Source organism: Coptis chinensis, chromosome 2, assembly GCF_015680905.1.
Source record: "Coptis chinensis isolate HL-2020 chromosome 2, ASM1568090v1, whole genome shotgun sequence".
Taxonomy (NCBI): Eukaryota; Viridiplantae; Streptophyta; class Magnoliopsida; order Ranunculales; family Ranunculaceae; genus Coptis; species Coptis chinensis.
Genome location: NC_141457.1, coordinates 27,730,241 through 27,802,329, shown reverse-complemented (window position 1 = coordinate 27,802,329; position 72,089 = coordinate 27,730,241). Strand labels below are relative to the sequence as shown.

General features: G+C 37.3%; 4 protein-coding genes, 2 long non-coding RNA genes and 1 pseudogene across 8 annotated transcripts; 1 reads left to right on the top strand and 6 right to left on the bottom strand.

Moving 5' to 3' along the window:
- Window positions 1-12,919: 12,919 nt before the first annotated feature.
- On the bottom strand, window positions 12,920-13,291 carry LOC147515615 (uncharacterized). The gene has a single exon (XM_086592978.1). It carries the CDS (start codon window positions 13,289-13,291, stop codon window positions 12,920-12,922), a length of 372 nt encoding a protein of 123 aa, XP_086449104.1.
- A 4,593-nt stretch (window positions 13,292-17,884) lies between these two features.
- LOC147515614 (uncharacterized) lies at window positions 17,885-19,191 on the bottom strand. Its single transcript, XR_015213474.1, has 2 exons — window positions 18,826-19,191; window positions 17,885-18,201 (listed from the first exon to the last, which is right to left on the bottom strand). It is a non-coding gene; the product is annotated as an uncharacterized LOC147515614 (long non-coding RNA).
- Window positions 19,192-20,166: 975 nt separating this feature from the next.
- Window positions 20,167-21,147, bottom strand: LOC147515613 (uncharacterized). Its single transcript, XR_015213473.1, has 3 exons — window positions 20,798-21,147; window positions 20,434-20,718; window positions 20,167-20,273 (listed from the first exon to the last, which is right to left on the bottom strand). It is a non-coding gene; the product is annotated as an uncharacterized LOC147515613 (long non-coding RNA).
- A 15,023-nt stretch (window positions 21,148-36,170) lies between these two features.
- LOC147515612 (uncharacterized) lies at window positions 36,171-37,175 on the bottom strand. The gene has a single exon (XM_086592977.1). The coding sequence runs from the start codon at window positions 37,173-37,175 to the stop codon at window positions 36,171-36,173; it is 1,005 nt and encodes a 334-aa protein (XP_086449103.1).
- A 12,493-nt stretch (window positions 37,176-49,668) lies between these two features.
- On the bottom strand, window positions 49,669-51,764 carry LOC147515611 (pyruvate kinase, cytosolic isozyme-like; annotated as a pseudogene).
- A 1,736-nt stretch (window positions 51,765-53,500) lies between these two features.
- LOC147515610 (integral membrane family protein) lies at window positions 53,501-59,044 on the top strand. 2 transcript variants are annotated; one of them, XR_015210770.1, is made up of 6 exons: window positions 53,501-53,812; window positions 55,976-56,339; window positions 56,517-56,587; window positions 57,152-57,250; window positions 57,350-57,533; window positions 58,690-59,044. XR_015210770.1 is itself a non-coding variant. In XM_086588510.1 (5 exons), exons 1-5 carry the CDS (start codon window positions 53,561-53,563, stop codon window positions 57,455-57,457), a joined length of 894 nt encoding a protein of 297 aa, XP_086444636.1. In that variant the 5' UTR covers window positions 53,501-53,560; the 3' UTR covers window positions 57,458-57,723. The 2 variants fall into 2 exon arrangements, 1 of the variants encoding a protein (XP_086444636.1); XM_086588510.1 differs by lacking the exon at window positions 58,690-59,044 and having other exon boundaries at window positions 57,350-57,723.
- A 1,399-nt stretch (window positions 59,045-60,443) lies between these two features.
- LOC147515609 (E3 ubiquitin-protein ligase ORTHRUS 2-like) lies at window positions 60,444-67,457 on the bottom strand. 2 transcript variants are annotated; one of them, XM_086588508.1, is made up of 9 exons: window positions 66,877-67,457; window positions 65,593-66,125; window positions 64,900-65,025; window positions 63,107-63,206; window positions 62,954-63,015; window positions 62,686-62,788; window positions 62,451-62,595; window positions 61,335-61,552; window positions 60,444-61,121 (listed from the first exon to the last, which is right to left on the bottom strand). In XM_086588508.1, exons 1-9 carry the CDS (start codon window positions 67,357-67,359, stop codon window positions 60,690-60,692), a joined length of 2,202 nt encoding a protein of 733 aa, XP_086444634.1. In that variant the 5' UTR covers window positions 67,360-67,457; the 3' UTR covers window positions 60,444-60,689. The 2 variants fall into 2 exon arrangements, with proteins under 2 accessions (XP_086444634.1, XP_086444635.1); XM_086588509.1 differs by lacking the exon at window positions 66,877-67,457 and adding an exon at window positions 66,511-66,695.
- Between the last annotated feature and the right edge of the window lie 4,632 nt (window positions 67,458-72,089).

The following is a 72,089-nucleotide window of genomic DNA, read 5'->3' as shown; positions in this document are numbered from 1 at the left end:
CTATTCCACGATCGTGACTATATAACCCAAGAACTTCCCGAAGATACCCGAATGTGCATTTCTCCGGGTTCTTCACGGACTATGCTTCCGCGGTATGTGAAAGGTTTCACGGAAACCCTTCAAATGTTCCTCTTCGACATGCTTTTCTCCACCATATCATCAATATATATTTCCATGCCCTTTCTAATCTTGTCCTCGAACATTTTTTCCCCCAACCGCTGAAATGTAGCCCCCGCATTCTTCAAACCAAAAGGCATTCTTGTATAACAATAAGTACCTCCTTCCACCACGAATGTAGTCTTTTTCTTGATCTGGGCCAAACATCGCGACCTGGTTATATCCCATGGAAGCATCCATGAAAGAGAATACCTTGAAACCAGCTGTTCTATCTACTAACTCATCCACCCGCGGCATAGGATAACAGTCTTTAGGACACTCTTTATTTACGTCTGTAAAGTCCACACACATTCGAACCTTGCCGTTCTTTTTTGGAACCGCGACCACGTTGGGACAGCCACTCCGTACATCCTACGTCCCTGATTATACCCGCATCCCTAAGCCGTATAACTTCTTCGCGAATCCCCTTCCGGCGTATTTGGGTCTTACGCTTCTCATCTTCGTCTTATAGGCTTCGCACCCTCCTTCATGTGTAAGTGATGGGTTTTAACTCGGATCTATTCTGTGATATCTTCAATCGCCCAAGCAAATATGTCAGCATTCTCTACTAATAATTGTGTCAGTTTGAATTTCCACTCTTTTGGCAAGTCCGACCCAACTGAAGTAAATTTTTCTTCCTCTCCCTTTGGTGTTCACGATCTCAATATCATCGAGTTTTGGCCTCGATGAGACTCGCATCGCCGGTGAGTTCCGCTTCTGTAATTGCTACGCTTCTCCCTTATCATTCGTCGGCTTTTCACCCCCTATTCCACGGACCATACTTTTTACCGTCACTTGGTGTATATTCTGAGCCGCGACCTGATCCCCCTTTATTTCGTACACCCCCCCGGGGAAGCGGATCACCTGATAATAGGTCGACGGAATAGCCTTCATTTCATGAATCCATCTTCTCCCTAGAATGGCATTATACTGGGACCCCGTATCTACCACCATAAATCTGGTGAATACCGTCGTCGGACCTGCTGTTACTGGCAACATTATTTCCCCCATAGGCTTTGTCATGCTTCCATTGAAGCCATACAAATTAGTCTGAGAAACCCTCAATTGATCCCTATCTATATTCATCTCTTCCATGGCCCCTATAATAAACAACATGTCTTGAACTTCCGGTCTATCATTTTCGCTTCACTAGATAATTACCCATTGCTATGGTAATCACCAACGCATCTTCATGCGGCGAAATCACTGATTCCAAGTCTTTCGGAGTGAAAGTTATGTTCCCTTCGGCAATCGCGGTTCCTAAAACTAACCGCGTCGTGCTTGTCACCTCATTAACCTGTTGTAAGCTCGCTGTCCTTCTCATCTTGTCACGGTGGGCATTCCTCCCGAGTGTCTCCCCACTGTAAATGACATTTATTGTTCCCAAGATCCTAGCGGGAGCCTGTCCTCTCTCCGCATGACGAACCTCCGCGACATACTCTCTAAGCATCCCCTTCTCAATCATTCTTTCCACCAGCCACTTCAAAGCATAACATTCGTTAGTGGCGTGGTTTCTAATCTGATGATAGGCACAGAAAGGTTTCCCCTCAATCTCTCCAGGTGTATTCCGCGGTCCTTCATAATGCTGCAACCCCTTGATAAGTGGCAAGATTTCCTCTAATGGCCTATTAAGAGGTGTTTGTTCTATCTCACGGTACGGCTTTCTTTCACGAATATCTCTCCTGTTCCGATCTCCCGATCTGTCGGGTCCACGTCTTTCCCCTCTGTTGGATCCCCCTTCTCTCTCTTCTCTCTTACCCCTATCCCTTCGCGTCTTTATCCCGCACCTTTTGCCTTCCCGATCTCTTTTGTTCCCTCGCATTTCTTTGCATTATATCTTCGCATGCGAATATACTTTTCTACCTTTGGGTACGAGGCGTCAGAGTGGTGGTGATTTCAATTTTGGACACCGATTCGTGCACCCTAGTCCCCCCGCTTCAAGCCGTCTTTGAAATGCAATGACCGCGGTATGCTCCTCCAGATTCTCCACCCTCAGGGTCTCTTCTTTGAATCTGCACAGAAACTCCCTTAACGACTCCGCTGACCTCTGTTTGATGTTAAACAATGCCGCGATATCCACTACCCTCCATTTCTGGTGGATGAAATGGTCCACGAAGGCTCGCTCTAGTTCTTCAAACCTACTGATGCTCCGCGAAGATAGGTGGTAATACCAATCCGAGGCGCCCCCCTTAAGGCTTGCAGGGAACATCATGCAGCGCAGTCCGTCATACTTATTTTCCTGCCACAATGGCATCTGTTGTCTAAAATGATGCAAATGATCAGTTGGGTCGCCTTTCCCATCATACCTTTCGAATCTTGGTTGACTGAATCTCTTAGGTACCTCTGAATTCCAGATCGAATCCGCCAGTGGATTCTTGTTGAGGTTAGCAACCTCCTTTTGAGCGGCACTTTGGTTCATTTTTTCTACCGCACGGTTAGCTTCTCTATCTTTCTCGATCATGGCCTGTACCACTTCCAGCGTGATGCCCTCTACCGTATCTACTCCCCTAGACTGGTATACCTCATTCTCCCCTTCCATCTCACTGCCCCGGCGATCCCCATGTTCCATGTCATCTTGTGCGGTGTCTCTTTCCTTTCTCAACTCATCATTCTCGTTTCTCAATCTGACTATTTCTTCTTGCATAAGTCTGGTGGCGTCTGCCGCCACATCAGATATGTCTTCCTCTCTACCCACCTCTCTTTCTTCACTCACTTCTTCCTCTACTACCTCTCGAACAACTTCTTTTCTAGGTCTTCCTACTCCCTTTTTTGTTATGGTGGCCATTTTATCTCGCTATTTCCCCACAGACGGCGCCAAAATGTATAAACTGTGATTACAACTTATAATCTTACTCGTCTCTCTCTCTTTTTTCTCCCTTTTTCTCCTTCTCTCTCCCTCTCTTATATATCTCTCTCTCCTTCCACGTACCGCAGTGGTTATCTTGCGGTTCTGGTTTCGCTCTCCCACTCTCCACGTTTTGCAGCAGTTCCAGAGCGGTTGGGATACCGCGGATCTGATCCTGTGCAACCTGTTTTCCCACGCTATACCGCATCCGGTCCCTTTGTCACCACTAACCTCCTAGGTCATGTGTACGTCCTATACACTAAGCATGTTTATATAGTAGTCAGATTACTAATCTATGTTCCGCACCACCCTCAAACCGATAATCAAAGTGCTATGGTGAAAACGCTTAGCACGCTCAAGACGATGGACCATGCGGTCAGGGAGATCGAAAAGTGTTATGGTGAAAACGTTGCAAGCCTCACTATCTGCAGAAGTGAAGTGCCACTCCCCAAGCACATTCAACATTAAGAAGAGCATGGCAGTACCTGTGTTGAGGTCGGACCATACTACAAAGTGGCAAGTTTTGCCTTCCTTGTTCCTCAATCCTATAGAGACTGGCTCCATAGGAGTCATGGAAGTCCTCCCATTGGTAGAAATCCAACAAGTTATCAATAATGTACTCCCACATATTAGCAGCTAACAAATCCTTCGACATATCATATGGTCGTCCAATGATTTTATTCTGAAAAGCAAGCTAATTTTCTACGCTAGGATAGAAACGTGTGCCTTCATAAAAGTAAGAAACAAGATCTAGGGAATAAGTTTGGTCAGGTCTTACCATAAGAGATCCACATCCATTATGTATGATATGATTCCTAAAGTAGAAACCATAAGTGTCGGTATTGAACAAACCTTCAAAGGGCTGCTCAGGCCTGATGTGTGGGGCTTCCATAACATACGAGTAGAGAAACAAACTACTGGAGATGTGCCAAATAAAATTGTAGAAGAAAAATAAAAAAAATCTTAAACTCTCTAGGCGAGCGATAGGCTAATTAAACTGTAATAGATCGGCGTGAAAAGTTTTGCTGCGAGCAAACCTTATTATGACCTAAGTATGGTTATATAGAGCCAATAGAGTTCGGGTTACTAACTATGTTCCCACCGCTTCCCAATTGGAAAAGGAAATTCAAATCCAAAATAGAAAATTAATTCCAACACTGGACGGTCGAAATATACCACCCCAAACAGTATTGAAGGGTGGGATGCATGAAAAATAAGAGCAAAAGAAAAACAATGAAACAAATACACTAATTAATAATAAAATTATTTCTCATAAGATAGCAAGCATTGTACGTACGAAAATTGAGAAATCAAACATACAAACATATTAAACCGAATACGAACTACTTAACACTTCTATATCTTAATATTAAAGCTCCCACAAGGGTATTTTTCGAGCTCTATTAAAATTCCACGTCATCTCCTATTAAAACATAAATTTCTCTCCTATTTGAAAAGCGAAAATCATTTTTTACAATCGGAATTCCTTTCCTATTATAACGGGAATTATTCTCCTATTAAAACAAATTTTAGCACTTCTAATTAAAGCGGGAATCGTTCTCCTATTAAAACATAATCTCTCTCTTAATTAAAAATAATTTGTTTTAAAATTAAAATGAGTTAGCGACTAAAACAATGGTCCCATTTTTCTAAAAAAAATCTAAATGTTTTCAAAAGTGTCGGTGCGTATGCACGGGCCTACAAGCTAGTCTTAATATTAAAGCTCCCACAAAGGGTATTTTTCGAGCTATATTAAAATTCCACGTCATCTCCTATTAAAACCGGAATTTCTCTCCTATTTGAAAATCGGGAATCCTTTTTTTACAACAGAAATTGTTCTCCTATTAAAACAAATTCTAACACTTCTAATTAAAGCAGGAATCATTATCCTATTAAAATGGGAATTCCTCCCCTATTGAAAAGGGAAAATCTAGCATATCTAATTAAAACGGGAATTATTCTTCTATTAAAACATGATCTCTCTCTCAATTGAAAAAAATGGGTTTTTAAAACTTAATTAAAACAATTTGTTAGAAAATTAAAACGGGTTAGCAACTAAAACAGTAGTCCCAATATTCTAAAAAAATCTAAATATTTTCAAAAGAGTTGGTGCGTATGCATGCAGCCTACAAGCTAGTAACTAATAAACCTAATAAGAACATTCCACAACAAATTAAAACAAAAATCTTAATCATGAGAAGAGGGTGGGCCAGGACCACAGCAGCGACTACTAGCACGCTAAGAAGACTCAGGAGGAGACTCACTACGCTCTTGGAGACTACGCAACACTTGTTATTGAAACTAGGCCTGGGCAGTCCAATGATGTGCTTGCTGCTGCCAATGTTGTTGCTGTTGGGCCCAAGATAATGTTGTTTTTAGTCCTAAGAATACTGAGGATTTGTTACTTTCCCTATTTCATTCTATATTCATAAAATCGACTTTTTTAGTGTTTAATAGATTAGTTGAATTTATTCATTAATATAATTTAGTTTAGTTATAAAAAAAATCAACAAATCCTTTTTGAAGTGATCAAGTTCTTCTACTAAGATTAGTATTGGATTGAAATGGTTTGGATATAATTGAGAATCAAAAAGAAGTAACACTTAAGCTTTTGTATTCATCAGTAATCGAGGTTACAAAGTCGCTCAAGCTCTCTCTCTATTGCTCTGGTTTTACAAGTTTTTATGGAATGAATCGAATCCATCTTTCTTTCTCTTTTCAATCTTTATATAGTATTCCAGTTGTAGTCTTGCCCAATCACTTCCTAATGCGTGTCCATTCTCTTCTTCCTCCTCTTTTTCCCGCTTGAACCTGCAACATACGAACACTAACTACAGACATTTCAAGTTAGTTCTAATATTGCGGGCTGAAATATCGGCCTGACGATATTTGCCCACGACATCGCCCCCTCTCGAAATTTTCAAGTTTCAACCCTCAAAAATTTGAATGTTTCGATAATCGACCGCGAAAAAAAAATCAAATTTTCAAAATTGAAATTCAAAAACTCAAAACGGTTACTGCTTGGAAAAAAGGTCGGGCCCATATCGCAAGTATAAAAAACTCACTATCCCTTTCTCTCTCTGAAATTATTTGCAAAACTTAAACATCCAAACCCCACTGCCATTAACCAAATCTTCTAAAAGCTTTGGTTAGTTCTTATTTGCTGACAGATTCTTAAAGTACCTGAAAGTTCCTGCAAATTGAACAGGTTAGTCATGCAAAGTTATTAAACTACTTTTATTTCTATTTTTTCATACCCAACTTTGTGTTTGTTCCTCTTCTCAAATTAAAAGGTCTAGGGTTAGGGTTATGGTTTGAACTTGAACGTTTTATCTGTACAACCACTATACTAACTAGATTTCTGAACTATATATTTTGATCTGTTTCAGTATGGCTAGGAGAAAAACTTGTGTTAATTTTAGGTGAACCATCTCGAAACAATCCTGGCTTCGACATCAAGAACGTATGCTTTTGAGACAAGCACCATCACCTCAAACCCCGTCACTGTCACCACGAAATCTCGATACGCGTATAATAAATAATATATTATACAATTGTACTGAGTATAGCGATAGTAATATCGATGAAGAATATAATTCTAATAAAAAATTTATTGTTTCTAGTGATACCAACATGTCGAATGAAGGTATTGAGTCTGAAGATAGAACCAGTTCTTCTTCCTCAGCCTCGACATCACAATGGACTGAAACTGATGAACTAGCATGGCGCCCAACGTATCTTGTTGATGGCCTAACATGCCATCCTTTTGAGACTATGACCTCGAAATTAGAGCATGAAATTATGGAGGATAACAGCATATGGAGTGGTGGTTTGAACCCTCACTTCCCAAAAAGACCCAACTTAGCAGTAATTAGAGCTGCATATCAGATACCTGATACTGTCACTCTTCAACACTACACTGAATGTAGGAAAGGTACCAAATGCCAAAGTGGTGATGCCCAGTCAATCATCATCATTGTTGGGCAACTAGCTACTGACTCCCTTTGATTGACCTCGATCAAGAGGTACTGAACTATTTGACCATCTCTCCTGGCCAGAGCATGGGCAATTTTTGGAGATTTATGTACATTTGTAACTACTATAATGCACATCTTGCACCTGATATGCGGAGATCCCAAAAAATCCGGCTTATCGATATTCATACCACTATACCTTTATCAAACGTACTGAAGAAAAAAACAAAAATGGTTCAATTGAGCCTAGTGGTTATTTTTATCCTAAGAAACGAAGTAACCGATAGGGTATCATAAGAGTGAATCGAGATAGTGACTTTGGATGGCCACTATATCCTCTTATCATATCTAGTCAATGGGAGTCATCCGCTTCTGTCGTTGTTCCTTCCTTGGTACACCGTGTTTTTAATCTTAAAGGTACGTTAACTATGACCCCATCTCTAAAACAAAATTTCGACACTCCATCTCGGACCTTTTATCTGATTGGCCTACCATTGTGCCCTTATTTCAGTACTAAGACCTGCCACTTCGAAAGGTCATGAAAAGTCTACTAGAGTAATGGAGCTTCTGAAAGGCACTGATGAATAAATAACTGCTAGAACTGGTGCTGATCAATATGGAAATCTAGCCTCGAATGTCGACTTACAAGATGTCGACAATTATGTTGATCCTTTATATACCTTAAAGAGTAATGTGCTTAGAGGTCAAGATCCTTCACCTCCCCAAACTATTGTACCTTCCCCAGCTGCTCCATGTTCATTATGGCCTTGTTCTTATGAAAAAGGATTTAGAAAAACTTTTGATTCTTCTGAATTGCCTGATAATACTCCTCGATGTTATTTTAATTATATACTTAATGGTTTTATTATGACTGAAGATCTTTTTCCCAAAATCAAACAAGAAGTTCCAGACTTCTATAATTATCCACTTTTGCAAGATGTGTTTGATCAACACTGCTTATTGTACACAGATATGGCATCTCGCATCACTCGTGGCCAAGATAAATCCACCAACAAGTTTCTAAACTCGAAAAAATCAACAGGAGGTAGTTCCTCCCAGGCTCCAGCTCCTTCTAAAGAAAAATATGTCGATACTGGCCTTCATCAAAAGAAAAGAAAATAACCTTGTACCACTGAAGTGTTACCAACTACGAAGGTATCTAAGACTGCCAAAAAACTACCACCTATACTGCACCCGCCTCTGTGCCACTGAAATCTTCAGTTGTTCCAGCCACTATTCATACCACTGCTCCATCAACTGTCCATGCTCCTTCTTCTTCATCTGAAATTTTTGTGGCCGATTTTATCCTTCGTAATAAGAAAAGGGTTCTAAAATCTTCTTCTCTATTTTCTGAGCCTCCGAAACCTGGTCTCGGAGAAGCTCTCATTCTAAACACGATTCTTCCTCGAGATCGATCAGCAATGACTGAAATTCCAATTATTGAACACTTTCAAATTTTGTGTTCTTTGCTCGAAAAAGTAAGTATATACCTTTAGCCTTACTCTTATAATTGTTTGACCATTATTTATAATGCATCCCTCTGCTATTTTCTTGATTTCAGGTTAAAGTTGCTGCTGTCAGTCAGTTTGAGAACGATATGGCTTCCCTCCGTCTTCTCAGGGAAGACAATGAGAAATTAAAGAAGGACAAAAAATAATTCCAACACTCTATTGACGAAGAAAAAAGAAACCATGCTCTCACCATCACAAAACTAGGTGCTTCCAAAATAGCTCGGTACACTGCTAATGCCAATCTGAAGACTCTTGTTGATCAGACTACCCCATTGATTAATGGACTGAAGTGCTCTTATACAAAGATGGAAGCGAAACTCGAGAAGGAAAGAACTAATTTTGAGAAAGAAAAAGCTTACCTCATGGCCCAAATAGCCAAAACCGATCTCGACCTGGTTGAAGCTGATGACAATATGAATTATTGTGTTTCTACCATGAAGAGTGTCAAACAATACCTTCCTGCAAATGTTATTGATCAGTATAACCTTAATTTTGATGATGAAAGTAATATTGCTTCTGAAGCTACCCTCAATGTTGACAAAGAAGTTGTCGAAGCTGATACTGAGGCTACCAAGATTGAGGAAAACACCAATGATGACGATGTGGCCACAATTAAACCCATCAAGATTGTGGCTACCCCAACTCTCATTCTTGACTCATTGCGTCTTGATCCCTCCACTCTAGAGGGAATCGACATGCTTGCTGATGTTGACTTAGATCTCGACGCCAGGTGCAATGCTCCAGATCAAACCAAAGACTTCACCCCGAGCTAATTTTTTCTTCATAATTTGCTCCATTTTGTAATATTGATACAATGCTCTGTCTACTTTGCCACATTCTCTTAAACTCCCTTTGAATTATAAAGATAGATCTTTTTGCTTCTTGTCGTTTGTTTATATTTGTAATATATCTGTTAATAGCTTTTGATACTTAGTAAAAATCTGAAAAAAAAAATTATATTTTCGATGCTACTCCCATTAAAACAGTATCGATTGATACTTATTAAGGTTTTGAAAAGAAAATTTTATTTTCGATACCACTCCAATTAAAAGCAGTATCGATTGATACTTATTAAAGTTTTGAAAAGAAAATTTTATTTTCGATACCACTCCAATTAAAAGCAGTATCGATTGATACTTATTAAGGTTTTGAAAAGAAAATTTTATTTTCGATACCATTCCAATTAAAAGCAATATCGATTGATACTTATTAAGGTTTTGAACAGAAAATTATATTTTCGATACCCCTCCAATTAAAAGTAGTATCAATTGATACTTATTAAGGTTTTGAAAAGAAAATTATAATTTCGATACCACTCCAATTAAAAACAGTATCGATTGATACTTATTAAGGTTTTGAAAAGAAAATTATATTTTCGATATCACTCCAATTAAAAGCAATATTGATTGATACTTATTAAGGTTTTGAATAGAAAATTATATTTTTGATACCCCTCCAATTAAAAGCAGTATCGATTGATACTTATTAAGGTTTTGAAAAGAAAATTATATTTTCGATACCACTCCAATTAAAAGCAATATCGATTGATATTTATTAAGGTTTTGAAAAGAAAATTATATTTTCGATATCACTCCAATTAAAAGCAGTATTGATTGATACTTATTAAGATCTTGAAAAATTGAAAATAAAATTATATTTTCGATACCACTCCAATTAAAAGCAGTATTGATTGATACTTATTAAGATCTTGAAAAAAAATAGATTTTCGATACCACTCCAATTAAAAGCAATATCAATTGATATCCTATCTTCGACATCGATATAGCTCTATAGATACCGTTGTCTTTAAACCATAGTTTTTGACATGGTATCGAGATAAGGATTTATAGATTACCAGGATTTTTTCTTTGAACTCGTAACCTCTCTTGAAGACAAATTTGGTTAATGAAACTTGTAACATTTACTCAATATAAAAAAACTCATATTACCAACAATAAATAAATTCAACCAGCTAGCTCAAAACCCCACCATGCACTGAATTAAATCACGACATTTAAAACTTTAGTGAATTATCATTCAAACCTTAAACCGTCCTGCGCACTGATAACCAAGAATTACTTTTTCATTAATATTCCTCGTTTTCTTGCTAATCACCATTAACTTTCCTCGTTTTCTTGTTAATCACCATTAACTTTCCTCGTTTTCTTGTTAAAACCATTAATTTTCCTCATTTTCTTGATAATCACCATTAAGTTTCCTCGTTTTTATAATTTTTTACTACTATAAGAAGACCCTCACCAGCATGATTCTAAACCATCTTTTGTAATCCTCTTACTGACAACAACAAACCTTAAAAAATGTCTTTGTTGCATACTTCCTTACTGTTCTTGCTGTTTTCATGGTTCTCCCAAACTGGCCTCATTGGTCAAACTGTCCTACCACCGAGTATTCTGATAATGAAGAAGAGCAAGAATAAGAAGAAAAATATATATATATATATATATATATATATATATATATATATATATATATAAGAAGAAGAAGAATATGAAGATGAATGGCTTCGAGACCCATATTGTTATGAAAAAAGTAATGATGGGTCTTCAACTAATGGTGATGACGAGGGTGATGGTGATGGTGATGATGAAGATGAAGATGAAGACGAAGACGAAGACGAAGACGAAGACGAAGACGAAGATGAAGATGATGATGCATATGAAGATGAAGATTAATGTTTTCTTTATGTTATTTAGTTTTAAACTCTATGTGTAAAAGCCCTGTTTTGCTTTTGTTATCCCTTTTAAATAAATTATTATCGTACTACTTTTGCTTAAAAAAAATCAATGCTACTCCATCAAATGGCATTTGTAATTATTTTTTTAAAAAAAAACAAGTTGGAAATTCGATACTATTCACCTGACATATTTGGAACCAAAAAATAAGAAAGAAAATATCCCTTATTGTTACATACCTTAGGTGTTTGCCTCCTTGGTCTTTGACCTGGTATCAAACATACGATACCACATATCCCAGGATTTTCATCACGATCTTGACCTGATATCGACATTTCTGTCAATACTAGGATTTTCATCACGATCTTGACCTGATATCGACATTTCTGCCAATACCATGATTTTCATCATGATCTTGACCTAATATCGACATTTCTGCCAATACAAGGATTTTTTTACCCGAACTCGACATTGCTGTCAAGAACTGAATTTTTTTATCCGAACTCGACATTGCTACCAAGAACTGGATTTTTTTACCCGAACTCGACATTGCTGCCAAAAACTGGATATTTTTACCCGAACTCAATATTACTGCCAAAAACTGGATTTTTTTACCTGAACTCGACATAGCTGCCAAGAACTGGATATTTTGACCCGAAATCGACATTGCTGCCAAGAACTGGATCTTTTGACTTGGTATCGAAATGAGGATCTATAGATCTTCAGGGTCTACAGATCACCGGGATTTTTGTTTGACCTGGTATTGAGATGAGGATCTACAGATCATCAGAAATTTTTTGTTTGACCTGCTATCAACATATAATTCTAGAGATACGAGGATTTGAGATATTTTTATAGATATTGCTTTTGGAAATATCAATCTCTTTATTGAATGCATAACTTTGAAAATACATCATATTATAATATTCTTTATTGATAATATGCTTTCAAATTGCTTACATTTTGAGGCTTTGGTAATATTATACCTTCAGCCGTTTTTAAGTAATAAGCTTCATTGATTCCCACTTTATGAATGATGTAAGGCCTATCCCAGCTTGCTGCTAGTTCGCCATCCCCTTTCTCTTTAGTCGCATGAGTGACCATTTTCAAGACCAAATCACCTTCCTGAAATTGTCTTTCTCTCACTTTCTTGCTGAAAGTTTTTCTGAGCTGCCGATGGTATGTGTCGAGCCTTAACCTTGCCTGATCTCTTGTTTTCTCGAGATTGAAGACTTCTGCTGCGTGCCATTACTTCATTATTTTGACCATTCATTAAAACTTTGGTTCTGGATGTCGATACCACCATTTCTGATGGAGTTACTGCTTCCATGCCATAAGCTAATGTAAAAGGCAATTCACCCGTGGCAGTTCGAGGTGTCGTTATATAAGCCCATAGAATGTTGTTTAGTTCATCCACCCAGAGACCTTTCTTGTCTTCCAGCTTTTTCTTGATATTATCCATAATGGTTTTATTTGTTGCTTCTACTTGCCCATTACCCTGAGCATAATATGGCGCAGATGTGAAATGTTTTACCTTATATGATTCCAAGAAAGCTTTACTTTTCCTCCCTCGAACTGTGGCCCGTTATCAGATATAATGGCATATGGCAACCCGTATCGACATATTACTCTTTCGAAAAGAAAATTTATCACATCTTGCTCTTTTATGTGTTGTAAGGCTATGGCTTCTACCCACTTGGTGAAATAGTCTATAACCGTGAGCATGAGTCGCCTTTTACCTCATCCAGGTGCTAAAGGACCAACAATGTCCATGCCCCATAGCGCAAAAGGCCATGGATTCGATACATAGTGCAACTCCTCAGTTGGAACATATATAGCCTTTCCATGTATTTGGTATTGCATACACTTTTTAGCATAACGAAGACAATCTCTTCCCATCTGAGGCCAAAAATATCCTTGCCTCGTTATTTTATTTGCCAATGACCTTCCAGCTGAGTGGTTTCCACATTCTCCTCCGTGGAGTTCTGCAATGATTAAATGCGCATCCTCAGGTGATATACATTTCAGATGCGGACCTCCAGAATTCTTTCGATATAGCTCATTATCAATCAATGTATCTTTGCACTCCATATTTGATTCTTTTGGCTTCATTTTTGTCCTCAAGCATTTTACCCTCAAATAAGTATGATATATATTGTAGGGGGGATTTCCTGTTACTAACTAAATGACATGTGGGAGGGAAATGACCCAAGACTATAAATGTCCAAAATTAGACGAGAGTCATCGGATCAGTTCTATGAATAAGTAATCTCATGTTTATCACGAGTGTTTCGTAAGCATGTGCCAGACACGTGACTAACCGCCTCTAAGCATACCAGTTCTCCAAGTCGTTAGGAATTGATAAAGGCAGTTCCTGAACATAAGAAAACTGAAGAGGGCGATCTTTAATGATAAGGAAGGAATCAGAATGACATATCTTTAAGAGTTACATTTAGATCTAATCTTCCTATATGCGATGGGATATTATGACCAACAAGGAAACCTACTTCTAATAAGATATGGTCCAGATTCAGACTTCTATAAGGAGATGATTCCAAATAGGAAGGCATAGTCCAAAGATGGAAGGGAACTCATAGGCGGTGAGGTTAACCCTAACCCTAGGACTCTCAAGGCTCTTCCTATATAAACCATAGGAATTCACTCTTAGGAACGATGCAAAATAGGGTTTGATTCTTCTAAGTAAACAAGGAGATACGTAGGCAGCCGCCAGGCGATTCAACCCTGAACACTAAATCATCGCATCCCTTCTCTATCAAGAAAAAGATTCTGAATCACAAGGCACAGAGGAGGATAAGGGGATACTTAGAAAATCCCCTACATCTTTTGGCGCCATTTGTGGGGACGAAAGCAGGCAAACATTTGTTTCGACGACTGATTTAGTTTAAAAACTCTTACCATTGTGATGGCAAGAACTAAGAAAACAAAAGGTGGTGCTACCACCCACAGCATCGCTGTCAGAGAATAAGTGCACGAGATGCCTGAAGAAGGGGAGAATGTCAATCATCATGATGCGAATAATCCCCTTCAAGGACCGGTGACCAGCACTGACGGACCAGTTGCTCCCGGTGCAGGCCTTAGAAATAACACTTAAAAAGAACGTCAAAACAGTGAGAATGATGTTCTTACCAACCCAGAAACTGTTCAGGCGAGCCAAGCAGTACAGGTCTGGAACAGCAAAGAAGCAACCTTGAGCGAGAGTTACAGCTGCTAAGGTATTTGTACCAATCTGACACAAGGAAGGAGCCACTCATCGATCTCGATGATGACGGCCTTCCAGAGGGCGGTCGTGCTAAGAACCCAAGGCGTCGGGATCCAGTTCGTCGTGAATCATCAGAGTCATAATACAGTAATTCAGAGGAGGACTCGGATACAACATCAGAGTCAGAGTCAACTGACCAAGATCGTGATGTCAACCCCCGACACCAAAAAAGAACCCAGAACAAGAGATTTTCTACCAAATAAAGTGCATGGGAGACTGAGAAAAATGACTTGATCCGTCATATGCATCGGATGACAGGCAAAGGAAGAAAAAGGCAAGACTCCCTTGTTCAATCTGCTATAATGTGGGTAGGCAGATCTCCTTGCACGCAAATCTCCTTTCTCATCACGAGTAATGAGAAAGCATTATCCCTGCGGCTACAGACAACCAAAGTTCAGTATCTTCAGTGGCAAGTCATATCAGGTGGATCATGTATTCAGATATCGTACCACCATGGGATAGTATGAGAGGTATGACCACGTCATGTGTCAAGAGTTCAAAGCTTTCCTGTCAGGATCCACACTCCAGTGATACCACGGGTTACCTGAGCAGCAGATCAGGTCCTCAGAAGAGTTGTTTAGGACCTTCATAGATAGGTACTCGTGCAACAAGCACCAACCAAAATGGATTGATGCACTGTTTAACATCAAGAAAAAGGACGGAGAGGCATTGAGGTCCTACATGCAACGGTTTATGGAAATTTCAATCCAGATAGAGTCTTGTGATGAACATACTGCTATAATAGCTTTCAAACAAGGGTTGAATGAAAACACCTTATTCAGATTCCTCTCCAAGAAACCACCCCGTGATTTGGAGGAACTCTTAGACATGGTTGAAACTCATGCAGGGTGGGAGGAGGATGTTCTAAACAAGCGTCAGGAAGCAAAGAAAACTAATTGGACAACTCCTATGGTCCCATGGGAAGGGAACGGGAACTCTTCACCTCAAAAGCCAAAGAGAGACCGTCATCATGGTTGCCAAAGGACTAAATCCCCATCCAAGGGATGAATCCCTAGAGGGCAGTACCAAAATGTAGCCAGCAATGGAGATGGAAAACCACAAAAGAAGTCATGGATGGAAAGAGCTGAAGAAGTTTTTCCTTCGATGGACAAAACTTCGCCCTTCTGAACAAAATGCCAGATGAGGTCCTAGACTCAATCAAGAACCAAAGCTACCTCAAATGGCCAGCTCCACTCAAGCCAGGCTCCCTGGGTACCAGAGACCAGAGGACCTACTACAAGTTCCACAAGAGTAAGGGTCACAGTACTAGGGCCTGTAGGACCCTGAAAAATGAACTATAGGATCTGATTGAAAGGGGGTATTTGAAGTTCAGAAGTACACGAAAGCGGCGAACACAAGACAACCTGAAGAGATCGACGACGTCGATTCGGGATCCCCAATCTTGGACCACTCAATGGTCGGGTCTAGATAAACATGGTTTCAGGAAATGCAAGCAAGCGGAGTAGGCAGGTCAATAAAATGGTATGCAGTACCAAATGCGCATCGCCAAGCAAATGAGGATCATAAACAACGAATTGACTACAGATTGTGCTCAAGTCAATGCATTACCCCACAAAGATCCACTCATCCTTTTCACTGAGGTCGACTGTCACACCATCCAGAGTCCACATGAAGATGTACTGGTGTTTACACTTCCTTTTAGAGATTACGTTTGTATCGCATATTGGTTAATCTATAAAGTTTAGCATATATGTTATACTATGACGCATTCAAAAAACTGCAGATTCCTGACTCTGAGATGGTCACCACCAACTCCAACCTATATGGATTCAGTGGAGACAAAGCTCTAACAATTGGGGAGGTCCAGTTACCCGTAACTACTGGTCCGATAACCTTTATCATAAATTTTGTTATGGTAAAAGCTAACACACCCTATCATATGATCTTGGGCAGGACCTGGCTGCACAGACTCCGCGTTGTTCCCAGCACCTATCACCAATGTCTAAAATTCCCACATGATGGGAAAATTGAGACAATCAGAGGAGATCAGGTGGCTGCCAAAACATGCTACGCTCTGGTGACAAAGCAGTCCCCACTCCCTTTTGAACAAATAGAGGTGGGGCAACCCACCAAATAGCAATTAAAGTTTGATCCCCCTCTCTCAGACCTCATTCTAAGAGAGAGAGAGGATCCCCCCTCACTGGAGCTGTTAGAGGAAGTGGAAATTGTGGGAGGAAGCTCGCCCAAAACCACTTTTATCGGTACCTTATTGAGTTCTAAAGAGCGTCAGGCTCTAATACACTTCCTCCGGGAACACAAAGACGTGTTTGCTTGGTCATTCGAATAAATACCAGGAATTGACCCCCATGTGGCATGCCACCGGCTCAATGTCTGCAGTGATGCAGTAGTAGTCAAACAGAAACCGAGAAAAATAGGTGCTGACAGATCCAAAGCAGTAAAAGCCGAAGTTGAAAAGCTAAAGGCAACTAATTTTGTCAGGAAAATCAATTTCCCCACCTGGATTTCTAACATTGTCTATTTAGTAGGTTTTCACAAGGAATGTGTCAAGACACAAATCACTTTGATTTTTCCACTCAAGTTTCGCTCACTACTCCAATGTGTAGTGGCCACGCGCTTCCTCACAATCTCAATGACATCCTAAGGAGCCAAGGTTGACCAAACACAACTACCACTTACTATCACACCATCATATTCCTAATTGAGCTAGAGGTCTTTATTAGGTATTATGGGGCTTAGGTAATGGTTGAAGAATGAAGGAAATGGATATTCAAATAACAAGTCTGAGAAAATAGGGTCTTCAAATCACATTACTAGAGAAAACTTTTGTTCTTACTTTGCTTCTAAACTTATTTCCATACTTAGCCCTTTATTGGCTTTTGACTCCTCACTACAAGAAAAGAGGCTTTATATCACTGTTAAAAATAGTGACAAAAAGTCTTTTGTCATTGTTTTTTTTTTTTTACAAAACCGTGACGGAGTGAGAGTCATTTATTTTTTTCCCAAAACCGTCACAAATATTTGTTCCAGACTAGCCTCTCTCTACCATAAAAAACGGTAACAACTACTCAAAAATCGTCACAACAAATCATATCATTTGTGACGGTTTTAAATAAATGGTAATGCATTCATCCTTTTTAACAGTCATAAAACCATAAAAAAATAGTAACAACTGCTCAAAAACTGTCACAACAAATCATATCATTTGTGACGGTTTTAAATAAATTGTTATGCATTCATCCTTTTGAACAGTCATAAAAAAATATCATTAGTCATGACGGTTTGAGTAAAACCGTGATATGTATATTTTTTTATATTAAAAAAAAATATATATATATATATATATATATATATATATATATATATATATGAAAACTCACAAAATTGGAGACCTGCAATAAACTACACACCTGAATTAACTACATACCTAAATATGATCTATTAAATTTCAAGTAACACTCATATATATTGCTAATTTCATTGAAACATTCCAATCCCCTTGGATAACCAATATATATTTGTACTTAATCGTAAAACGTAATGAAGTAAATAACACATTTCCCATCTAATTCATATAAATATAATCAGCCTAATCCAAATCCAAATCCAAATGAAAAAATAACATAATCTCGTCAAAGTCGATCACCCACATATGAACAAATTGGACAAATCCACAGCGCTTTCCCTACTGATAGCATTCATTCCTCCAAGGGAACCCCAAAATCCTATATCACATCTTTTAACACACTAGCCCACTTGAATCCTGCAATTAAAAAGAGGTGGTGACACTCAATATAACTTGATATAAAATAGCTAGTAAATGCACCGATATACAAAGTAACCAAGTAATCTAGGCATGCACTAATTATATATAAGATATTTCTTAAAGATTTAAAGTAAATCATTAGTAGGTATGATAGTTGAATGCAAAATAGTTAACTCAAGATCATAAATACCTATGTGAATAAGCAGAATTGCAACTGTTAATATATCTAAGGGTTAAGTCAACCAAAACTATTTGAAACAAGCTATAAGTCATTATAAGCATCTTATAAGAAACCCTGATAACGCAAACAAACAATCTGTCCATTGTTAAGTTAAACCAAGATAGACTTAGGTCCAATACCCATTAATTGTTCTTGGGGAACACATGTACAACTCAAACCCTTTGTAAATAACTCAAACACTTATAACCAAGTACAAAACACCTATATATAAATAAATAAACATACTGCCAATGCTTTAGCCTACCCCCAAGGAGATGAAAAAAAATGTATATGTACACTTTAATCAATTTTAAGTGCCTAAGAGTCGAAAAATAAACTACGAAAATTCATTATCAGTGTAAGTATATGAAAGATAAAAATTTCAGTTTGAACAGTCTAACCTGTTAGTTTTGTAGCTTTTAGCACAGACATCGACAAGTAATGAAACTTGGTTCGCTTGAATGTAGACTCGACGGGGTAACATTTTCGTGTAGGTAGCGGAATCCCAGCTTGAACACGACTCAAACTTTCTACCCTGCGCACACTGCTAAACACAACTACTATCACTTTTGCTAGTAACATTACCAAATATCAGCCTTTCAAATAGAGACTAATAGCATCAACTTGGTGATGAGGTCCACTGAAATATAAGAAACATTCTATAGTAGAATCATCATATAAACATGGGAACAAAAGAAAATAATCATCATATAGCCAAGTGTAGTAGCATAAACAAAAGAATTATTGGAAAAAAAAAATACCTAGTAATTAAGAAGCTCCTGAAACTACAAGCAACAGAAGTAGATTCCTTTTTTACAAAGTGATGATCCTTCTTTACAAAGTTTCATAAATAACTACCGATTACTGCATGTGGAAATTATGATCATCTTATTCGAGAAAAACAAATAATTCATTTGCAATCTTACAGGGATGGAATCCAAATGAGATAGCCGCTTTCCCAGCTTGCCACTCTCTCCAAAATTTTCTTCCACCAAGATGCTCGCTATAGTTTTATCGTCTTCTGTATCTTGTAGGCTGCTATTAAAACTAGAGGAAGACTTTCACACGCATAATACTACTGCTCTCCGTCATTTTTCCTTCTGAGAGATCAACTGCCTTGTATCACCATGAAGGTAGAAAAGTCAAGCACAGCAAAGAAATCAATATAAACCTACCAAACAAAACTAATGCAGAAAACAGTCTTCAAGCAATAGTACAAAACCATATCAAATGCACACACAAACCAAAATCCACTGAAACAATTATCCAAGTTTCTAGCTAAGTGTCTATAACATCCACACAAACAAAAAAAACGTTGAGTAATAAGTAAACAGTCCTCCAAGTTTCTAATTCAGAAAGAACATCCCGCTCCCCACTCCCCCTCATAGCCACCCACTATTTTCTTCTCCTAATTCAGCAGACATTGAAAAGCTACACCAAAGCCTAAATGCATTACTAAACAAGCACAATGCAGTAGATCCTACATACATAAAACTGGAGGTTACATTTCCACATAATCTCAACAAGAACCCACCCAAACTTCACAACAATCACTAAACAGCCAAGATCCAACAGAAGTCATAACTAACTTTTATCAGTACCCAATTCAATATTTTTCACTATATCACAAAAGGGGTAGTACAAACACTTGTACTTATGCGCACTCCAGGCCCTACTTGTTAACTTTTTTTATAGTTTAAACTCACTTAATTTGTTAATATTGAAAAACTAGTCATGAAAAAGTATACCTTGTCATTCGGCCTCACCATGAGGTTTAAGCATCAGTTAATATGTGCCTGAACAATTCTGCACTCTTTGTCTACTTCCAGCAGCACAAGGTTTCCAATCACTACGAAAGTAATCCAAAACAAGAAATTAGAAACCCAATACACCTATCCATTGTTGTCCATCAAAACTCCCAAGCTTAATTTAAATCAATAACAAAGTGGAGATTTGAGATTTAGTGGCGGAAAAGCAACGACTGTGAAATAAAAATGGCTGCTACTTACTTGTCCCTTGCACATCCACTCTACAGGGCAGCCAAACATGGATTCACTCAATCCACCCAACTCGATTCGATCCGGCATTCGGCCTCACATCAAAGCCTTCTTTCATGCCCACATCTAAATCATTATATAGGGATGAGCAAGTTGATTAAGCCATAGCTCTTGAACTTGCCACCTACGCTTAACTCTCTGGCCTTGGCTTCGTGGGTGGGGACTAACGGTCTCTGGTGCATGCGCTAACTCCCCCAAGTGAGAAGCTCTTCACATTATGCCTATAATAGTATGATTCTAGAATCTAGACCATTTAAGATAGTGCAAGTACATAGTAGAAAGAAGCAATTCACACATAAAAAGAAAGGAAACTTACTTTCTCAATGTTCTCCCTGATGGCATACTTGCAAGCTCGCTGGCATATCTTTGTGATATCGGCTCCACTAAAGCCTTTAGTATACTTTGCAAGGGCATTCAAATCCACATCCTTAGAAACAGGGGACTTCCTGACGCAGGCCTTGAAGATGGAAAGACGAGAGGCCTCATTTGGCAAAGGGATGTAGATCGACTGATCAAGACGGCCAGGTCTGAGCAATATAGAATCAATTATATCAAGCCTGTTGGTAGCACTAATAATAAACACAGTTTTCTTTGCAGACATTCCGTCCATTTCAGTCAGAAGTTGGTTCAAAACTCTATCAGCAGCACCTCCCGCATCTCCAACACTATCCCTCTCTGCCAGATAATAGAAATTTACACATTAGCTGAGTACAAGTGAAATACAAAAACATTCAGTGGTTTGCCATACAAGAATTTAAAACACTTTGAATTTCGAAGTATAAACGATAAATTTTTACCAAATTCTTACTTGACGAGAATGATGAAAATCGAAAAACAAAGCAACACGATCTTGTGAAGCACGAAACGAGAAGATTACAACCTGATGAAACACTAATCTCATAACGTATAGCATCTTTTTCCTAAAAATTGCTCAAACTAAAAAGAAGGATGGAAAGATAAAGTAGTACCAACTCACTTTAAGGTGTGCGTTTAAGATCGTTCTCAACTTGATCCGCTGCGTCAATATTTTTACCTTTTTTCTTTGCCAGTTCTTGTTCAACATACTTTAACCTGTCGAATATAAGGACTCAATCAGCCTATGATCTCAGCAACACGTGCATATGTCAAATTAAGAAATTCTAAATTTCTAAGAGTAAAGAAGCATGTATGGGAGGGAAACGGTTCTCTAATCCGTTAGGGAGGGTTATTCATCGGTTGAGGTGATTTAATAATTGGTGGTGGAGGCGAGAAGAAAGGGCGGTTCAGTGGGGGAGAGAGTGCGACATTGAGTAGTAGTAGCCTAGGGTTTATTTTTGTTCTTTTTTTTCTTTTTCTTTTCTTTTAATGGGCGAGAGATAACCTGAAATTTTGAGCGGGTTGGAAAACTTTTCGAAACAAAAATTGTTAGTGAAATTACAAATTCACAACATTTTATGACACAACAAAACAAAAGTTTTCAAATCCAAAGTTAGCGGGAGACAGAGGGAGGTGAGAGTGAACGTGGCTGTGTCATGGCTGTATCATGTTTCGAATTAATTGTTTTTTAGTAGATTTGTGGGCGCATTGGACCAAAAACTAGTTGGGTCAAATATTGGGACAAACGGTCGCTTAAGGTCGGATAATATGTAATTATTTTAGTAAAATAGTCATAAATAGTTATCTACACATATACACCTTCTTTTAAAAAAAAACCATTTGTGACTGTTCTAAAATCGCATGTCACCAAAAACTTTTTAAAACAGTCACAAAAACCTTTTTTTGTCATTTGTGACCATTATGAACAGAACAGTCACAAATAACATTTTAAAACAGTCACAAAAAGCCTTTTTTCTACTAGTGCCTTTTGATTTTGATTTTGGAGTTCTAACTTTTACTTTATATTATTATTATTATTTCTTTTCTTTTAAAAACTTTCTTTTCTTCTTATGAAGCAACTAACTAATTTTGGTTTTGTGAAGGTCTTTCTCTTCTCTTTTCTTTACTTCATACTATTTGTCAAACATATCAAGATGAGTAGGCTATTTTTATTTTGCTTTACTTCATTACTTCTTTTACTTTGCTTCTAAACAATCTACATGTTATGGTTGGGGTGTATGGAGCTACCAAGTTAGATTGCAGACGATGGCCGGGCCAAACCATAACACGTAGATTGCGTACAAGAAAATTGGTCGGTCGCATGGTGTCAACCCTAACCCAATCCATAAATCGGCTAGGGAAATATGGGAAGTAAAACCTCATAATGCGACAAACAGTGACGGGCATAAGAAGAAACCTATGCCAAAGGCTCTGAGCACGTGCAAGACGAAACACTATGGTTTGGGGTAAGTCAAAATGCAAACGTCCCTCAGCTAAAGCAGGGAAAATGCTACAGAAGGCGTTATCCGCATAAGAAAAACGACATTCCCCTCAAACATTTAACATAAGGAAGAACATAGCAGTTCCCACATTAAGCGACATGCTACCAAGAGCGATGTTATCTTTCCCTTGAACTTCAATACAAAAAATACCCACACCGTATGTCTCATGAAAATTCTCCCAGTGGTAGAAATTGAACCAGTTATCGGAAACATAACCCAATGTGCCAGGGGTGGAAGGGCAAGGAATTCCTAAGGCATAAGCCAACAAATACTTACTCAGGTAGTTGGTTTGATTATCTATAGTGACCTCAAAAGCTTGTTCCTCATTTGTGCAAGAGAAAAAATGGGAGTGGTCATAAAAAAAAATGAAACGAGGTTGGGTGAATAAGTTTGATCATAATGTACTAGGAGTGAATGCCAACTTTGTTGAATAATCAGATCATGGAAGAAAAAACCATAAGAATCATTGTTGAACAAATCTTCAAAAGATTGTTCATAAGTAACTTAGTGTTTTGCCCGGTTGCCATGACAACTCTACGAGTAATCCCTAAATAGTTTTTTGAAGAGTTGTTCGATAGCGACACTTATGGTTTTTTCTTCCGCGATATGTTTTTTCAACATGGATAGCACTCACTCCTGGTACGTGCTGACCAAACTTATTCCCCCAACCTCGTTTCTTATTTTTATGACCACTCCCGTTTTTTCTTTCACACAAACAGGGAACAAGTTTTCGAGGTCACGATAAATAATGAACCTATCGACCTGAGTAAGTATTTGTTGGTGTACGCCTTAGGAATTCCTATCCCTTCCACCCCTGGCACATGGGGTTATGTTTCCGATAATTTGTTAAATTTCTACTATTGGGAACATTTTCATGAGACCTATGGTGCGGGTATTTTTCGTATTGAAGATCAAGGGCAATATAACGTCACTCTTGGTAGCATGTCCCTTAACATGGGCACTGCTATGTTCTTCCTTATGTTAAATGTCTTAGGGGAATGGCGTTTCTCTTCTGCGGATAACGCCTCCTATAGCGTCTTTCTTGCTTTAGCTAAAGGACGTATGCATTTTGACTTACCCCAAACCATAGTGTCTAGTCTTGCATGTGCTCAAAGCCTTAGGCATAGGTTTCTTCTTATGCCCGTCATGGTTTGTTGCATTATGAACTTTTACTTCCCAGATTTCTCTAGCCAATTCACGGATTGGTTAGGGTTGACACTATGCGACCAACCAATTTCCTTGTACGCTCTCTACATATTATGGTCTGGCCCAACCATCATTTGCAACCTCACTTAGTTGCCCCATACACCCCAACAGACCAAGTAGTGCTCAATCGCTTGGATATGGTCAATGACACATGGTGTAAGGCCTGCCAGGTTATTATGAATTGCCAAGATGCAAAGGAACCTCACTTCTCACAGGATGAGACACGAGGGGAGGACAATGCCTAAACTACGTGGATGTCCAGTATTTTTACTTCCTGTTAGAGTCCACTTATGTCCCAAATGATTTTTGTTTTATTGTTATCCCCATAACGAGTGGAACTCATATAGGAGTTGCGTCTGTTTTTATATTCTCTATATTAGTATAGTTTCACTTTGTTTTTGCAGGTGCTCTAAATTTTCATACACATTTCCATGGTACTCTCTATCTTTACTTCCTTTTATATACTTTGAAAACAAAGCATGTTTTTGTTTGAGGGTGGTATAGAAACACGTTACATTTTAGGCACATATTATGCTATATAACATGCACTTTGCTTTCTATATATAAAGAAAGAAATATATATATGGGGAGGGATAGAGCCACTCCCGTTATAGCCACTCCCGAGCCACTCCATCGACTTACAAATTGAATTAAGACCTAATTGTTTGTGAATATGATGTTCTCGCAATAGATAGCATGCCTACTAAATTTCATCCTATTTGGATGTGTCTAACCTTGGGAAAACTAGTGTTCAATTTTGAACATTTATCTAATGGTCCAGAATTTTCCGATTTCATAATAACATTTGATTAGGTTAGACATATTTGAATGAGCCGAAATTGGTGGGCATGTTATTCTTGGTTTAGTTTTCTTTTCTGTGATGATATTAGTCTAGAAATCTCACGTAGTATTTGAATTAGAGTAGTTTTTATAAACTTAGGTTAGTATGTAGGTAATAGTCATTACATCTTTTCATAAACGTCTTGCATGAGCATCTATGATTGTACTTTGCAGTATTTTTCTGAGACCTAGGTTAGACTACTTAATTTACAAATCCAATGAGAATCTAGCCACAAGCCTCATATGAGTGAAATATCTGAGTGATAACACAAGGGAAAATCAAATCCGAGTAGAGAAATAACACGTCCACTTGCTTGATCACCACACCATATCCTAAGCGAGAATGTAGGCACCTTTTGGATCGATATAGCCAGAAATTCCACCTTTATGAAATTTATTCGCTAGCCGCCCCACTGAGCCTTCCTTTAGCCTTTTCACTAACCATAAATCCCTTACCCATTATAAAAACAAAAAAATAAAATAAAACTAGCCTACCCATCTTGATATGTCTGAGAAATAAGATGAAGTGAAGAAAAGAGAAGAGAAAGACTTGTGTTAAACCAAAATTAGAGTTGCATCAAAGGAAGAAAAGAAAGTTTCTAAAAGAAAAGATAAAATAATATAAAATAAAATTTAGAACTCCAAAATCAAAATCAAAATGAGTGTAAAGCCAATAAAGGGCTAAGTATGGAAAAAAGTTTATAAACAAAGATTGCTCTTGACGCTGTTTAGGAAGATTCCAGCTTAGGAGAAAAAGTGTTGAAAAGTCAAGGTCAAAGTCAACGGTCAACAGTTAGGGACTCAAAACCAAAAGATGGATGATCATGTCCTTAACCCACAAGACCAAATATTATGTCATTAACTCAAAAGTTGGCATCATTAACAAGCTTGTTCAAGAAGATACCAAAACCTTAATGAGGTGTCTTATTTCTAAAGGATGAGGGCAAGGTTGTAATATGTAATTGGTATAATATATAAATCAAAGTGAGAGGAGAGAGAACCTTACCCTAGAATTAATCTTTAGTCATTAGGAGTAGTTTCAAATGTTTTAAATATATAGTTTAATTTGTATTTAATTCTTGTTTTCCATTTTTCATGTTCTTCAAGTTTGTGTTATTGAATCAAGTTATTACCTTTCAAGCTTCAATCTTTTTTTCCATTCTTACACCATTCAATCATTTTCCTAATCATTTCATTTACAACCCAACTCTAGTTTGAATCATGTTTTATTGAATTAATCATCAACCAAGTGTTTTCCACATTTTAATCATTTAGAACAACCATTAGAGATTAGAAAAGAGTTATAAAGTTAGGATTTCCATCATCAATCCATTCCTCCTATTCATAGATTTAAGATGAACAACACACCCAATACAACACCACTTTACACTTCTTCAAATGGCGCCGCCGTCATGGATCTAGAACAAGGAAGAAGATTAAGCAAATCACCACTCTCAAACTCTTCTTCTCAATCTAATTTCCAATTTTTAAGTTTTTTTTTCATTTATTTTCGTAACTGATGTTTCGTTTTCTTATATTTCCAGTAAACTTCTAAGCAAACGGAGCCCGAGAATAGCACGAGACGGTTCACCGGAAGCTGCTAGAGAAAAATGAGCAAACACGGTGCTGATCGACCCGCGTCGTGTATGGCAAACCCACACCCGTGCCTTAGCCGCGTCCGCCCGCATCCTAGCCGCGCCCGCACGTGTCAGACCCGCGCCGCACCTCAATTTTCTCCAACGAAGATTAGTTAGCTCAGAATCTTCGTATGTAAGTTAGTTTTAATTTCCCCTAGTTATTTTAATTCAACTATTATTAGATAAAAAGTAGATAGATTTGCAAAGTTTTGAGTTTTCAAAACCAAAAAAATCAATAAAAAAAAATTATAAATAATAAAAAAAATTATTAATTAATTAATAATCCATCAGTAAGTTTAAACATTAAATTTAGTTTAGTAGCATGTTTAGGTTTTATTTTCTATTAATTGTTGTTTATGCATGTTAGATTAAGATAATACGATATAGTGAAATTAATTAGGATAAAAACAAAATAATTTAAGTTTTGAAAGTATAGTCTTTTGGTTTAAGTTTAGGGGACAAAACTGAAAATGACAAAATTCCGAAATAACGAACCAAAAAACCCACCCTTATTTCAAAAACACTCTCAAGGACAATAGTTGACTTTTGTCTGAAAAAAACAATAATACCCTAGTATGCATTGGTGTCGACGCATACCACCTTAGGTAGGCACAGACGTTAGTGCATACCAAGCATCACAAAGAAAATGGTATGCATAAGTGTCAGTGCATACCACCTCTTGGTATGCGAAGTATGCACAAACGTCAGTGCATACAAAACATAGTAGGGTAAAATTGGAAAGAGTAAAAAATAAAAAAGTTAAGTTTGTCCTTATTAATAATTAAAATGTGAAATCTGGTTTTTCTAGTAGTTATAAGCCAAAAAATGTCCTTATCAATGGTTTCAAAACCCAGTTGTCCTAGGCCTAAAGTGAGACTTCTAGACTAATATCATCACAGAAAAGGAAACTAAACCAATATTCCTACGTGCATAGTATAAATAAATTGTTTTTTTTTACTACTAGAAAACAAAGTGCAAATTCTACATATGTATCATATTATGTGCCTAAAATTCAGTGTGTTTCTATGTCACCCCCAAACAAAAATATGTTTTGTCCTCAAAGTATAGAAATAAATAAGGATAGAAAGTATTATGGAAACACATAAGAATTTTAGAGCACCTGCAAAACAAATTAAAAACATATTAATATAGGGAATAGAAAAACATACGCAACTCCTATATGAGTTCCACCCGTTATGGGGATAACAAGAAGATAAATATCGCTTGGGACATAAACGGACACTAACAGAAAATAAACTTACTGTATATCCAACAATTAGGCATTGTCCTCCCCTCGTATCTCATCTTGTGAGAAGTGAGGTTCCTTTGCGTCCTGCCAAGCCATGATAATCTGGCATGCCTTACGCCATTATCATCTACCATCTCTAACCTATTAAGCACTACTTGGTCTGATGGAATGTATGGGGCAACCAAATGAGGTTGTAGACGATGCCCTGGCCAAACCATAATACGTAGATAGCGTACAATGCAATTGGTGGGTTGCATAGTGTCAACCCCAATCCAATCCATGAAGCGGCTAGAGAAATCAGGGAAGTAAAATAGCATAACGCAACAAACCATGATGGGCATAAGAAGAAATTTATGCCTCAAACTATGAGCTCGTATTAGACTAGACACTATGGTCTGGGGAAGGTCATAAAGCATACATCCCTCAGCTAAAGCAAGGAAGACATTACAAGAGGCATTATCCACAAAAGAAATTTTTCATTCCCTTAAAATATTAAGCATAATGAAGAACATAGTTGTGCCTAAGTTAAGGGACAGGCTGACAAGGGCTACGTTATTTTCCTCTATACGAAAAATTCCCACCTCATAGGTCTCATGAAAATATTCATAATTGTAGATATATAAATTATCTGACATATAGCCCCATGTGTCTTGGGCAACAAGCATAGAAAATCCTAAAAGCATATGCTAACAAATATTTGCTTAAGTCTATTGATTCATTATTTATTGTGACCAAGAACGCTTGTTCCCCGTCTGGTCGATAGAAAAACCGACAGTTATCATAGAAATAAGCAACAAGTTTAGGTGAATAAGATTCGTCAGCAGTTACTAGTAGTGGCTCCCATCCTTGTTGCACAATCATGTCTCGAAATAAGAAACCATACATATCACTCTCGAACAATTCTTCAAAAGATTGTTCAGGTATGATTCGTGGAGCTCCCATAGGAACTAGACACAATACTGAACTCCTGGAATTGGCCGCAGAAAACCCAAGAAAAGAAAATTGATAGTATGAGAAATGCAAAGGGTGTGCGCGCTATAATAAACCTATGTGAGAGGGCGGACGCGTTGTCTCTTGAAAATCAACGACAGAAGAATACGAGGGGTGCACACTATAAAAGAGTACAATATGGGGGTGTGCGCCCTTGGAGTAAGACCTGTGAGATGAAAGTTTATGGTGCAGAGTAATACATAGCTAGGCATGTATTTATATAAAGTAGGTTACTTAATCTAAGTTCTGCAAGGTTTCCAAATTGTAAAAGGATTTGATGTATTTAGAAAAGGTTTCTAAATCTCAAAACAAAAACAGATGTGAAGCAAGAGTCCAAAAGCAAACCGGATATGTTTCAAGTTAGAATAGGAATAGCAACCGCAATATCGCAAAACCTTGAGGGCTGCATGAAATCAAGGATAGCTAAATCCGGCTAAACCCTTTCAGCATTGATTCAAAGGACCCGCATCAAATTGAAGTGCTCTAAAATATGTGGATACGGATAAATTTTTGTGCTAACTGAATATATATCACCCCCAAACTTTCACCCCACAGGTCTTACTCCAAGGGAGCAAGCCCCCATATTGTACTCTTTTAGAGCATGCACACCCCATATTCTTCTATCACTGCTTTTAAAGAGACAACGCGCCTGCCCCTCACATAGGTTTATTAGAGCGTGCATGCCCTTTGCGTTTCTCATACTATTAGTTCTTTTGTCTTAGGTTTTCTGCGGTCAATTCCAGGAGTTCAGTACTGTGCCTGGTTGCTATGGGAACTCCACAAATCATACCTGAACAGTCCTTTGAAGAATTGTTCGAGAGTGATACGTATGGTTTCTTATCTCGAGACATGATTGTGCAGCAAGGATGGGAGCCTCTTCTGGTAAGTGTTGATGAATCTTATTCACCTAAACTTGTTGCTTATTTCTATGATAACTGTCGATTTTTCTTTTGACCAGACGGGGAACAAGCATTCTTGGTCACAATAAATAATGAATCAATAGACTTAAGCAAATATTTGTTAGCACATGTTTTAGGACTTTCTATGCCTGCTGCCCAAGACACATGGGGCTATATGTCAGATAATTTATATATCTACAATTATGAATATTTTCATGAGGCCTATGGGGCGAGAATTTTTCGTATAGACGACCAAGGGCAATATAACGTAGCCCTTGGCAGCCTATCTCTTAACCTAGGCACTACTATGTTCTTCATTATGCTTAATATTTTAAGGGAATGACATTTTTTTTTTTTGAAAGGCAAGCAGGGTTTTTGAGAGGTCCATTACCCCTATTTTATTAAAATTAAAACTAGCTTGGTTACATAGCTTATACTCTTCCATATCTTTTGCCTGTGGCATCATCGAATACAATTTTCCTTACATCTTCGGAAAATGAACTAGGGGTAATTACTACATAACTTGCTGTCGGGATATTACTCGCCAATATATCGGCTAATTTGTTGGCTTCCCGAAATACATGTTTGAGTGTGAAACTCTCAAGTTGGGCTTCCAATCGGTGGATTTCACCCATAAGGTAATGGGCTCGCCTTGGGTAATGGGCCTGATCCCTCATATAAGTTGTTACTGTTGTTGAGTCCGTCTAGGCTCTAACATTTAAACATCTTCTCTCCACCGCCAGCTAAAGTCCTCTCGCTAACAACTCAATGAGGTCGATCATCTGATATTCTGATTTCCCCTATGCAGCTGCTACAACAACTCCTTCTCTATCTCTTATCACAGCCGCCCACCCCCCTTGTTCTCCCTGGAGTGTTCCATCAGTATTGAAGCAGTACGATCCCATATTTGGCTTCTCCCATGCACAAAATCGAGCTATCCACTATACCAAAACAAGATATTCTTAACAGCGCAGAACCGTTACTAAAAATATTTGTAACAGTTTATTTCCGTAACTGTTTGGGAGTTATTAATATGTGAAGTTATTTACTTACGGTTTCTAACCGTTACAAATTCTTTTTAGTAACGGTTATTAGCGTTACTAAAATTAATTACTAACGGTTTCTAGACTCAATCGCATTAAATATTTTTAACAATAGTAATGGTTTCCTTCAATTTCTAACGGTTTGTACACGTAGCTTAATAAATATATTAGTAACGGTTATGAGAAATTAGTAACACTTTTTTGTGTAGTATGTGTTACTAATTGAATCATTTACTAACGATTTTTGCAACCATTTCTAACGTTTTTCCTACTTTATAAGTGTTACTTAATGAAAAGCTTAGTAACGCTTTTTTGCCATTAAAAAACAATTTCGTATTGAAAAAAAATTAATTTTCTCCTGTCACACGCTTACCACATTCACCAATCACCTGCATAAATGCCCCACTTTTTTTGAAAATTCCACAAAAGTTACCAATAAACAGAAAACCTCACAAATACATCCAATCAAGTACATACTCCTTTATATTACTACAAATCACAACCAAAAAGTTATACACATAAAGAACATGCGAATTCGGAAATTTGATACACAAGGAAATAAATATTTTAGATTTGTCAGGGAACTCATCATCTTCTTCTTCAACTATCTAGGCCTCGACACTCCATAAATCTTGAATCCTGAGAATAACATAAATTAAAATACGTAAGACAGGCAAAATGAAATAAACATCCATACCGAATTCAATAAATACTAATTTCAAGTATAATTCCAAGTATTACCCAAGTACCTCAAAAACTTTCCAGCCAAATGATTTTTTGCAAGACAAAACCTATATGAGTGCATAATGCCATAATCATACATATATATTCTATTATATGACTATAAGCCTTGTTTGTTAAACGATAAATGAGATATGATAACTAACCTCCATAAAACCTTCCAGCTAAACAACAGCTGCAACATGTTCATCTTCTCTAAACTGAACATACACATTGCCCACCTATACCAACAAAAGAAGCAAATTTGTATTATTACGTAGGTTCCTGATTGATATATTTTACGTGGGTTCAACAAGATATATAAAATTCTAAGACTACATCTCGATTCATTCAAAATTTGACATATATCATACCAAACTATTCAAGGCTTTTATCCCTAGTGTATTCAACATTCTAACAAGCCTATAATTAATAAATCATGTATATGAATATATTAGAGTAACTACTTACCTTCCCTTTGTACACCCGTTCCAAGTAAATAAGTTGCTCGACACAAGTGAAGATCGTATGTCACTTGTTACAGACCATATCCCATAAAACATAACTTCTCACACAGATGTCTAAATACAATGAAACTTGGTGCATTAGAAAACAGACACATTGAACTATCTTTTATGCATACGTAGAGGATACCTAAATTTGACTCTAACTATGTCTACATTTAACTCAAAATCAGTCCAGTACACTGAAAATTCAGTTGGACCAATCCACCTTTCGATACCGGTAAATCCCAGCTCAAAAATCCAAATACCATGAAATTAGAGCCGTTAGAAAGTAGATACAAATCACTAACTTTACTGCCAAGATCACTAAAACACAAATCTAACTCTAACTACAACAAAATCGAGCGCGAATCAGGCCGGCGCAGCTTTCCTGGTAGGCTAGAATGCCATCTTTGGACATGCGTAACTCTTAACTTGAATATCCAAATACTATGAAACTGGAACCCTTAGAAAATAGATTCAGAGAACTAACTTTTCATCCTAGGTCACTATATCCCAAAACCCACTCTAACTAAGACAAATTATAGCATAAAGTCAGACTAGCAAGTCTGCTTTGAGCGGACTGCAACACAAGTCTGGTATATTTCCAGTTTAGTAACAGACCTCCTTAATTCAATGTCAAACTTTCGGGAGATAGAGAACCCTGGTTTAATAGTGATTCTAACTGAAATGAATCAATAATAACTTGCAATCTAGATTATATAACCTACCAAATTACAAAGTGAAAGATAATACTAATCAAGCTCTTGTGCATTCTTACCTTTGGCTCGGTGTGTCATACCATCCGAAGCATAAATCAAGACCACCAATAAAGCCAACACGGTAATCAACAATAACAAGTTTTTCATGGTGTGACCTGTATGTATCCGACAATGATCATCAAAGACACTTGCCGTGCCAATGCCGATTAATCGAACATATATCATTACTCTAATTAAATCCAACGTGAAATTTATACATGTTTCCCAAATAAATTACATACCATAAATAAACTGCGGTTGAGAAATGGTCCGGGTAACGCAAAGACTTTAACATTTTCATGAATGCTAAGAAGTCTCCGCTTACTATACACACTGTTGATTTTCAAAGCAATGGCAACTTCCTTGTAAAGAAGAATGTAAATCTGAAACAGACCACAACGTCATCTAATAATCATTAAAAACATATATATCTAAACATCTCAATTCATCCATTATAGATCTTAATCAAAAGATAATCATTTTCTCTACATAAGCTGCTTACATGAGTACTTCAGATTTGCACATAACTGTCTATGAGGCGTTGATGTATTAAGGTAGGAAGAGCCTTTATATGTACCAATTAAGTAACATAAGACAACAGAATTCGAGAAAATCTATTTTAAGGCCAATGAATTGCTTTCATATATTTGAATTCTTCCTCATCGTGCATACACAACCACATAAAAACGTTTACGGAAAAACAAAACAAAAACCAGACTGTTTTGTTCCCTACAACAAAATCAAGGTTAAACAGCCTATTAGCATATGCTATCAGACAAAGCAAGTGACAGGTGGAAAACATGCAAGAACAAGGCACAACGCTCATGGGGACAAAGAGTGTTATTTTAGCAGTGCGAACAACTATTGCCTTTATTCTTTTTAAATTTCATAACTCGTGATGTTCAAATGTAGACGAAATCTGATATTTCTGAGATGGACATGCGCGAGATCTTATTGATTGAAACAAACTTTTTTACAAATATAAAGTTACAATTTTATTTTCCCTAAACCTTTTAAAGAAAACCTGATAAAGGTGGCATTCCATCCCAAGACCTTGGGACCAGACTCTCAAGGCTTCACCAAAAGACTAGTGTACACCAGAGTGACACCTATCTAAGTATCCACTATTCTATATAAAACATGAAGCCCTATTGACCCCACTCTCCTATTTGGCATCCTCTTGAATGAACATACCACGTAGCCAACTTACCAGCTCATATATACATATATGACCATTGTTTTTATCAAAAAAATTCAATACATTTTAATATCCAAAGCATATAGAAAAGGATGGGTCTAAAGATGTAAGGAGCAAAAGCACCGAACCCCTTCTTTGAGCTTTTGCCTCCATTAAAGCATCGAGTCGAGATGCCATGTGCATCAAAAGGGCCGGCGTAGATCTGATTCGGGACACATCCACCAATCAAGTAATGAATATCTGCAATGAACGCGTTCAAACATTTGAAACTTTTCTGATTAAACAAAAGATAAATATTGGAATGGTTTTAATTCAAACACACTCGGTGCTAAAGGAAACAGACCTCGACTTCCCTTCCTCAATTCTTTGAAGCAATTGCTCCAAATGTTGCTTGACCATCCACAAACCATTGGGCGACTACCGTCCTCTCACCAAACCCCTCGGTGGAGCAAAAAGAACCAAAACGATGGGGGTGACACCATCCTTCAGGTGGCCTTAATCCAGCATCATTAATTGCACTGACCCAATCTCTAACTTTAGAACTAGTTCTTCCCCTTAACTTTACATTCCGATTACCACAGGAAACCTTTAAAATTGTGAATGGAAGTTAGATTGTGAGGAAAGCACAGGTACCTACTAAATGAGTCATGTGCATCGTTTAACATAGTGAAGAGTATAGACAACCTTTTCAGACTTACACAGAGCTAAACACAACTAGACCCATCAACAGGGATATTGCAACTGAATTGGCATACCATTCGGGAACCAATCATTTTCTTCCCTTCCCAAAAGAAGAGGAACAATCACCATACTAGAGAAATCAATTGCGAGATTACCACACTAAATCCAACTGAAAATTTCATAACGCTGAGTCGAAAAACAAAGGAAGCGAAGTGAACAAATATAACCACCAACAAAAATTAGGACATAAACCAATGCAAAGACTGTACCAAACTCAAAGAAATGAAGAACAAGAATAATTTGTTCTCAGAAGAATTTCAACAAACAAATTTCCTACCATATTGAATCACCCAATAGTCAACACCCAATCAAAACAAGCCAATTAATCATCAACTAAAAGGAAAAGTAACAAACAAACCTTTAATTCAGTTTAGCTGCTGTGATGCGAACCAAAAACTCAATTAACCAAACCCTTTGAAAAAGACAACCAATTTGTTAAGGTTTACATAGAATTTAACTAGACATAGAAACCAGATACATAGAAGAGAAAGAAGAAGCTAGCTTAGGGTTACCTGATTCGTCTCCCTCATTTAAGAAAGCCACATCTGAAATGAAGGAACTCGAACTACCCGAAAAACGCACAAATCAGAACCCAAAAGTAAAAATTAAAGAAATTAGTGTAATTAAACATTACCCTCTTAAATCTAAACGAAGAATAGAAGAAAACAACATAAAGAGGAAACCCTAGGTTTTCAAGCCCAAACAAAACTATAGGAAGAACTAAGAAGAAGAAAAGGAGGAGGAAGAAGTAGTGAAGTACCACGAAGAGCAACGATAATAGTTATGTTCTCAACTTTATCATGGAACTATATTCCAATCGATCTTTGCATACGGTTTACAGGGGCGAAAAATAACTTTAAGTCGTTGAAAAGGCTTCCACACGAGAATCCAACGGATAAAATTGTGGGTAGCAGCCACGGCCTAAACAAAAGTAAAAATGAAAGTCATGAAAACAAAATTTGATACATATTTTGTCCGACCAGGAGATCAAAACAAGTTGTGGAAGATGGGTTGAACAACCAAAAAAAATCAGCAACTACATAAAACCCCAGTGCAAAAATTGGAAAATGAAAATTGGAGTGACAAAATTGAAAATCTAATTATAAACACCAATTCATTCTCCAATGCATCCTCTAAAACCCCAAGTATGAAAGAAATTAAAAAGAGAGAATTAAAAGAAAATGAAAATGTAAACATTAAACCCTAAAACCCATGATTTTCCCAACTCTTAAGCAAATGAAAAAAAGATAGAGATGGTCAGAAAGAAGAAAATACCTTAATCGAAGAGAAGGGGATGATGATTTAAGCTCCCCTCATTCGCCGATCGATCCTCTACATATCTAAGTTGATGCCATCTCTGAAACTGATAAGAGGAAGATGCCGGAAGGGCTTCAGTAGATTTTTCCTTTTTATTTTATTTCAGTTTAATTGTTTCCAACAGTAACTAAAGTGTTACAATACTGTGAGCAAATAATTCAATAAATTATTCGATATTTACTCATGAAAAACTATGATTCCTTACGCTTATCTACTGTTAGCAAGCTACTAACGGTTAAGAACTGTGACAAAGCAAAAATAGTGAGCATTAGAAATCCACCCAAATGGTGTAGTGATCCTCGGCCTTGCTTCCACCATTACATTCCATATTGACATAACACTGTCTCTTTTGGGCCCTTCATCCATTACTATTTTGAGAGAAGAGAGTTTGGTCGCTACATCATGAATGATTAATAAACTCACCTGGACGGCAATCTGATTTTTGTGCTGAAAGAGCCTTCTATTGCTCTCTTGCCACACATGATAGATGAAGCCATTAAACATCAGCCGAAGCGCATCCTGTTGAATGACTTTCCCTTTCATTTTCATGATCACCCATTCCACTTCTTCCAACCAGTTCGCACTTTGTGCCTTGTTGTAGCCTGCACGTTGTAATAGATGCTGCCAAATGAACTGTGCGTAAGTACACTCAAAGAACATGTGTACTTCAGTTTCTCTCTCCCTCCAACACAGTACGCAGGTGTCATCAGTTACTACCCCCCACTCTTTCAACTTGCTAGTTGTCTTCAGCCCTCTCTGGAATGTGAGCCAGGTAATGAAGGAGTGTCTCGGTATCCGATTCGAGAACCAGACCAAGTGATGCCAAGATACTGGATTTTTGACTGCTCTGATTCTATCATATGTCTCCCGGAGTTTGTAGTCCCCTCTCTCGGTGGCTGTCCATATCACTCGATCGGGCCCATGCCCATGCCCAACCTTGAGCTCCTCTTCTATGAAAATAGCAATGTCTGGCATATGATTTCTGACGTGCATGGGAATGCACCACTGCCCATCTTCTATAAGATTACTCATGCGTGCATTCAGCCTACACGTTGAGTCATGTATGAGAGCTAGTGGAAACTGGTCTTTTAAGATACCATCTGGGTGCCAAGGATCCATCCATACCTGAGTTCCTCTTCCATCTCCAATTTGGTGTTGGACTATGTTCTGGGCCTCTGTCCTATGCTTCAGCAAGTTCCACCAAACCCAGGAGCAGTCATTAGGAATCTTCATCTGCCAAAAATTCCTCACTCTGATCAAATTCTTAGTTACCCACTTAGTCCATAAGGTGTCACTCGAGCTAACCAGCTTCCAGAGATGTTTCAGATTTGCCGCTACATTCAATGATTTCAAACTTCGAATCCCGAGCCCCCCTTCTTCATATGGGAAACATATGGTATCCTACCCAATGAGAGCATGTGATGTGGTACACTCTGGCCCATTCCAAAGGAAATCCCGACAGAGTTGGTTAATAGTTTCGATAGTCCTCTGAGGAAGAATGAAAGAAGTTGTCCAGTAGACACTTATGCCATTCAATACTGCTTTAAGGAGTTGAAGCCGTCTTGCATAGGACAATGCTCTCCCTCTCCATGCCTGATTCCTCTATCTTACTTTCTCTATCGGTGATGTACAGTCTCTTGCTCTCAGACGAGTGGTTATCAAGGGCAGTCCGAGATACTTTACTGGCAACATTCCTCTCGGAAAATTGATGAGCGCTTCCATTTGTTGGACAACTCTCTCCTCTACTCCCACATAAAACATTTGGCTCTTTTGAAAATTTACTTGTAGCCCTGAGCATTTGCGTAAGCTGTGTAGAGAATCTTTGAGTGCACAAACTGTGTTCAAGTCCCCATTCATAAAGGCAATGAGGTCATCTGCAAATGATAAATGAGTCACCTCTGGATTAACGCAGTTGGGATGTAGCCGGTATCTCCCTTGTACTACTCTTCTGTGAATCAGCTGGGTGAGAAAATCCATAACCAGTACAAACAAATACGGTGACATGGGATCCCCTTGCTTGATCCCTCTCCTGCCTCTGAAATACCCAAACGGTGTTCCATTAATCATAATGTTATAGCTTTGTGTTTCAATGCATCGCTGTATCCAATTAACAAACACTGGGGGAACCCCAATTCTAGTCAGAGCGTAACTCACTGCTTCCCATCTGACAGTGTCATATGCCTTTCTTAAATCAATCTTCGCTACACATCTCTGGGGTCCCTTATCTCTATGGTAGTTGTGTAACAACTCATGTGATAGTAGCACATTGTCCTAAATGCTTCGACCTGCTATAAATGTAGATTGATTGAGAGATATAAGTTGTGGCATAAAGTTTTTCATTCTGCATGTGAGTATCTTGGTAATACACTTGTAGATCACATTACAACATGCAATGGGCCAGTAATCCCCTAAAGAAGTAGGAGCAAGCACTTTCGGTATTAAGGTTATGCATGTGGCATTCACTTCCTATAACATCTTGCCTGATCGGAAAAAATTCCTTATAGCCTTTACAAAATCATCCCCCACCATCCTCCATCCTGCTTTGAAAAATAGTGCAGAGAACCCATCATTGCCCGGTGCTTTGTTATCCTCTATGTTAGCCAGGCACTCAAAAATTTCATCCCATGTAACCTCCCGAATCATCATATTCTGAATATTCCCATCCAGTGGTTCTACCTGTGTGTCTTCCAGCTCTGTAAAATCCAGCGTCTCTAGGAAATCCGGGCTGTACAGCTCTTTGTAATACTTGAACATTCCTTTCCAATGTCAGCCAGTTCTTCATATACTTTTCCTTGCCCATCCTTAAGACAATTTATCTTATTTTTCATGTTTCTCACTTTGATAGAGTTGAAGAAGTACTTCGTATTGTTGTCCCCTAATGTCACCACCTGATCCCTCGATTTCTGTTTGCTCTCGACTCTCCTCGGTGATTATTTTTTGCTTGACAAACTTAGCCTTGAGCTTCTCCTGGACACTGTACCCATGGTTAAGCGGTTGGGCTTGTAACAACTCCTGAATTTCCGCTAATGCCTTCTCTATTGCACTTTATCAAAGCCTCCTTAGTGTGTTTCAATTTCTGCATGAAAGTGAACATTGGGTTGCCAACTACTGGGGTATTCCATGCTGCTTATAGGGTCTCTGTATATCCCTCTTGTTGTATCCAGTAGTTGAAGAACATGAAGGATTTTTTGTATCTCCCTGAACTCTTAGTTGACGCCACTACAATAGATGAATGGTCCGAAATTGCCCCGGGGCTCTTGTAGTGTGCCTCAATGTCTGTATACTCATTCACCCACTCATCATTCACCATCACCCTGTCCAGTTTTCGCCATGTTCTCTGTTCCCGTTTATTGTTCCATGTTAAGAAATTCCCCATCTGTTTCAGATCCATCAGCCCACTCATTATGACACATTGCATCAAATCCGCGAAGTGTTGTGGCTGAGTCTCAATTCCTCCCACTCTCTCTTGTGCATTCAAAACTGAGTTAGAATCCCCGATGACAATCCATGGCTTCTAGATAGCGTAAGATAGCTGAATTAACACCCTCCAGAGTTCATTCCTTCTCTCTCGATTAGTTGAGCCATATACTACTGAGATTACAAACATTTTCCCATTCAACAGAGTAGTCTCCATGGTGATGCTTTGTTCATTCTTCTCAATGAGTCGCATAGTATAGTTCGTCGGGTTCCAGCAACACCATATTCTTCCCAATTCACTATATTCATAGTTATGGTCAACTTCCCAATTCACTATATTCATAGCTATGCTCAACTTCCCAGCTAGGGCAGCACACTCTTCTAACTGTTTGCACATTCTCCTGCTTAACTCTTGTCTCCACTATACCCATTATACTCAGTTCTAACTTCCTAATCATAGCCTTTATCTCATGCTGTTTAAACCCCTTGTTGGCCCCCGAATATTCCAACAGCCCACACTAATTATAAAATTAATTTTGATTGGCAAGGGGGCCAAACCGAGACCCACTCTGTGTGCTTACTTTCTTGCTTGTGGCTCTAGTTTCCGGCCTTTTGAGTATGTGTACCACCTTTCCCTGATTGTGACTTTCATTGGGATCACTTGGGCTTTTCATTTTGGGCCTAGACCCCTCTACTCCACCCTCCCACAGCGTCCCTTTCCCATTGTTATCTCATTTTGTGGCTGTGTCCGGCATACTCTGCTCTCCTTTCTGCGTAGTTTGAGGGCCATGTGCTTCCTTACTCCCTGCATAATCAGAAGTGGTTACTTCCTTCCCCATAGTGTTTTCCTTTACTTCCAAAAGCTGGTGCCTTAGCTTTGTTAAATGCTTCCTGCTCGGTACTGCCCACTCTCCCGTTTCAGTCTCATTTAGGCCCTCAGCCCCAGTGTCAACTTTCTTTCCCTGGTCATCCAACTCAGTTCCTTTCTTCTCTTTTGGTTCAACTGCTGTCGATTCTTTCTAGTCTGATTTCTTTCTAATTTTTTCCAGCCACACCTCATTCCTTTGATTCACATGACCTCTCTTCTCTAGCTGCTTGGCGCATTGTGAGTCCGAGTGCCCAAACACCTTGCACTCTGAGCACTGAGGAGGTTTCCAATTATATTCAAAACTAATCTCAAATGCCTTTTGCTAATCAACCACAACAGTAGTTCCTTCAGGGTATGTACAATCAATGTAAACCTCTATGCAAACTCGCGCATATGCCATCCTCTTTTTCTCTTCTGTTAACTTGTCCGCAAACATTGGTATACCAATGGCACTACCCACCATGCTGAACCCCTCCTTGTCCCACAACTCCAGTGGCCACTTCTTCATTATTACCCACACTGGTATCGTTTTCAGTTCCTTCACTTCCGATTTAATGAACAACTTCCACAGCCTTATTACAAACAAGCAGCTGGCAATATGGAATGACCCAATGTCCAACACCTTCCTTCTACCCTCCTCACTATCAAACTTGAATGTGAATATTGTTTCCCCTTGTGAGTGCATTGTAAATTTGTGTTGCAACCTCCATGTCTTGCTAACAACCTCTTTCACATACCCATAACCAAGGCATCTCCCTATAAAGTACCCAACCACCAAGTTCTCATATTTTCCATTAACATGTGCAAATTGAGAGCTCTTAACATGTATAACTGGTTTTCCATTCACCATTGTTGGTGGGATGTACCTCAATGTCTCTTTACCCACTGCATCTCTGCCCAGCACATCGACCCATGAACTGGTTTTTGCTAGTGCTGCAGCACTTTGAACAACTTTGTTGTTGTTGTCATCCACTCTTTGTGTTGGTGGCTCAGTAACAATCAGCTTTGCGATATCTACTCCTACATTTCCTCGATCTACTTCTACATCAAGTCCCTCACCTTCTTCCTCCAGCTGCAAAACTTCCTTATGGATTTTCAACATGCGTTGTGTCATAAACTTCTCTAACGACCCTTTCCCGAAAATGGTTTCAAACTTGCCTGCGATAATGTCTCCATCTTCATCTTCATTATCCTCTCGACCTGGTATGCATCCAATCTTTGTTCCCATATTTTTTGTCCTAAATTTTCTAATTTTTGCAAAAAAGACCAAACTGCCTTTAAGGGAAAAATCGCCCCTTAAGAGTCCCCATTAAAAAGACCAAGCTTTTAGTCTGTTAGAAAGGTCTCTACGTATAATGGCATTTTTCATATGTGGATAACACCTCTTGTAACGTCTTCCTTGCTTTAGCTGAGGGACGTATGCTTTATGACCTTCCCCAGACCATAGTGTCTAGTCTAGCATGAGCTCATAGTTTGAGGCGTAAGTTTCTTTTTATGCCCATCATGGTTTGTCACGTTATGCTATTTTACTTCCCTGATTTCTCTAGCTGCTTCACCGATTAGATTGGGGTTGACACTATGCAATCCACCAATTGCATTGTATGCTCTCTACGTATTATGGTTTGGCCGGGGCATCGTCTACAACCTCATTTGGTTGCCCCATACATTCCATCAGACCAAGTAGTGCTTAATAGGTTAGAGATGGTAGATGATACATGGCGTAAGGCCTGGCAGATTCTCATGGCTTGGCAGGACACAAAGGAACCTCACTTCTCACAAGATGAGATACGAGGGGAGGACAATGCCTAATTGTTGGATGTATGGTAAGTTTACTTTCTGTTAGTGTTCATTTATGTCCCAAGCGATATTTATCTTCTTGTTATCCCCATAACGGGTGGAACTAATATAGGAGTTGCGTCTATTTTTCTATTCCCTATATTAATATGTTTTCAATTTGTTTTGCAGCACAGGTGCTCTAAAATTCTTACTAGTTTCCATGGTACTTTCTATCCTTATTTCTTTCTATACTTTGAGGACAAAACATGTTTTTGTTTGGGGTGGTATAGAAACACGCTGAATTTTTGGCACATATTAGGATATATATTTAGAATATGCACTTTCCTTTCTAGTAAAAAAAAAAACAAAAAAAAACAAAACAAAACAAACAAAACAAAACAAAACAAAACAAAACAATTTATTTATATTATGCACTTAGGAATATTAGTTTAGTTTCCTTTTATGTTATGGTAATAGTCTAGAAGTCTCACTTTAGCATTTGAAATAGAATAGTTCTTAGAAACTTAGGTTAATATGTAGATAATAGTCATTACATCTTTCCATAAATATCATTGTATTTCATAGCGTAGTTCATTACACGTATGTTATCTTTAGATGATTTGATTATTATGCATGTATTAGTTTAGGTTTCGAAATATATGATTATTCTTTATTCATTGCTAGTGAGATGTATCAATATCTAAGATTAAATAAGAAAACATTACTTTTATTTCTTAGTCATTGTAGTATAAATGAAGTTTATGAGCACCTTCTCTGGAAAACTCTCACGATGTTATAACTCGTCCACTAGGGAATTCCTAGTGGTTTAAGGTCTTATTGCATATGGTCAATGCAATCGCACTCAGTAAAAAGATATTATTTAGGACTACATTTTTTGCCACTTATTTTAATTTCTCATATTTAATTTGTTTGAGTACAAGCAAAATGTTGTTTGGGGGTGGTTTGATAAGTGCCCAAAAATATAGTTTAAACTCCTTAATAGTATCATATTTAGGCCAATTATGTTTATGATAATAAGAATTTAGTAGTGTTTACGTGTTTTTGTGTATTTTAGGTCTTTGAGTAAATTATGTAAAGAAATACATCACTTTTGCAAGAGAAATGAGTCAAATTGCTTGCTAGAGAAGTTCTATGGTTAAAGCCCAAGTTTCAATGAGAAAAAACCTTTTAAAGCTTAGTCAAAGTTGGAGAGTCAAAGTCAACTTAGCCAGAAAAAGAACATAAAAGTCAACAGAACTTCAGTAGGCCGTATCTTTTGATTCAGACCTCGGAATTGGGCCTACTATATGTCAAAACGACCGGCTCGAAAAGAGTTTTCTAATGGTCTAGGAGTCGACTCAATCAGAATAGTAAAAGTGGACGAAAAGGGTATTGTAGTAAATTACAACAGAAAGACCCCTTTTGAACTTAAATGTTTAGGTTTTTGGCTTGATTTAGTGGCCCAAAACATAACTCCAAAGCCCATGCACAAAAATTGTAAACTAAACCTTTGTTTTATAAAGAGGTTTAGGGAAAAACTCATCTACTCTCCTACCTTTTCCCCCATTAGTTTCGAATAATTTGTGGTTTATGTTCTTAGCCTAAAATTCCATTAAAACACTTCAAGTTCTTAGTTTAAATATAATTTCTTATTATTACTAAGTGTTCTTCTCATTCTTATTTTCATGATAGTCTAATGAATCATAATTAAACCTCCATTAGAGGGGCTTGATTGCAGCTTTGATGAGGACTTGATATATTAGTATATAGTAGTTGCTAAAAGAGCTTCAAGCCTAGGTTTCTCTACTTAGACATAAGTAGAATTAACTTAGGCTAGAGGATAGTTAATCCGCCATGAAAATGGGTTTAAACTTCCTATCATGCTAATTATTATATAACTAGAGATACCATAAATAATTAGGGATCATTAAAGGCCTAACATTTATGTTTGAACCCTGTGTTTAAACGTAAAGATTAGGGTTGCAACAAACTCTATGCTAACATGTTAGATATTAATTAAGGTGGATTCAAACTTTCTCTAATTTCTTCTCCATATCCATAGTTTATATTTGATTTCCTTAGTTTAAATTCGTATAGATTTAATTCAATTTACACCATATATATTAGTTCTATTTAGAAATCATTACTCTCACCATTGTTTTCTTGTTTGCTATTAGTTAAATTCGTTAAGATCTAAGCAATTTGGAGTGGAAAGAATCTTTACTCTAATTATATTGCATGATTAATTGAGAGTAGAACTTTGATATAAATATAAGAATAGTTGAATTGTTTTATTCTTTCTAGTGTTCTTTAGCTTATCTAGGGCAAAACATTCTTTTCTAGTTTATCAGTGAGCACCCGGACTTTGGCCTAGTTGTACAGGTGTGCGCCTATGTAGCGAAACTAGAGAAGGGGGGTGGAGGAAAGCGATAGGCTAATTAAACTATAATAGGTAGGCGTGGACCTTTGAATGAAAAGTTTTGCTGCGAGCAAACCTTATGACCTAAGTATGGTTATATAAAGGTTAGGTTACTAACTATGTGGAAAAGGAAATTCGAATCCAAAATAGAAAAATAATTCCAACACTGGACTGAAGTCCATAACAGGTTTCGTGTCGGTCCTAAATAGAGTTAGATGTCCAATATTGAAATATTAAATAAATATCAAGTTTCTAAAATTGCCGGATTGGCCACCACTTTTGTGTGAATGGGGAGCCATTGGACTCAGCTTCTAGAGGTTCGATTCTTTTATCTCGTGTTATATTCCAACATTTTATTTAGAGTTTTTGTTTTGTCATTAACATTAATCTCACAATTTTGTGATTATCAGGCACCATGCATGGATAATACCTATACAAACACTTTTTTATCAACTAGACTTAGACAAAGTGGGGGCTAAGTCTAATTAATTTGCCTATGGAGGGTTTATTCAAAGAGTTCTTATATATACGGGGTAAAGTCAAATAAGCCTTTAAGATATTGAGTCCTATATATATTGATCGGCATATCTTTTCTTTTACCTATAAAGAAAACTCCCCAAGCAACAGTGTTATTTCCATCAACCGTATTTTTCGCTTTCCAATTTTGCCCTCACTCATAATTTCTATTTACAATACTATAATCTGATTTTATTTGTAATTTATTATATTTGATTAGGGTAAATGTATAAATGTAATATTCAACTCTAACTAGATTGGTCAACAATTGCGGCTGGGCTGGAATTCGATGGCCTTTTTACTACTGGGCTTCGGTTGCAATTTGGTTGGGCTTATTTTGAGTAGCCTTCGGTTGCAATTTTTTTAAAATCAATCTTGTCACATGGACTAGGCTTTTGTTAGGTTTGTTTTCGTGGCTTGGTTAATTGGACAACTCTTAACTTCACGCTCTTTTAAAATTCGGAAATTATTTCATTTTTTTTTATCCCGACAAATTTAACACATTTAGTCTAAATTAGTGGGTTAGTGAGACCTCTTTACATCTAGAGCAACAAATCGGATCAGGAATTAAAAAATTTATGATCGATACAAATTTGAATTTTGGAATAACCCGATTAATTTCGGTTTTTGATAGGTAACATAAAATAAGTGCGAAAAAAACATGCGCATCGATTGCAATTTGGTTAGGCTTATTTTGATTGGGATTCGGTTGCAATTTTTTCTAAATCAACATTGCCCGCTCATAGAGCGTGCCCAAATTTCTAATATATATATATATCTCTCTCTCCTTTACAGAACACGCCTCGAGTTACAGTATTTTTTCATACGTTGTTTTTTTGTTTTTCCAATTTTGCCCTAGCCAAATACTATTATTACAATCCATGTCATCCAAAATTTCGGCAATACCACCCGAAATTTCGGCAATTTTATTTTATTTGAAATTCCAGACAAATTTTCACAGTATTATTACAATCCATGCCACAACCTATGTCATCCGAAATTTCGACAATACCATCCGAAATTTCAACAATTTCATAATAAATTCCGAACAAATTTTAAGAAATTATTTTTATTTTTATTTTTATTTTTTGACAAATTTAACATATTTACTCTAAATTAGTGGGTTAGTAGCATAGTTAGCAATTCGTAATATGGCAAAAATTCGATACGAAAAATATTCGAATAAAATTCGAGCTTCGATAAGAATTTGTTTTTTCAATTTGGATTAATTAAAAAAAATAGAAATGCCAAAAGTTCGAGTTCATAAGTAATTCGAGTATAATACGAAGCTAAAAATAAAAAAAAAAAATGCGATAAAATTTGACAACATACTTAGCAAACTTATAATGAAAATACGAATAATTCGTGAATTAATGATTTCTTGCTGAATTAATGAATTATTCCATATCATTAATAAATACGACATTTTTAAACGTTTTTCAAATTAAACGAATAATTCGTTGAATTGCTAACTATGGTTAGTGAGACCTCTTTACATCTAGAGCAACAAATCGGGGGTTGGGAATTTAAATTTTTAATGATCGATTCAAATTTGAATTTTGGAATCGAGGTTTTTTATTAACCCGATTGATTTGGATTTCGGATAAGTAGCAAAAAAATAAGTGTGAAAAACAATAGGCACATCGCGCATGTCAGAATAGGTTTCACGCTCATGGAGCGTGCCCAGAATGCTAGTATATATATATAGCGACGTCCGTTTACAGACTTAAAATAAATATTGAAATATCGCGATATATACTCTCAACAAACTTTAGTTCGCGGTCCTAAAAACCCAAAATCTCTCCCTCTCTATTCCTCTCTTCTATTCTCTCTCCTATTTCTTTCTTCAGAACGCTCCACTCTCCCTCCCAACACTCAATCCTTCAATCCCAAAATAAATCTCTCACTCGATCTCTCTCTCTCCCATATCTTTCGTAAGAACACTCCTCTCTCTCTCTTGTGTCATGGGATTTCTCTTTTGAGCTATTTTTTCTAATTAAAATTCTTGCTGCTCAATATTTTGTAGATAGAATTTGGAATATGATTCTTCAATTCTTTCACTTGTATGACTGCCAATATTTATGAAACATGGCTGCAAATTCGCGTGAAGAAAGAAGAGTCAATCAATTCGGGTATTTGCTTCGTGCTTTGCTCGTGAGATGCAGATGCATTTCGAAATGGGTTCATGAGTAAACGGTTTTTGCAATCGGTACTGGGGTTATTGTTGGTTGAAACATGATCAAAGTGTATACTTTTTCTTAAAGGAAGTAATTCACTTTTTCATTGATACCCAAATGGGCAAAGTGTATTTGTGACTGGGAGAGTGGGAGAGCATGTTTTTTTTTTTGCAACCATATGGTTCTTTATTTTATTTGTTTTTTTTTTAATATACCAATTGTTACTCAGCCCCCAACTACTGTGGGGAATTTGATAATGCTGGGGCGATGATGAGTGTCGATGAAAGCTTAATGTGCTCTTTTCAAATTCGGAAGCCAGCTGAGAAGAAAACGAAATTCATGATGTCATCTAAAATGGGATGATTGCCAAAGTTGGTACTTCACGTTTATGAGTGATTTTTGTCGTCTGTGTTTGCGAAATAATTTGTGGCGATGATGGAAGTCCTGATCTTGCGGGCACACTGTAGTATTTCAAGCGGATTATTTTTATTGTAGAGAAGATTGGGGAGCTGTGGATGTGGAGCGGCAAAAGCCAGACTCTATGTTATTTACATTTTTCTTGTGACAGAAACAATATGCTCATCCCATGTATATACATTGCTCTATTTTTTTTTTATTGAATCATGAGTGAAACAAGGATAATTGTGGCTCTAAAAAAAAAAAAAAAAAAAAAATTGTTACTCTGGATATTGGCACCTATGTATTAACAAATTAACTTGGTACACTGTTGCAAGGTACATATATTAGTGCATACTAGCTTCTGCACGTTGATGGAATTCAGTATGTGAACCAAGCAAAACCATGCATTGGCTTAAGTAACTGGTTGATAATAGATATAAGAAGCCTTCTTCCTAGTTGAAGTGCTGAACAAATCTGCAATTCACTCGTCAACAACAGGTCAACAGTTCAGAGACTCGGACTTCTTTGAAACCAGAATTGATTATGAAAACACTCTGGAAATACTCTACTCGGCTTATTCACGACGTTGAAAACCTTTCAACCATTTCGAGGTTGAACATGACTTGTGTTATACAAATTCTCTACTGCCACATAGTCACCCTTTCCACCAATGGCCTCTTCAAACTGATCGTCTGCACCCACTTCCCTCTGCTGGTGTTTTCTGCTCTCCTGAACCTCTCTCCTTGTTCCATGGCCAACGACCTAGCGGTGTAGTGCTTGGCCCAGACAGGAAAGACTAATACAGAGACATCCTCTTTGTTCCCATCCTTTTTAATTCCCAACTTTATGTTTGTTCCAGAAACATTCCAGGGCATTTCTCAAGAACCCCTTGCCTTCATAGTTGTTTTGCACAATAATAAAGAGGCAATACTGAGTAATATGATCTACAATCTTCTTTTCTAGCTTTGACACTTGGCAGGCTACATTGTAAAAACCTTATATCAGTTCAATTCATAAGCTTAAAACATAGCAAACAATATTGAATATGGTGAATATGGGCAATAGAACTTCAAACAACAGAGTTCCAAATGCAAAAACTTATATGAATATGAATATTTTTAGTTAACACATGCTGACATGCATTATACTAGTTGAACTGAAATAGAAGGTTGACGCTGACATGTTCATGCAATTCCAAAGTCCAAACATAACCAAAAAAACAGTACCCACAATTGTACTTATTCTCCAAGTCTAACAGTGTAACAGGAGGCTACTCTAAATATAGCACAACTACTTATCTTAAGGTTTATAAAAGAACTCCTACTGAGACTCCTTTCATAGCCTTAAAATTGTCGCAACTCACCTATATGGGACACATCTTAGTGGACATTTTGGAAGGTAATTTTGAGGCTAACAATGGATATGATGAGATTACATAAGCACGACCCGGGGAGAAGCTTTACAAACTTCTAAATGGAATTCAGCATGGCTGTACATGTACTAATTGCCCTTGATTTCTGACGTGGAGGACTACCATTGCAACAGAAAGATATCGAATATCTATTGGACAAGATAGTTCATAGAAGCAACAAAGGCACAAAGCAATATGAGTATTAAGTTGCTCATCGAATATACAATATTAAGTTGCCCTTGTATTGATATACAATATCAATTTTTTAGACATCAATATACACAGCGTACTGTCCACACGATTTTTCATGGAGATCAAAAGCTAAGTAAAATTGTGATATCAGGATAAGAAGTGTATGATAGACCAAACCCTGTGACCTCATTCATTCCTACTCATTTTTCCTTTTCTAAAGTATGAGCCTTGCGAGCTGCACCAGTCCAGTATAAAATTCAAAGAAGAAACAAGTGATGGCCATACAATACAACAGGAACCAAGTCAAACATTACATAATTCTTTAACAACGATGGCAAATAGAGAACTATTTTATTTAATCAAAATTGTGTTGCTGTAAGTTTAATCAAGATTTCTCACATCAGCTAACACGAGACAACCAAAGGAAAATAAAGGGAAAACATGATCACAAGTCATGCCATCAAGAATAAACATCAGTAGCTATAGTCTATGGTGTACCTACCAAAACACACACCTCCTGGTCGATCACTTAATCCAACATCTTAATCACTTTAAGCTGCCCCAACTCGGTGCAATGCCACAACTGAATCTCCCACCTTGCAAAATCCTTTCTCCTTGGCATATCGAAGGGAAAATACTAGTGCTTCTTTTGTTGCTTCTACATCAGAAGCTTTTACAGACCCTGCGCTCAATACAGGTACTAAACCCCGAACAATAAGACTATGCCTAGCCGGTGCTTCGTCACTACATAACCAATCAAATTTCTCAGTTTTAACTTCGGGTACAACCATAGACAGGATTGGCATAGATGGCCTATACTTGGCAACAATCTTGGTAGTACTTCCACCTCTTGTCAATACCAAAATTAGAGCAACTCTGACAGAGTTGGCTGTGCACACAGCAGAAGAAGATAGGCTCTCGAGTGGGCTCATAGGCACTGGTGCAGTTTGCATAATCCGTTTAAAGGTTGCTACATAATTTACTTCGGACTCTGCTTCTTTGCAAATTATGGCCATGGTCGAGCGGTGAGCTCGGATATGCTCCAAATTTGTTTCCCCACTAATCATTACATAGTCTGCGCCATCAAGAACTGCATTAGCCACATCGGTTATACGCTTGTGTTGGCCGTGGGGACTTGATCATTGACTATAACATTTGAGTTTGCAAGTAATAAACGGGTTTCCCTTGGATGTTGCACTTATAGATCATTGTTTTTTGTGCTAAAAATATCTTTTCAATTGGGATTTCCATACCCAGGTCACCTCGTGCTACCATAAAAGCGTCAAAATTTGCAATTATATCATCACAATTAGCTACCCCTTCTTAGTTTTGAACCTAGAAAAATAAAAAAACAATAGTTTAAGCACTATCAAAATTTTGTGATGAGAGGTCATAATCATCAGGTAAATGACACAAAATAGGTAAAAGGTAGAATTTTAAGATGACTATGTTTGGAGAGAGAATAGGAGAGAGGGAGCGAGTGATAGAGTTTTGAGAATCCGGCTTCAAAACCCTTCGCGAGATTATATTTCAAAATTTCGGTTTTTAAGTAAAGTCCGTAAACGGATGTCCGTCTAAGAGCGAGGCTATATATATATATATATATATATATATATATATATATATATTCCAATAAATCATAATAAATTTGGAGATATTAAGGGGAACAACTCTTTAGCTAGGTTTTTTTTTATATATATGGACTGACAATCAACTGAGTGGATTGATGGTCAAGTACCATAAGTCAGACTAAATACGAATATTTAGTTTTTTTTAAAACCAAATGCAGATTACCATACTATATATTAGAAGGACCAAAACCTAAAAATCCCTAAAAACAAATAACAAAACAAACAATGAAAAGTAACATACATATACAAACAGGATCAATAATAATATTCTAAACAAGTAAGAATACAAACATGGTCAATAGTAATATTCTAAACAAGTAAGAAAGTAATGAACATAATGAAGCAAGCGTGGTGTTTAAATAGCATAACACTAGCGCTTATAATTTTAGCGAAAGGGAAACAAGCTTCAAAAACTAAATATATATAGCGTACAAAGTGATAAATAAAAATAAAAATCGACGGGGGATGAATACTTACCTCCTGCGCAATCAAGCAAACAAACCACACTTTCACAAAATAAGCCTCTCAATATAATCAATATAATCGAAGAACAAATGTGCTTTTAACCTAAATTGATAACAAAGATGTATCTAACTAGTAATTGAAACAATCCAGAAAGATATTTAGTTGAATTGGGTAAACCTGATTTGCGTTTAGCAAGCTTTGATGAGAGATTTTAATGGCGGATCGATTTCTTTGCCGTTAAGCTTTTGCGCTCTGATACCATAATAAAATGAGGATTGAACTCAAAATGATAAAATGAGAAATTTCATTCTTGATTATTACATAAGCAAAACTTGTTTATATAGTACTGTTTTGACGGTTACAAATGACAGCTGTCTAACTAACTAACCTGACATGGCAAAGTCTTCAGTCTTCATTCAATTTACTATCAGCCTTTGTTTCTCTGTCTTTAACGTTGACGTAATAGTAGTCTTGCAGTCCAGCAGGCAGCAGCCATGATCCAACCAGTGGCGTTTCACACATATAGAATACGAGACTTCATACCTTGTCATTTTCGCAGTATCATCACAGCCGTAACGACATGCAAGCCGTGGATCTTTGTGTTGTGAAGCAATTATCTATCTATATATACACACGGGAAAGACTTCCTAAAACACAACCGACTACAATTCCATAAACATATCAGTTTCCTAATTCCAGGGCCGGCTCATCCATAGAGCAAAATCAGCAGCCGCCTAGGGCCCCGCAGTCCAAAGGGCCCCCAATATTTTCCAGCTGCCCAGCCCACTATCGCATTCTCATTTTTCTATTTTTATGGAAACTAGAGAAAAAAAACGGTATGCAGAGAAACAAACCCTTCGTTTCTCTCGCCTTCAGCCTTCTCCACCGTTTCCCACTTTCCCACGCCTTCTCAAACCAAAAAATACACGCATCCATAACTAATCAACATTCTTCATCACTCCCTCATTCTCTCTGACTCTCTATATTTTTCTTCTTCTCTGTCTTTCTATTTGCAATTCTTTGTTAAGCAATTTATTAAAGTTTAAAGTTTGTGACTTGTGAGAAGACTATTCAAGAAAGGAAAAAAAAAGGTTTGGGTCTTTTTTTACTTTAATTGTTAATTTTTTATCATCTAAATTCTAATTAGATCATTTTATAATTACACTCAAACTCATTATTTTCTTTTTGTGGACAATGGATAGTGGTTTTAACAGATATAATTGGACTAGTTGTTTAGTCAAAGTGGTTGTCGTGGTCTCGTGGATTGTCTACTTTTTCGAAATTCCAACGTGACTTCGGCTATCAATAAAGCTTCATCTCACGGTGATTGTTTTTATTTTATTTTTTATTTTGGTATGTTATGTGACTATATGTGAGGACTTATTGCTTTGCGCTTGCATATTATTTTACATTTCGATATGAACCGAAAGTATAAATCCGGTAATAAAAAACGTCAAGAAAAGAGAAAAGCAGATGAGGCGATTGAATCTCAAGGAGGAGCTATATTTAAATTTATAAAAAACTATAAACAAAGTGAATCGGTTAGTTCAAGCGATAATTTAGCAAATTAACAACCTGACCAACCAATAGAAGTGGATAATAATGAAAATATGGAACAAACTGATAATGATCCTAATGTAAATTTTGTTCCTAGTGTTTATGTTCAAGACATTGAAGAAAATCAAACAAATGAAAGAAATGATAACTCAACAATAGACTTGCAGCTTGCTAGTATTGATGAGAACCTCAATGAACAATTCAACTATTTAGTTCAAGATATTTATGACCCCGGACGATGAGATAAAATTGATACCTAACTAAGATTGAGTGGATTAGCTACATTATCTATAGAAAGAGATTTTCTAGAAAAACTTGAATACAAAGACTTAATTAGTGATTTTGCAGCTCAAAAAGTAAGAAAAATGAAATTTAATTGAAGTTTGTGAAGTGTAATAATTTCTTTAGTGTTAAAAAACAAAAAAACAAAAACTTTAAAGTTTGCCAAAGTATTTTGATAATACATTGCCGGTCCCAAGCCCGGATAAAGGATGAGGGTTTGCATTCATATGATGAAATAATGTAAATATATAAAGCAATAAGTTGTAAACAATTTTTATTGGTATTAATTGTAGAAGGCCCCAATTCGAGTTTTGCTTAGAGCCCCCAATGGCCTTGAGCCGCCCCTGCCTAATTCGAGCGGTGGTCGCAAAAATATGAAGATAGACTTGGAACTTGGACCAGTAAAACGTCGAAATATATCTTGGTATTTTGCTAATTACGAAATTCCACTATATATATATCCACTTAAAGATAACGGCTCTCAACATTTCTGACCCCATCCAAAAAGATGGCACTGCTATTACTATCTTCTACCACCCCAACAATTGTTTGCGGTCCTAAAACTTCACTCATTCGAAGCAGTAGTAGCTATGGAAGTTTAGTTTCTACTATAGTTCCTGTTCGTTCATCACTTTTAAGGGTCTCGAGTCGGTTGGGACCAAAAATAAGATGCCAAGCACTTGGTGACAATTCTGTGGATGCAACTGTGTACCAAGGAATATATGGTCCATGGTCTGTGGATGAAACTGATGTTCGCGAGGTACTACTCGTTTCGCGCCTTTCTGGTTATTATTTGTCAGCTTAATTTTTGTGCAAGGTATTGACTCTAATTAAAATACTTTGAAGTTATTGGGATACAAGTTAGAAGATTTGTTAATTTTGATGAAATGGACATTGGTTGCCAAAAATGATTGCATTGCTTGGTGTCATATATATACTAGTAGTTTTAACTTAATCCCATTGAATTAATTTTGTATATAGCTTCTTGTTCGGTGCAATGGACCCAAAGTAATGATTTTATCATCAATTTAATCTCCGTTCTTCTTTTACAAATTTCAACCAAAGGGCACATCGTGTTCTTGCCCAGAAATAGGAAATATTTGTGCATTTTCAGTTGTCTTATATATACTAACATGGGGAATGAAAAAGGTGATAATTGAAAGCCAGTGACGAACCACCCAGGATTTTACGACTGAGGGGTGTCAAAGTTTGTGTACGCATAGATCAAAGCTTTGTGTGAATAAATTAATGGTTTTCATCGATAGAATAGTGTCAAAATAAATTTGAACCATTTAAAAGAATATTTGTGAAATGTCTGAAATCTGGAAAATGGTTGAGAAAAGTGCTGGCCTCACTAGTTGGGTTTGGAAAAATAAACAGCTAAAACCACACGTGGTGTTCTCATTGGTACAGTTTCAAGATCCAGAAGGTTTTTTCTACTTTGCATTCAGTATCCAAAATTGCAAGCGTCAGATTTTTAAACTGAGGATGTGAAGCTTCTATTGGTGAGTTGGTGCAGACGAATATGTTTGACTTACACAGTTACACATGCCCATATTTGAAGTTCAAAAGTTAAGGATGCCCCCACCCCCAGCCCTAATCAATGTCTCCCACTGATGGTAGTAAACCGCAAAGTGGTGGAAGTATTTGTGTCGTGCCATCAGTAGCAGCAGTTGTGCAACAGAAGAAGTAGCTGGTTACTAGTTATAGCACAAGATGGATGGTCATGGAAGATGCATCAAAAGTTTTAGAGAGGAAGAATATAAGAGGGAACCCAAGCCAGAAGTTTAAGGAAGAAGATTTAAAGGCAAAGATTTGTGCTTGAGGATGAAGATAAAAAAGAGGAGACACTGACTGATATTTGATTTTAGGCTCCATTGTATGGAACCCGATCCGCCTTGTGATAATATTAGAGTACCTCACGTCCTCACAGCAGTGAGCAAACAAGCAAGCAGATGGGACAGAAAAAAGAGGGTGGGAGAGGAGCAGGAAAAGGGATAACAGGAAGAGCAAAAAAAAGGAGCTGGATTTGCCGAGGAGTGTGGGCTGACAGGGAGGACAGGAGTGGGTAAATCAGGAGAAAAGGGAGGCATGATGCATGGAGAGCGAGAGAAGAAGAAGGAAGATATGGATGGGAGGGAGGGAGAGCAGCGGAAGAAAACGGAAGTTGGTGATGGAAAGGGGAGGGAGAGCAGCGAAGAAAAAGGAAGTTGGCGATTGAAAGAGGAGGGAGACCGTTGAGGGAACGGGAGGAAGAAGGCCAATTTTTAAGTTTCTGCTATACTGACTCTTAAGTTGTGAGTAATAATAAGCAATCGATGTCTTCTTCTTTTCCTTCATCTGTCTTTAAAATGTCAACTGTGCTATATTTCCGAATTGGAAAATTTTCCATATTATTGTAGTGAACTTTTTACATATTACAAGATGCTTTATTATGCTTTGTAATTTTCATAGATAAAATATCAAAAAATTTAAAATTAAAATTAAAATTCCTAATTTTCTCGGCGAATTCCCAGATGATCTTATTTTCAGTTTGATCCCTCTCTGTAATTACACTATTGTAATCCATAATGACTGTATCAAAAGTGTTTGGAATGGTCTTGTGTCGTATATATTAATGTATAGTCACAGTATCTATCTGGATAATCCTCTACCTTAACAGGCTCTTATGAGTACCACCATAAATGCTTATAAAATTGTACATTTCGATATAGAGTATCAGTTTATGGAATCAGTTTTAAAGGGGGACATGAAAATGACACAGGATAGCAATCGTTACTAGATTGAACCTAGCCTAAGGGTCGCCACTACGAACTGGAAGTTTCCTCAATATCATTTGTGCTTGAAATGGACTTATTTGTTGATTTTGACAGATAAATATGTGTACATGGCTTTTTTTATATATATTATTTGTTACATACAGGTCCTTCTATATAGATCTGGGTTGGTGACTGCTGCTGCATCATTTGTGATTGGGGCATCGACAGCTTTTCTACCAGAAGATAGTTCCTTGAGAGAGTTTCTCAGGCAAGACCTTACTTTTTTATACGCACTTGGATCTGGGGGACTTGGCTTGTCACTATACTTAATTCACATTTATGTAACTGAGATCAAGCGCACACTTCAAGCGTTATGGGCAGTGGGTATTCTTGGATCTTTGGCAACATACCTAAGCCTTGCTCAACCTGTTGGTCAGAGCTTACCAGATTATGTTGTTGATAACCCCACAGCTGTGTGGTTCGTTGGGCCTCTATTTGCAGCGTTGACAGGACTCGTATTTAAGGAAGGTAAGGACGCCACTTACCAATCCCTCATTGTCATTGGAGATCTGTTCAGGCAGAACTGCTATTCCTTAGTCACATCTATTTTACTAGTCAATGGTGGTATAGTAATTTTTTGAATAAAAAAAGTTTGTAGTTATCCCATTGTGCTCTCATTGCTTCATAACTTTCATTTACTTTCAGGCCTCTGCTATGGGAAACTGGAAGCCGGAGTTCTGACTTTTATTATCCCAACAGTACTTCTTGGACACCTGGTACATGCTCTCTCAAAATTTTCATAGCTCAAGTTTTTTTGTCTGCTTTGATTAGTCGCTGATCAGCTGATGTATGATGTATCTAGAGTAATTAATGTTGTCAAAACATAAGATTGCAGTAAATTTTGTTACATTTTTTTGATGATCACAATTTTGGATATCATCTAGGTTGGACTAGTAGATGAGTGATTGCAAGATATAGTAAGTAGAAAGATCTACCATTCATGGGTAGGCACCTGGAAAAACCACTACTGGGTTAAATGCAAATGGAATGTAATCTTTTGAATCTTTTAGGTGTAACTACCTCCATATAAAACAAAAACAAAAAAATCATAAATCATAATCAAAATCAATAATAAAATGATTAAATCAATAGAGAGAGAGAAAGAGAGAGTCTTCTCACTTTGTTTTCAATCAAAAAGGGTTATCATCCTAGCCACGGTGTTTGCATGTAGAGACCAATCCAATCCAAGCACATTTAGTGAACAAATTGTTGTCAACTCTAGATCTCGTGCTATCCAATTTATTCTTCTTAAATTATGGTGCCTCATTTCAAACATGCAGACGGGATTGATGGATGACGGGTTGAAACTTAGTCTACTCGGAGTATGGATGGGGCTGTTTGTGATATTTTCTGCCAGAAAATTCACACAACCCATTAAGGTACAATGTTTGTTTTCTGGTTTGTGTTGGGTGTTAGTTAGCTGCCTTTTCTGTCTATACAACTCATTAACTGTTGCTGCCTTACTGGCTATATTGTAGGACGATATTGGTGACAAATCTGTGTTCATATTCAATTCCCTTCCAGAAAAGGAAAAGCAGATTTTGATTGAGAAACTCGAGGAACAGAGGACTCAAAACCTTAATTAGGCGAGGAGAATAGAGCGGCAGCGCCCATATACTTACAAATTTTGTCACAACACTGGACTGAAGTATTGTTTTAAAGGTATCCATCTTAAGTTTCCCTTTGCCTGTAGGTATTATTTCTTGGGTCTCTGTCATTTCTTTGTACGAGGAACATCAAATTCTCCACAAATTATTCACTCTAGTTGAACTATTAGATATGTTTGTAATGCACCATAGTTTCATCTGTTAGTAATCTCTTATGCCAAGGAATCACAAAATTTGGGCATGCTTATCTGGAATTGATATATTGCGTATTGCTGGCTAGGATATCTATGTCATCATTCTCCTAAACTCTGAAATTAATACCTCTTCATTTGTACCTCAAGATCATTATTTTTTATGAAAATCAACCAGTCTAATATTTTGGATGTTGCATGCAGATACTGTTTACAAGTAAAGTTAGATTTTGTGTTATCTTTTAGAGCAACTGAATCCATAAACATATCATATAAACCTTACTTTTAGCTCTGTTTGGAGTTGGATGTTAAGTATTGACCGATAAACCTAAGATAACCTGTGGAGTTCGTGTACAACACTTATTGAGGTATGAATGTTATTGAATAAAATCTAAAAGCCTGTTGTAACCGTGCTTCGGGCTGGGAGCATCTGATCCTTAAATCTAGATTAAGCATTCCTCTTATCGATATATCTCCTTCGATGAAAAAAGAAGTGAGATGTGTCATTGCTTAAATAAGTTAGAACATTGCCAGAACCCAGTTCTGTCCAATGAGAAATTAAAAAGGTTCCACGGAATGATCTTTTGTATACACCGGACAACATTCCCAATCTTTTAGTAAGACTGGTTGGAAACCCATTCCATACAAATTCATCCTTCACACAGGCAGTTTCCTTATTATCCTTCTTGGCGACTTTAGTGAGACATTATGGTGTTAGTTTTGGTTACTACTTACTAGATGCAACCCTAATGGATTCCTTCAGTATATTCATATCCTTGAAACAAAAGTTCAGCATAAAGATGCTCTGGCTCTAAGCACTCATCAATCATCATCGACAACTACTTTGCTACAGCGGACGATGTCTGTTTCACTGAGCGTGAGCCATTTCACTTCAAGTACCATGACATTATAAGTTTGTTTCTTGAGATGGTTAACATTGTCTCGTCACTTTAAATGGCAAGTTTCTTTGAGGTTTGTATTTAACTATTTATAATTTGCTCTTGTTTTCTAACCGTTTAGGTTATATATATATGTCGAGACTCGAGAGTTGTCATTTCTGGAGTGAAGAGGTCGTTGGTCAGCAGTTGACGCGTGCAATGCTCCAAAACGACATCCTACAAGACAGAACCCACAAATGCAACCCCATGTACATATGTACTAGTAAAGAAGATACTAAAAGTTTATTCTCTCTCGGTGAAGTCTTTTTAGCAACATTTTGCCTAAAACATCTGCATCTACTGAAATATGTTAACACTATTTTTGTGTGCTATCTTGTAACTTTTCGGCAAGTTTTGAATGTATTAATTATCCTTTACAGTTCAGCATAGATAGCCATGGCAATCATTAATTTGAATACAATATTACTTATCTTGAACTTTTTATTTTTTATTTAAAGGTTCGTAATTCCATGTAGTTCTCCAGAATCTGACTTTGTGTGTAAAAGACTTGGCCACAAATGATTTCTAGACTATATCGTGGAGTTTGTGAGGACCCAGCCACCCAACTGTTAAACCAGTGGTGAGTAACATGCAGTTCGATTCCAGTTTCTCTGATCAAAGAGTTTTGCGGGAAAAGAGAATTACTGAACAAATTTGGAAGTAATCCTCCACAATCCCAAATTTGAATGAAAATGCGTATGTCCCAAAAAGGTAGTGTTTCATTTTATAGAATAATTTAGGAAGGCATTACATTGTTCAACTTTGTAAACTATAACTGTAAAGTACTCAATTTCGGGCTCTGATTATTGAGAAACTCGAAGATTGAAGGTTCATACTTCCTCTGTCTATCATCTTTCAATCCTTGCTAGGTTTCAAATGCAATATCATGAACAAACAACCTGTTATACAGTTATACCTTTCTTGTTTGTCTGCCTAGTGCCTACGAGTAAAAGTTTTACCCACACTGGAACAAGCCGTTTCTAATTTGACTGCAAATTTAATTTAGATTTCGAAAGGTGAACAAGTCCTACAGCAAGAAATGATAATAGCAAAAGTACAAAACCATAATAATTCAAACCAACTAATAATAGGTGTAACAATTTTTTGAAGCCATACCTCCAAGACATTCCAAACGTGCTTAAATTTTTTAATGATTGAAGATGATAGCAACGGAAGTGAGGCCGGCAAAGTACTGGTGGTGCTGCTTTGAAGAGTACGTCAATGAGAAGCTAGGATGTCAGTTAACCAAACATACATCCTTCCTCGTTTCTCTTCATTATAGTTTAAAGCAGCCTTTAGCAGTACTTGTCTGACTCAAAATGTATGGGAAGAGTAGATTTAACTTTGTAGCAGCTCTGAAGTCGGAGTGCCATCCCAACATCTAACTGCTCATACTTAAATCACCTAAAGAAACCAAGCCAGTGAACAATTGTAAACCAAAAACTATCCACCCTGGCACCTTACAATTTCAACTTTCACCTAAGAGTCAATGAACTACTGTTAGTTTGGTGAGTCTCTTCTTTTGTTATGGAGACGAGTACATTACGTAAAAAATATTCGTAGTCTTTTCTTTACCCAAAAATAGTAATCGAGTTAAAGGATGTTTGTACCTAAATTTGGCTATGTTTCCTAAATACAAAGTAGAAGCGATTCAGCATCTACCAACTACAACAAAAATCCGACAATGCTCTACACTTCATAAACCATGTAAAGGATATCATAAATTGGTATTGGTGCAGATAACACTGCACAATCATATCCATCTTGCACAGGAGTCATTTACGCCATAAACAATAAAACGTCTTTCGCTTCAATGATGAGGGAGAGAAACTTGGAAGCTCACAAAATCTTTCCCTTCAATAGATCCCACAATAAAGTATCCCACAATACATCCTCTGACAATGATATCATCCAAAAAAGCAAATGCAGGACTTTGTATCTATCTGCAAAATGACCTATTACAGTTTCACCATATTACTATACGTCTATACCATCATTTCCATATGTCAAAAAACGAAGTAATTTACTATACTCAATGTTTCCCCATGTAAATCCTATCGAACCTAGCCAATGATAGCACTCCTAATCATCACCATCAGACCGAACATGGAGTGGGCTTGAAGGTGAATCATTTCCTTCATTTCTTACCTCTTCAGATACCTTGGTCGGGGTATTCTCCCCACCTTCAGTCTTCAGTTTGCTCTCACAAGGAATTGAGACGTCAACTTTCATTTCATCATCTTCTGTGCCTACACTTACTGGCTCAGATTTCCTCTCTGCATCAGGTTGTTCCTCATCATTAACTTTCCTCCTCTTGTAAGACCTCTTAGGTTTGCACTCTGGCTCATTCTGCAGAACTTCAGTGTGGTTTTGCCTTTCAGAATTTCCATCTTCAGCTGCAGTTTCAGACTGTTTGTCAGTGCCACCAGATTCTTCTCCACTTAAATCCTCCACATTCTCCTTTTCGGTCTTACACTGAAGAGATTCTATCACACCCAACAACTCCCTGTTAACCTGTGGCAAATAAAGTAATAACCCACCAGATTAAAGAAAGCATCTCCTTGAAACAATGAATGCATTAAAATCAAACTTTGTGATTCTGTGTATTTCAAGGGAAGAGATCTTCGCTTCAGCTCAGGAATATTATCTACCACATATGGACAAATGACAAATCAAGAAAGCACTTAAAACTTATCCATAATAGGAGGAAAACATAAGATTTCTTACCTGAGGGTTTTTCAGGAAGTCAGAGATGTCATTTTGACAAGTAGGGCACTTCATAATATTCTTTTGTGTTCGGAGGGTTCGCCTGCCCTGGCATGTCCTCTCTCTCACAAAAGTCTGACCAGCAAAGGCACCCTCTAAACAAGGCTTACAGAAGTTGTGAGCACATGGAGTTGTTAGAGGAAGATTCAAAACTTTCCGACATATTAAGCAGCTAAACTCTGCAATGATCAAAACACAGATAGGTTGAATGCATGTTTTTTTGTCAAAATAAGTCATTAGAACATTAAGTTAAATTGAAACAAGTTGAACTAATATATCTGATTTTTCATCATTGTGCTCCTTTAAGCTACAACTGTCTTACAGTTCCAGATATGCTAAATGCATTTTATTACAGAGAATAGTTGAAAGAATACTCTTTGTATACATTGAACGCATGTACCTATCTTTCATCATTGTGTTCCCTTAAGCTCTAAATAATCATTCCAAAAGCTTGAGTAATCTTATCATAAGTATTAGTTTATTACTAATAAGGTAGTATTATTAACCGACACAGGTCTGGGCCGGATTAACTCAACCTTGAGGGAAATGAAAGAAGCATTTGTTGTAGTAGACTGGTAGAAGGATACTTAAAACATTACTGTCAAACTATTTTTTTAGGCTATTTGATAACCCTGTAGTACTTACATTTGAAGAACTCAGTGTTAATTGCCTTGTAAAAGTGTGGTAGAAGGATACTTCACTTACATAAACATCATAGCCAAATTATTATTTTTGGCTATTTGATAACCCTGTGGTCCTCGCATTTGAAGAACTCACTGTACTGTATATTGTCTGGTAAAAGTTTTGATACTAAGCTTTCCTCAAATATTTTCTTGTTTCCATCATTGTTGTCATAGTATCTCTACTCAAGGCATGAATCATATAAGTTCTGTTTTACAGTACTCTACATAAAGGCCTGTTTTAAGATAACGGTGCTCCCAAATAAGCAGTCATCTAAAGTTCATGAGAATACATCTTTCATCAGAAGTTTTATGCTATATGTTAGTTACGGCATGACTACTATGGCAATACAGTGAGGTCCTTGTGTGTGCTATTAGTTTAGACAAAAGACCAGACCTTTTAGGAGCTTTTCTCGTACAGACAGATTATGTGCATTCTTTATAGCTTTTCTTGCTCTCTTCACGTCCTCAGGATTGACTGTATTAACTGGTCTTTTGCTTGAAGGTGGTGGCTTTTTCCACTTCCAGCGATTATCTTCTTCCTAAAAAACAGCACACACAAAAGTTACAATAAGCAGTGAAGGAAACCACAATATGTATTCTACTAAAAAAAACACATAAGATTAGCTCACATCATAATCCCAGGATGGGCTTTCTTTCCTTTCAAAAAGATCAGTTGCTCCCTTAAGCTCTTTAATGACGGGCAAAGGTCTAGGGTGGTCCCCATGTTCATCACTGCATTTTCAAGATAATAAAGAACTCAAAACAAAGTTAGTAATTTCTTTACAGTACTTGAGACAGTGCAAATTAATGACGTGTTACAACTATTCCTGTGAAATTTGCAAGTATCAAACCATACGTGTGTAGAGAGAGGTGGAGTGCAACAAGGCAGGCACATACCTTGTCCACGGTGCAGGTTCATTATCACATCTGATAAATAGATATCTGCAAACCTTATGACCCTGCAAGCAATACTTTTTTTAATATCCCATACAACAGCCATGCACAGTGGTACAATGAGATGAGTAAGAAGCTGAGATCAACAGGTCTTACCTGAATTCCGACTTTCCGCCAACATTTCTCTATTCTGTAAACTCCATCATATCGCAATCCCGCTTCAGGGGAATAAGAAGATCTTTTTTCCTTATGAGACCTACCAATTTAGAAACAAGCAGAAAAATTAACATCCAGGATTCTTTACCATTTTATTTTTAGACCCAACTCTTTTTTTAACTCTTTCTTGATCCCTAACACCCAAAACCCCACACACACAGATGAAATCAGTACTTGAGTTTAAAATGACAAACAGATATTTGTGCCAAAAAGACAATAGCTAACAACAATATATTTGCTGTGAAATGGAGTGATAGAAGTCTTTATAGTAGAAAATTTTGTCAAACTCTAATGTTCTGTACAGTAGGGTAGACAAGTGTAGTAAGGCTACTAGTGACACCAGGGCCACCCAAGGAAAAGTTTAAGATGGTAATTATACAACCTCGGGAAGATGTCCACAACAGAGCAAACTTTAAACGAACACACAAAACACATTTTAAAACGTCCGCTTAACCAACAACCATCGGCCTACACCACATAAATATACTTAAAATGTTTGCAGGCATTAGTCCCATTTTATTATAATAGTACAACCAGGAAGGAGTCCACAAGTGAGCAAACTTCAAAACAGTCACACGAACATTTTAAAACATCCATTTAACCAACAATCATCGTCCGACGCCACTTAAATATACTACATCTGTGTGCAGGCATTAGCCCCATTTTAGCAATGTTTAAAAAGCTGTTTAATGCTTATCTACGAGCGGTTACTAAAAACGCAAAAAATGATTGTTAATTTAAAAGCGTGTTAAAGAAAACTAGGGAACCCCAATAATACCTTAACAACTAAAGGAAAGAAGCATGATCCATTATTTTCACTTTACTCAAAACAAAATGACTATTTACAAGTACTTGCTAAATGCAGAAACTTGCTTAAGAATAGCTTATTATAGCATGTTATATCTAACGAAATCACTGCACCAAAGAAATAATGTAAGCAAGAAACCAAATCATTCTTTACAAAATTTCAACAGCTAAATGCACAACAAATATGTTGTTTCATCAAGCAACAAGTGTTTATTTTTAAAAACAGACAAGAAAACAAGGTTCTTTTGCAGTTTCTTGTACACCAATACATTTAATAATTAAACCTCATAAACATTAGGGAGTCCAATTTAAGAATTGTTGCCTTCAAAAACAAGAGTTCAAGTTTCAGGATTTAAGAGATTTGGTAAACCATGCTAAGCAATAATAAAAAAGACTTGCTTAAAAAATAAAATAAAAAAGGAATAGTTTGCTCATAAATATCTACCATTGAACATGCTATAATACACCACGTGATAATAACTATCCTCCCAAAACTCTTGTAAACCTAGCACTCTAAAAGTTTCAGTTGTATTAGAAAATTCTGTCAATTCCATGGGGCAGAAGCAGTGCATACTACCCTCAGGAACTGTCTAGGGACTAGCCGACCCGGGCATCAGATATATATATTCCAAAGAATCTGACCACTGACAACAAGGCCTCGTCTAAGACAGATTTCTAGCCAAGTGACATGCATGTAATCGTCAAATGTAGGAGGGTTTAATCCAGTGAGGTATAATGAGACCACCAACTTTCATTTGAAACAATGGGGTGTGCTCCATTTGAATGCAGCCTACTCTGCCCAACGTATTCCCTCAATGCCAGACAAAATTAAAATTATACAACAACACGGGGTCCATCACTACATCCATAAATGAACATTCTATATTGTGTGGTAGCTGGACACAAAAGCTAGCTGTAGAGCCTACCTGACAACACGAACTGGGTAGCCTTTCTTGCAACTAACTCGTAGAGCCTCGTTACTTTTGTCAAACGTCTGATCTTTACTTTGGTTTTTGTTTGTGCGTTTGTTACCAGTTAAGTCTCTTCCGCCGCTGCACACCATGCAAACAAATAAAATAAATGAAAGTTACTTTCTAAAGCAAACCCATTGTCTAAATTAGAGATAAGAATGGACAAATTCAGCTGTCTGTGTTCTTTGGAGATCTCTTATCTAGATTATATCATACAGTAGCAGAGGTAAAAGATACCACACAACCAGAAGAATGAGATGCTATCTCTTTCTCTAGTGCTAATTGATGCGATAGAGAATTTTTTTTTATTTTTTTTTAAAAAAAACAAAACAAAATAACACGCCAATCAAACAAAAGTCAGAGCTTACCAACAGCATGAAGCAAAGTGTTGTGCTTTAACAACTCTCACTGTCTAATCACTATTTCTAATAGAAGTGCAGTGGCACTGGAAGACAGAAATGGGAGGTCAAAACTCAGCCATGAAATGGGGGAAAACCAATATTAAAATTTTAAACCCTTAGAAGCAACTAATAAAGCTTATCCCCATTACATTAATGCTATCAACGTGAACGAATTTCAGCATGGGAATAATCATTTTAAAAGTGAATTCAATTGAGTTGTCAGACCACAAGTAAGCTCGTATAATACCTTCCCGTGTATAGGAACCATTCACCATGATCCTCATCATCCTGGTAACCTCCAGAAATTGCTACTGACTGTGCTCCATGTGTAGATTGGCCACCAATACCAGAAACATGTGGAAAGTGTGCGCCCCATTGTCTACACTCCATGCGATCCTCCCAACACTCCCCAACCAACACACCCTGATTCCTTCCAGGATCATTTTCTGCAGGGATTGGTCCAAAATGATCATTCGGCACAGTGACAAAGATCTTCCCACTACATGCATTAGCCTTTCCAGTTTTCTTGGCCCGCTCAGTCGTAAATGCCTTATCAGGTCGAAGCTGATTGTGTACAAAATGAGTCACTTTCACTGGGGCCGCCGACAAAGCAGATTTTGACAACTTAGCCATACGGATGGCAACAATAAGGGATGCATTGATCCGAGGTTGGCTTGCCATCTTTTGAGGTATGCGGCTGCGGCACTTTGCACAGGTATTCCCTCCTTGACTCATCCATTTCTTGAAGCACTTGAGGCAGAAATTGTGCCCACATGGAGTCTAAAACCAGGGAAAAAACAAATTAGTCAGCAAGCAAGGATCCAAGAAATCAATCAGTAGCTGGTATCATAATATCACAATCTGAAAGTGTGCAATACAACTTTCTTCAGACAGAATGTAAAATTATACAACTTCAAAAGTGAGATCATCACCTCACCAACTTTGGATAAAATTATATGCATTCCACAAATAAAAGCAATAAAATGCAAACAAGAATTAACCTATAACTTTACTTCATATCTTTTTCAATCCAGTGATCACAATTGTCAGTACAATGGGTAAACTCACAAAGTTAATTCTCAGGTGTCAGATATCATAAATTTCCAACAAAATATAGCATTTTAGTTAGTGAATTCCTACTCAAATCAAATTCATTACTAAACACCTGATTTTGTTCAATCCAATAAACTCCATACTCAGCATGTTTTTGTTGTATACAAATCCAACCGCACCCAGGTATAAATTAAAAAGTCAACAATACAAGTCAGTTGCAAAAACAGAGATTAAAAAAAACAGATCTGGCCTTTTACAAATCATGACGGCATGATTGACAAAACAAAGATCTAACCTTTTTAATAAGTCATGCCATCAAACATTAAATAAATCAAGCATTTAAGATTTCTACATACCAAAAAAAGCCACCCAAACAAAATGTCAAAATAAATGCATTTTCCAATCTCCCACAAATAAAAAAAAAAATCAAGTCTTTTTTTAATTTAACAATGAATAAAAACAGTAAATTTTTTTTTACCGTAACAGGACGCTCAGGCAACTGCATACAAAAAGAACAGTTAAAACTCTCATCCAATATACCAAGCACATCATTCTCCACAAACTTCCCCTTCCCTTTCCTCTTCCGCTTCTCCTCCTCCTCATCATCCACGTCAGCAGCAACTCCTTTACTCAACAGCTTCTGTCTCTTCTTCGCTTTTTCCAACTCAGTCAAACTTTCATCCGCCTCTATAGCTTTCACAGCAGCCACCAACTCATTTCCACCGGTATTACCCACAGAGTCACCGGAGAATAAAGAAGAACAATCAGGACATACCCATTGGAGAGAAGAGAGAAGAGACTCAGGTTTATGAGTAACAAGAAGACAAGTCACGTGCCATGAAGTGCCGCACGTGTTGCATGGGAGTGTTTCTTCTTGGGTTGGTTTTGTTTTGCAGACCATGCAGTTTCCTTCATTGTCACATGGTAGTTCGGGAGTAGCAGTAGAACTAACGTGGGCCATGGTGTGAAGAATGAGAGAAGAGGAAGCCGGGTTTATATAGAGAGGAGAGGAAGCGGGGTTTTGAAAAGACTTGAATTTCGGGGGTTCCCTCTTTTTCGGTAAAAGGGGTAAGTTTATCTCAATCGTATTGGATCGTGGTGGATATTTCTTTTTTTTTTGTAATTGTCCAAATCAATATGCAGGTTGGTTTGTAAGTTACCGAAATTACCCTTTGCTTTTTCTTTTTTCTTTTTTCAACTACATTATTTGTTTTTGGGTTAACTATTTACTTATTATTGCCCAGTTACCTACTTGTGTTTTCTAAAGTCAACAAATAAGTGCTCTAGAGCAGGTTGAATAACTAAGATGTTGTAAATCAAGATTGCAAAGTGAAATAAAATAGCTTGTTATGTTCAGTGTGATAAATAAATAAAATATGGGTTTCAATTGGAACTCGTTTTTCATTATACCGACAAATTTTTTGTTTTTATATTGAATCTAAAGTTAAAATAGGTGTTGACAATTCCAAACTGTACCCGACAATAAACATATACAAAAGGCAATATAGTACAACGATAAAATTTATATAAATATTGCACATTACGTAGCAAGACGTGTCGCTAATTAGTGTGTTAGCTAACGAATTCAACTGTTTTGTGTATTAACGGTTATGTCAGTATTTGGAAACAATATTATTATGATGTCTAGTATGACATTGTAAATGATGATTGCACGTGTTGTATATTCTTAAATCTATCTAGGATTTTATCATAAGAGTGTATAGTTCCGGTTACACCATAAACGTTGTATGTAATATTTTTTAAATGTGTCGTTTAGTAGCAGCTAACAGTCTGTCTATATATGTGACATAGGAAACAAGATCATCAGAACATTAAATACAAATTTTCAACTGATTGGTGATTGTTGTTCAATGCTATCATTGAAAATATTTGTTAGTTTTTATTGGATTTTTAGACTCGCATTTTGTCGTAGTTTAAACATTGATTGACTTGAGTTTTCATAAAAAATATTCTTCACTGTTATACTTTTAAGTCGTTACCTCATTAACTATAAAAATTGAAAAGTAGATTACCAGTATAGTATGATTTCCCACAAAATGGCATCAAATAAAATATTCACGGCTCACGAACAATACTTGGAGATATAGTTAAGGATATACAAAACCTTGTGCATGCATTCGAGTGTGTGTCATTTACTATGTCTATAAAGAGTGCAATAGAGCAGTGGATTATCTTGTGGGTCTTGGCCAAAAGAATTATAATTTTTGTAATTTTCTAACTCCACCACTAAAATATCAGTTGAATGTAATAATAGAAGAATATGTTTTTGGAAAAATGTAGAACATATTATGTTTAACTTAATATAGGTGAGGATCTGTCTAATCCTAGTTTATTTTTGGGTAAAAAAAAAAAAAAAAAACACTTGAAGATAATTACAAATATTTTTTATAATTATAATTACTATCATAGTTATAATTTTATTTATCAATTAATATTATATCATAAATATAGGAATGTGGGCAGTTTAGGGATATGACGAATTTTGTTATAGATAATAATAATATAATAACAATATTAACTATTATTATTAAATATTTTATTTATCAAATTATTGGAGTGTGGGTACTTCTGGGATGTGGTGAATTATGTTATAGAAGGTTACTTAATTGTCATCCCAATGAAGCAATAATATATGATATCTTTGAAGGATTCCGCAAATCGGGAAAGCATTTACCATTGGCAGCATCCGGCTGCTTTAAGGTGTATTTTTAAAACTTCATTAAACTACTAAGTTTGCCCACGCGTACAGGCCCCTTTTGTCTATCCACTCTGTCTACTCTAATTTTCTATTTTTAAAAATATTTCAGATCCACTCTTTACCATTGGTAAATCAACACAGTCCACACCAGGAAAGACAAAATATAGTAGTTGCAATAGTGACAAAATACACAGTGCATGCAACCAGCTAAAGACACGTGGTATAATTTATGTGCATAAAGAAATCAAGTAATTAACTATGGTTTAAAACCAACATTTCATCTTTTTGATGGTGCGTAGTTGGTGGTATCGACACAGCCTGTTGTTACACAAAATTTATCTCCTGCTACATGATGTTTTTTACATGGCAATAATGCACCATATCATTGGCAATTGGCACATTTTTGTGCATTGATTTTTCTGACCACGCACACTTGTTTGTTTGAAAATTTGACACGCCCCGAATAATCTTCTCCGTGCCACTTGGTTTCAATGCATTGCTTCAATTGGCATTGATAATTTGAAATATCTATCGTTCAGCGTCACTTGTAATTTTCTTCAAAGATATAACACTTGGTAAAACAAAATGTCTCGAAATGCAAATGTCATATTTGAGGCAACCACCATCGTCCTCGATGCCACATTGTATCGATGGATGTCTTGATAGATGCCACTTGCCACTACTCCAAGAGCGTGCATACAATGTGACATTTGACCCCGAGTCTCGGTTTGGTGCCACCAATGAGGTAATTCGACAAATGTCGTTGCATGTGCCTATTTGGTATACTAAAAGCAGTATTCATAATTTCAAACAGAATTCCGACAAACCATTTTGATTCTAAAAAAATGGTATTGAGATTTTAATATTTAGTTGGAAGTTCAATTCTGAAAATTCGATTAGAATTATACGGAATTCTAATTTCTAAATGGATGCTGGATACTGGATCCATCGAAATTCTGACAATTCCGAAATCCAAGACTATGACTAAAAGTCTATATGTGCATTATCTTGTTGTGTAATAGCGTAGCATATATTCCAATAGAAAAGGAGCCAACTTGAATTTATGGTTAACAAAAATAAAAAATAAATGAATTTCCAATTTACTTTTGGCACTTGGAAATTGGCAGGTAATTATCCATTGCTGCCTGTGGGCTCGCTTGTTTGGTGGGAAGTGCGGGAAAAAGAAACAACGAAACCAATCAAGGGCAGAAACTGTCATGGTATATCGACACATATCAGTGATATCAGCAGCCGATATCAATAGCTCCGGATATATATCTTCACTTTTACAGTTTTGTGACTTCTGTCCTATAGTTTTCCAACAATTTTGCCTTAAATATATCACTTTGATATTTTCTGTTATGGTCGATCAAATATGTCAAAAAGCTAGGAGTCCGATATATTACCAATATTCCGATAATGGGGCTTGTTGAAAATTGAAACCATATACATTTTACTATTTTAGTTCACTTATGTTGATTTAGCATCTTTGTAAAAGCCAAAGAGAATGATGGGTGCAAATGAACGTTTTAGTTCTACCTTACAAATGTGATAAAGAAAGAGAATGGGTTTGGAAATGGGAAAGACCGAGTTCGTTGTTGAACGAACTGCCTACGTATCTATCTCTCGTTTTTAGGGGGAGAGTAGAATCAGGTCTGACATAGTTCATGTATAGGGTATTTATAGCTGGTGATAGTGGATCCAACATGTGTGCTGACAAACACAAATGTATGGTCGAGATTGAGAAAGAGTGTTGGAATGATGTTGGTTGGAATTATGTAATGATGGAGAGTAGTTACAGTGGTTCGTAATTTGCGTTAATGGAATGTGTAAGTATGACTTTGGTAATGATTGCTTCTAGAAGATAGGCTGTGTCACGAGATAGAACGCTCTGTGTGAGGATGTGCAACTTGACCTATTCTGGAGCGATCTCGTAGCTCGTGTGTGTGAGCTAATAACGTAGGTCGCTCCGAAGGCAGTTCGGGAAACGAGGTCAGAGGTCGGTGTGGTATTTCCGCTATGCTGGACACGTGCTTGATATTCCTGAATGAAAATATTACTCCCTCACACAACCCCCTCTCAGTAGGTCGTGTTGTACATTGAAGCGATCTACTAAGAGAAAACGGTGGCTCATGTTGAGCATGAGTGAAGAAGCGAACTGGCGTGAATGGACATATCCACCATGCTGGGGGGATCGCTATATGGCAGAACAAACTGGTGCTAGACTGTAGCAAGCACGTGATTGACACGTGGGAGAATCTAAGCAGTTGAGGGGGGAAATACGCCACCTCTTTTTTTGGGATTTTGAAAAGACGGGTCTTGGTAGATGTGTGGGCTATGATTTAGGGTGTAATCATGAGGTACATGGGGAACCAAAGGGTCGGTTATATAAAACCCAATTCCGCACTTTGAGAAGCCATTTTTGTCTCTCCTCTAGCAAAAAACGCAAGCTAGGGTTTTTCCAGGTTAGTGCTTCTGCCATTATAGCTTTTTGGTTTTTCTTCTTCGCTAGCGTTGTGTGTCTAGTAGCTAGATCGGCTTTAGCTATTTTTGTTTAGTTGTGGTATTTGTGAAAAAAGAAAATGTCTGATTCTGATGATACTCGATCTGAGGAGATTCAAGAAGTGTCACTGAGCTGTGGTGAAATGGAGGAAGACGCACGATCTGAGTCTGTTGCTGCTATGGCTAGTACTTCAGGTCGTGATGAGGGGTCATCCTCTAGTGGGCTGCCCCTAGAGTTGTAGATAAGCGTGCGACGAAAGCTTTCACTGATCTAAGGGAAGTTTATGGTATCCAGGGGGCGACTTGGAGATACACAAACTGGAAAAGAATGTAAAGGTGTTTAGTGAGAGGTATACACCACCGAACTACGGGAAAATAGTCTGCGAGGGGTAGTTGAGGGCTGGTATGAGGATACCGTTCTCGAAGCTGACGTGTGACTTTTTGAGCTTCTGTTGGAAAGCGCCTTGCCA

Bases quoted from the DNA above. Each gene is read 5' to 3' on its own strand.
- LOC147515615 (XM_086592978.1), bottom strand. From the start codon at position 13,291: ATGAAGCCAAAAGAATCAAATATGGAGTGCAAAGATACATTGATTGAT.
- LOC147515612 (XM_086592977.1), bottom strand. From the start codon at position 37,175: ATGAAGATTCCTAATGACTGCTCCTGGGTTTGGTGGAACTTGCTGAAG.
- LOC147515610 (XM_086588510.1), top strand. From the start codon at position 53,561: ATGGCACTGCTATTACTATCTTCTACCACCCCAACAATTGTTTGCGGT. The intron at 56,340-56,516 runs GTAAGGACGCCA...ATTTACTTTCAG, and splicing joins AGGACTCGTATTTAAGGAAG to GCCTCTGCTATGGGAAACTG. The intron at 56,588-57,151 runs GTACATGCTCTC...TCAAACATGCAG, and splicing joins CAGTACTTCTTGGACACCTG to ACGGGATTGATGGATGACGG.
- LOC147515609 (XM_086588508.1), bottom strand. From the start codon at position 67,359: ATGGCCCACGTTAGTTCTACTGCTACTCCCGAACTACCATGTGACAAT. The intron at 65,026-65,592 runs GTATTATACGAG...CATGGTGTGCAG, and splicing joins TGGTTCCTATACACGGGAAG to CGGCGGAAGAGACTTAACTG. The intron at 61,122-61,334 runs GTAAGAAATCTT...TATTTGCCACAG, and splicing joins ACTTCCTGAAAAACCCTCAG to GTTAACAGGGAGTTGTTGGG.